This window comes from Zea mays, chromosome 4 (genome assembly GCF_902167145.1).
Source record: "Zea mays cultivar B73 chromosome 4, Zm-B73-REFERENCE-NAM-5.0, whole genome shotgun sequence".
Classification (NCBI taxonomy): Eukaryota; Viridiplantae; Streptophyta; class Magnoliopsida; order Poales; family Poaceae; genus Zea; species Zea mays.
This window is the reverse complement of record NC_050099.1, coordinates 244729957-244799359: the sequence shown is the minus strand read 5'-3', so window position 1 is coordinate 244799359 and position 69403 is coordinate 244729957. Positions and strand designations below refer to the sequence as shown.

The following is a 69403-nucleotide window of genomic DNA, read 5'->3' as shown; positions in this document are numbered from 1 at the left end:
GATTTTATCAAGATAAAACTCATTTCCTATATCTCCTCGTAATTTCTATGGCACTTCATGTTGGTTGGTAATATGACACCTAATATGGCACTTCAAGATAAAACTTCTTGTCCTATATGATCTGAACACATGATACTCGTTATTACAGCTTCAAATATGTACCTAGGGCCCCAAAAATCAAAGGTACAGATCAAGAATATTAAACTAACTAAATATGCAGAACTTCTTTAATGGTAGAGCATGAGCATGTTGTGACTAGGATCATGTCGCTGGATTACTATTATAACGACAAAAAGTAATTTATACATGGTGGTACTACAAATTAGGCTCTAAAAAAGCTCGACTTACGAGTGGTAAGACAACCCCTCGACATTAATTTAGGCACTAGTTCTCAGCAGCAAATACGATGGTACAGATCGCAAACGACATTTTGTATTGAAAGTATAACCAATGGCTAGAGTAGTTATAACATTCATTTTTCTGGACAGTTTGTAATGACACAATACATGAATCTAAAAGCACTCACTTATACACATTACCTGTAGATGAAAAGAAACTAAAGAAATAATTTCCATGGAGCTCAGTGTTCGATCTTTGGGGCAATTCACATCATGTACCTTAGCCCATAACTTCATCTGTAGAATAACACTAAGTGTTGTCATATGATGTATATGAGATTCATGCTACTCAACATCTCAATCTAAACCAAGATATCAAGACAAAGATACCAAGAGACTTAGATTAACACAATACAAGAATTACACTGGCAAATATTGTTCCCTAAGTTCATTGGCAAATACTTAACATAAAGGAGTTCTACGTACCTAAGTTCATTGAAAAAGAATAGTTCATGTGCTTTCCCTAATATCCTAAGATCACATTTCTTAACTTCCTCTAAAAAATGTTTATATTCATGAAAAGTGTCATGTACTAAACATAAACGCAAAAGATGAGAATAATAACAAAAGAAAATGTAAGCATATCATTCAGGACAGCAGACAAATTACTATAACACAAATCCGAAAGGCATGGATTAACCCTACAGTTACCTGAACTTATGCATGCCTTAGAAACACTCAACTAAAGTTTCACATAATTACCATGTAACGTGTTGCGTAAACTATCCCTAACCCCATAACCCATGTTAACCAATAGGTTCCATGCAACAACCACTTTTATTGTGAATCTTAGCTGCTCTAGTGTCCCACTTCGCTATGAGTTTTCCAGATTTTTCCATCTAAGCATGTAACGATGACAACAAGACAACAATTTAGGCAAGTTCACGGACTGCACACTGCATACCATACGAAGGGTGTGCTTGGGATGGCTCCAGGTTTCAAGTTCAGTGTGAAGCTGTAATTTATAATATCAATTTAAATAGTTTTAAAAATATTTTTAATTTAAATAATAAATAAAATGACTAATCTAAATGTCTTTTAAAGGCTTATAGATTCAGTTTAAGGATTTTATGGAACACCTAATGACATTTCTATCAACTCCACTAAATTTTTTGAAGCCGAAGTTGTCCAAACAAGCTAACTTTGGCGAACCATGTCTGGGTAGGCGTCGACGAGAGCTGAGTGGAGTGCGGCGGCGAGAGTGGGCTGATAGAACCCTAAGACTGTGTTCAGCGGTTTCCTTTAAATTTCTCCCCCTATATCCCACTCACGTGCCACGTCAGCGTTCTCTTTCCCCCTATTTTTTCATCTCCCGCAGCGGTTCCCCCTAAATACTCCCCCTATACCCCACTACTACCATAAAATATTGTTTTACCTAATTATACATCACCCTTATCAATATATTTTCTACTGCAAACACAATATTGCGCACGTTGCTCGAGGATAGGGGGTCGACTCGGTCCCCCAGATCTGGTGAATGCCTGGAGCATCCCCTATCATTGTAGCACCTTTAGCGGTCACCGATGTGCGCGGTAGCGTGATACTGCGGACGCTAAATCAAGGGAAGGGGAGGAGAGCGTCCACCGTTGAAGCCAGTCTAACGTAGAGGCGCGAGGGTCACATGAGCGGTGGGGCACCGTGTGGGGCTGGGGGTGGGTGGGGACTGGGGAGGGCTCTTCTTTGGACGCGGGGCAACGACCACTTTTTTTTTTTGGTCCTTGCGGTACGGCTTCGGATACAAGCGTGATGGTGAGAAGCAACCCGGAATGCTGATCCAAACCGGGGGACCGGCTTCTCGGATTCGGCCCATTAGTTACGTCCGTTTTAATCTGTCGAGGAGGCCCACAAAGCCCAGACCAGGCAGGATCTTCCCGTTCGCTTCCCCATTTCGCCCTCCCCCTCCATTCAAATCCCGCTGCTTCCGCCACCGGCTACCCTCGCGGCCTCGCCCGTGGCCACCTCCTTTCCTCTTTCCATTTCCGTTCCTCCGCTCCCGATCCCTAAACCCTACCTACCCCAAACCCGCGGCGGCGGCGGCGCGACTGTTGGGTTTCCTTGGTCATGGGCTGCTTCCTCTCCTGCTTCCGGGGCGGCTCCAACCCGTCGGGCGATCTCCGCGTGAGCAAATCCACCTGCGACCTCTCAAATCTCGCGGTTCTCCATTTCTATTTCTGCTTTGGATCTGGTGCGGGCGGTAGTGGCGATATTGAATCTGTCTGCCTGTTTGCTTTCTTCAGGACCCGCTCGTGAGGGAGAGCCGCATCGGGGACGCCTTTGTCAACGACGAGAAGAGTACGTCGCCATGCCACATTTTGCTGTTCTTTTAAGGCCTTAGGAAATCCTTAGTTGTATTGTGCTATATTGTCCTCAGAGCTTGATGAAGCGACTGGAAAGCTGGATGTCGAGGCGGCTACTGACCACGGAGTCGACGACGAGCTTCGGAGAGAGGTTCCGACCAGTATTCTCCTGTATTTGTTACTACTTACTAGCTGTGTAAAATTGTATTTGAGTAATCGGGCTTAATCGTTACTGGAGGCGAGAAGTGCTGAAAATTGAATCAGACAGTCTCTTTACTGCCACCGGTTGTTGTCCGTTACGTTTTTAGATACTCAATTCAGGTTTATGATTTTACAGCATGCTTCCGATTATCATGCAGAAGGTTCAAACCGATGTGTAGTGTGTCATCTAGGTTTAGCTGGCAGGTGACTATCTGGACGAAGCTATGACCCCTGTTTGACTCATAGCTGACCATCATTTTAACCATAGTATAAGCTGCACCAAGAAGACAACATTTGCCGATAAGAAAGACAGAGTTTATGTTTTCTTTTATGAAACTGGAATTTCTGCTACAATCAAATTGCCACTGACCTGTGTAAATTAGTAGAAGCACATCCCTATAAGTATTTTTTTTTGTCGACATGCATGTAGAAACTGATCAAAGCTCTATTTTTAGTTCGTGTTAAGACTGAATGTAGCGCATCCTCCCACTGGAGGTGATTTCCTCACCGTACAAATAACGGGATACTCTACATATGTTCATGTGTGCACAGTCAATTCAATTTCAACTTCTAAAGAAAAAAAAAACCCAAGGCATTGTGAATGAAAACACAATAAGATTTGGCGTGTTTGTTGCATGTGAGTACCTATCTCTTTTTGAGAATACTTGGTCTATATACATGTGAGATTTATAGGAAAACATATCTTTAAATGTTTAACGAAGGTATATTGGTTAATATGCATAATCACTATTATCTTTCAGCTTTTGTAATTCTGCTGTATTTTGAAGTCTCATGCAAAAAAAAAACATATCTCATTAAAACGTGTTCTATGGAATTCCATGACAATCAGGCAAATTATCTCAAATCATGTGGCACAATATCACAGACCCCACCGGAAATTCTAGATTCAATCCCAATCAACTCAGAAGATGCTAACGAGGTAAGAATCTTTCATCCGCAAGCTTGTCTTAAAATTCGCCATCTGATTTTTTGGGGTGTTTACAGTGCGGCGATACACCGACCAACGTGCAGCAGACGAAACATGTAGTGGTAGTTGAAGAGAACTCATCTGAACTGTGAGTAATCACTTCCATTCTTTTTCACGAGTGGGTTACCTGTGGACAAGTACATTTACCCCATTATCATAATTTGGTGAATTTTCTATTTCAAATTTTCAGTACGGACTCAACTCTGACGAGCATGATTCATTTCAAAATTTCAATGCAGGCTCAACTCCGATGATCACGATGTACTACATAAGCAGGACACTGATGAAGGGAGGACTCTCAGGACGGGATCAGAGACTCAACCATCCTTAGAAGAAGTTAAGCCTTCGTGCCACCAGAACGTGGTGAGAGACCAAAGCACCGACTCCAGTGACTCGCCCTATCCAACCCCTCTGGTGCTCAGGGGTGACATCCAGACTCCTGGCACCGTATACGCCGCCGCTCACAAGGAGGCTTGGAAGCCTGGGAAGCGCGCGAGGGCGTTCATCTACCCTGTCCTGCGCCCCATCGAGAACAAGATGCAGTGGATGGAACTGAAAGCCGCCGAGTCTCCTACTGTGCTATCACCCAACCCTCCAAAAAGAAGGAACCTGAGCGCAGCAGGTTCCGGCGACAAGGCTCACCAGCCGCCTACACGTTCAGCGTTCGCCGGATCTTCAGAGCACGGATCCTTCCCAAATACTTACAGCCGTGCAGCGCAGGACGGAGTGATGTCGCCCGATGAACCCAAGTGCCAGAACGGCTTGGAACAGCAGGACGGACGCGAAGAGCTATCGACGCGAAGTTCTGGACGCGGGAAGCGTGGTGTCGCAAGCCTGTCTCATTGGCTGAAGCCATCGTCATCGTCCGCGGATGACGGCAGCCCCGACGACGGCAGCAGCAATTTTGTTGGAACGGAGGAGGAGAAGACACGGTGTGGGGCGAACGTCTCTGATGTGCCCTTCTTTCCTGCGTTCGGGTTGGACTGGGAGGGGGAGACCGACAAGCCTACTCCTGTGCTGCCCAAGGCGTGGGACGGCAACGGCATCCCGAACACCACAACCAAATACAAGGAGGTACGAACGCACGCACGCACGCACACGCACCATATTGTGAATTTGTGATTGGCTTGCAAAGTATGATTCGTGAGGCGACACGGTTTTTTTACGCTAGTCTTTTGCCCTGTTGCCAGGACCAGAAGGTAAGCTGGCACGCGACGCCGTTCGAGGAGAGGCTGCTGAAGGTTCTGTCTGACGAGAAGCCTCGGCATGAAAGGTTTGTTTTTTTTTCTTTCTGTTACGACCCTGCGTGTCCGTGCAGGTGCAGAGAGCTGTCTAGGGTGTTCGGTGTTCCGGTTTGGAGTTCTGCTGGTTACTGGAGCAGCTAGATGTGTTCGTACGAAATGGAATCACGTAGGTGTGCTGATGCCTGTATGTAATTGTATGGTGGTCCATCTTGCCAGGAGGATCAGCGGGAAGCTTATCCACCTCGACGAAAACGCCGAGTAGAGGGGCCTTTTGCGCCGTCCTCTGCATCAAGAACCGTCTAAAGAATGGTCCAGGTGGTGGTGGCCGCCAGCCCACCATATGAACTCCGTTTTTCAGCCGCATGTCACCTGTAGATAGAGTTTCTTTCGCTGAGTTATGCTCTGCACTCTGCAGTGCTGCGTGGAATGTTACAAGCATATGTGATGACGTGTCAATAAAAGGACAAACATGCCAGTCTCATAGTCTGGTTTCATGAGAAACATGAACATCCTCATATATTAAAAAAAACCTGTGCGGTGGTTTTCGTGGCCTCGTCGGTCTTTTTATGTATTGAGACCGTTCTCTCTGAACCGCTAAACATAACATCAGTTCCTTGTGTGCCACCCATTCTTCTAAAGTTGCCATGTCTCCAAAAAAAATTTACCTTGGGAATTTGGAATCCATGCCTGGCTGTTCTGATCGCACAGGATCGGTCCGGTCAGTCAGGACTGTTGCTGTCTAGTACTGTCTTGGAGTGGAGGAGACGAGAGGCGCACCTGCTGCGCTGCCAAACCGCTTGTGCAGCGGTGAAACTGACGTTACGTACATGCACATTTTCTAACATCCAAATCTCGACAAAACATAAAAATGGATGACAATGTTATATTGGAACAACGTGGGGGAAATATGCATATGCACATTTTTATATCTAGATCCGGAGTAAACATCACATTAATCAACTTGTTCGTTCTTTAATCCATACCAGCTTCTTTGTTTTTACTGTATTTTTATCTCTATAATTTCAATCCGAAGTGAACAACCCGAATATCAAAACTGCCTTCGGTCCGGTTTTTTAAACCATATTCGCTGCAGCAAATCGGTTCAGACTTTTAAAATCATATTCGCTGCAACAAATCTGAAATCTCGACTGCTGGCTGCTGGATGGGCACGAGCATGACTGATCTGATCGTGCTGACGCAGCTGGCTGCTGGAGTCTTCCGAGAACGTAGCTGTGCAGATACCTCTTCGACAAAACATATAGCTGTGCTGTGCAGATACCTATAAAGGCTCTAACCCAGAGTGAGATACTACAAAGCTGAATGGGGCTGCTCAATACGAGTGATAGTACAAGGCACTAGCAGAACTAGTATGGAAAAAAAAAAGAGCAGACTGAGGCTCCCACATTTCTCCCATATGAGTAGCGGAAAAGAGATAAACCGAGACAAACCTTCTCCCACAAATACGGAGACTGGATGCTTCGAACCCGCGACCTGATGACTCAGCTCACCACTACACCAGGTACACCCTTCTCTAGCAGAACTAGTAGGAGAAAGAATAAACAAAAACAAACCTCTCAACACTCTACTTGGGCCCTCTGTTTCTACCCAAAAGAGTGACAATTGAAATTGCTCATGGCCGCTCATTCTTTTCATTGCAAGCTATCAAAGAAGCCAGGCCCAGCCTTTGCCTTCAGCTCATGACCAGCATCTTTGCCCATCTCAACCATGTCGTCAAAAGAGTACGGTCCACTTCTTGTTGTCTCAAATACTGTAAGCAGAACCATAAAAGTGACAAGGTGTTGCCGTTCAATGATGGAAACAACAAAATCACTGTAAGCTCTTTTCAGTCGAAAATCAAGGATACCTTTAGATCCATCTGGGGAAGACAATAGACCGCGGAATGAGCAATTCCCATCATTGTCACGGTAAGCATAGGCTGCAATTGGAGTTCGGCAGTTACCATCAAGAACTGCCAAAAATTCTCTTTCACATGCAACAGCTAATCTGGTATCTTCATGGTTCAACGCTGATAGATACTCCATCTACAAAAAAAAAGGGAGCAAAGGATGGGAGATCTCATCATTTTTTGCCAAAAAAATGTTGTCAAAATGACCATGAACCCAGCAAGCGTCTTGCATGCTCTACATAGCTGCATAGAAAATTCATGTACATTGCAGAATAAAACAACAATGTGCACTCAGAAATTAGAAATATAAATACATACTATAAGGCATAGTTTCAATGATTAAATGCTTTCTGAAAAGCCACAACATGCAACAGGGCCAGGACAAAGAAGCAATAAATAAAGTAGACTTGATAAATAAAAACGCAAAGAGTGGAATGTCAAAGAAATCAGATCTTAAAACAATCATCTGTGCTGCCTAAACAGCATCATATAAATTGGTTATTATTCGGGACCATAAAACGGTCACTTGACCTTATCACCAGGGAGGAAGGAAATCCACAGCAACGACTTGTGTAAACACAATGAAAATTTACTATGTGCACAAGAGACAATGACACAGCATATGCTAGTCAGCTAGTGACATCAATGATTCCTAATTCTAAATCAGTCCTTTCTTATCACTTAATCAAAGTAGTGTGCAAAGTTCAATAGAGAAAAGATAGCAAAGCTAGTGTAAGATACATGTATATAGAATCATGCAAGCACCATGTTTTCTCCATCTACCAGCATACTACAACACTGGACCCCTTACCATTTTGTCATCATTGCTTCGGCAAGCTATTCCAATAGCACCTTGGGCAACTGCTGGAAGCATTTCTTCCACTGATAGTACAGCAGTTGCATTTTCTGCCATATTTAGCCGCCTTAATCCAGCCAGTGCCAACAATGTAGCAGAGACATCTCCCTCCTTGAGTTTCCTTAACCGTGTCTGAACGTTTCCTCTGAAGTTAACTACCTGAAAAGCATTCAATACTGTTAAGCACGAAACTAATCAGGGTCAATGTCTAATCAAAAGTTCAAAACACGCTTATAAATACAATAAAAAAATTATAGGCCTCTAAATAACTAAGTACAAGACTGAGGCGAGAGTCTACAACCGTCAACCGGACAGAATCCTCTTTATAACCAAAAAAATTGCAATAGTGCCTCTAGGATAGGCATCTTCTCACATGTATGGCATTGAAAACAACAGCTTCACAATGATAGAAATAATAAATATACATATTTATGTTTTTTTAACAGTATACAAAAGAGTTGAGAACTGCAGCTGATAGAAAGATCTATGTTCTGGACTAGAGAGAATGAGCTCGGAAAGCTCCCTCTCTTTATATGCAATGGGGAAAGACTCACAATACTGGGAAATATCTATGAACGCATTCGTGAATCGGCTAGCACTAAATTCACAAGTCTAGGGGGTGGGGAGGGAAAGTGTGATGAGCAAAACCATTATACTTACTTTCAGTGATGGATATCTGTAGAGAATCTGAGATTGTCTCCGCAGAGAAGCACTTCCAATAACACTGCCAGCAGGAAGCTCTGCAAGCGAATTTGCAGTCAAACATATGAATGCGTCTCTGACATCTTCTCGTGGTAGGTTACAGGGCAATATTGTGCCTTCAGGTAGATATGTTGGAACATCTTTCATAGAGTGAACAGCGATATCAATCCTTCCCTGCAAGAGCGCATCATCTATCTCCTTGGTGAATAAACCCTTGCCTCCAATGTCTGCAAGGGGTTTGTCCAAGATCATGTCTCCTGTGGTCTTTATGATGACGATCTCAATGGCCCTCTCCTCAGCTAACTCAGAGTGTGTGGCTTTCAGTTTTTCTCGAGTTTCGTGGGCTTGTGCAAGAGCAAGAGGACTGTCCTAAATAACCAATGACAAGAGTTACAAATTTGTGCATTCCACATGAAAAAAGCAAACTACACTTTCAAGTGAAAAGTGGAAGGAAAATTTTGCTTTGGCAGTAAACAGTGAGTTCCCTTGAGTAACTTTTTTCTATTCCTTTTTAAACTGGTTCTTGAATAAATTTCTCCCAACAAAAGAAAAATGTCTGAAAAGCATAGAATTTCTGTAAGATCGAAGAAAAATAGTAAATTTGCTAGGACTAAGGGGGTGTTTGGATCCCACCTCCTAAAATTTAGTGACTAAATTTGTCACTTTTAGTCCTAAACTGCCAAACAATGTGACTAAAGGAGATGTTCCAAATAGAAATTTTAGGGACTAAAGTTTAGTTTAGTTTAGGAGGGTGACTCAAGGAACCAAACACCGCCCTAAGTCAAAGAAAAGACTTGTAAAGACAACATCCTTGTAAACACTGACATGAAACCACTAGCTACCATGAGAATAGCACAAGAACAATACAGCATCTATGGTGTTGACACAAAATAGTATGTATAACATCTAAAATGTACAATTTTGCCGACTATTAAGAGCCATTATTAAGCTTTATCAAGGTCAACGCCCAGTTACTACTGATCCGGAATTGCATCCTACTTAACAAAGAAGTGCACCCTTTCTGCTAAAGATTCTCGACACTCCTTTCCTTTAAATTTCACCAAATTATCCACAATATTCAACACCTAGTAATAGAGACGCAATAGGTTCAGAGCCACATCTCAAAACTCACATTCCCGGCGGTAGAGCTAAACACAGGATCTCTCAGGCGCTCGCAACGCATAGCCGCCGTCCCCAAATGCAACTGCTAACAAAACCTAAAGACACGATTTTGAGCAACAAAACCACACATTCATCGCCATCCCAACCAAAGAAACCGCAGAAAGGGTGGAATTTGATCACCTCCCACGCGTCCCAATTCGGATGAGTGAGACCTTGGCCTGCGCGCCGGCCTCCACGGCGACGGCAGCGCGCACGACGGGGCACGCCCGCCGCCGCGGGCGCGCGAGGCAGGTCGGCGAGCCGAGGAGGGAGTGGTGCGCGGTTGTGCATCGCAGCGAGACCATCTCCGGCCGGCTGGAGAAGAGGGGTCAGATTAGAGGACTGGACGGGCGTGGAAAGGAGAGTGGAGAGGCCGAGATGCACAAGGGACTGGAGTACTGGACTCTGCCGAGGTCCGGATTCTGAAGAGGTGGAGAGGATAATGTGTCAGGATTGGCCAACCACAGCTAGGGCTACTGTACTCTGCTATTTTGTGTCCCACTCAGCATGCATAAAGCTCAACTTAATAACAGACCTAGGGATTTTCTAGATATATTTCTATTGATTTTTTCTCCTTTTTGCTAAATTCTTTCTCCAATCACCTGCAGTCTCTCGTTACCACCATCCACTATTTCAAACTTTGCTTTACAAATTAGTGTTTTGTACGTCTATATACACGATTTGCTAAAGATGATCTTAGACTTTGTTTGAAATCTCTAAAACTATTATAAACACAACTAATATGTAAACAGTTACTAGATACAAACACATTTTGATACATTAAATCTAGATCCGATCACCTCATATGCAATGTGTTTTTTCTCTGAGTCTACTTTTTAGAGAAACACCTATTTATTCAGGTTTATTTTTACGTACACCACGTGTTCATGTTTGAGCCTTTGAGGCCCTACAATATGTCTTTGTCTTGTGTGCGTGCGTTTCTCTAAATAAAATCTCCAGCGTATCGTCTTCAAAGCGTAGCTATAAAGCATTTCCATAGAACTATAAAAAGTAAGAAATATAACGGAATGAAAAGGAGGAAGGGGAAACCAAGTTAAATATATAATCTGTACTACATTAAGAGCGGTGTGTAGACCGCCCCCGCCCCCGATAACCACGCAACTGCCCGACCTCCGTTTTCATCGCCGCCGCGCCGCGCCGCACGCCCCCGCCTCCGCCTCGAGCAGCCCGCAACGCCCGCGCCGAATCCGCCTCACTACGCCCGCAGGAACCGCCAGCACAGCCCGCCGCGACCCGCACGCCCGCCGCGAAACGCCCGCGCGCCGTCCATACGCTCGCCGCGAAACCCCCGCCGCGAAATGCCCCCGCTCTTCATCGGTCGGCTGCTGAACCCTAACCCACTGGCCCACTGCATCCTCTACCCCATCCTGAAATCCACCTCCACCTCCCAAGCCCCACCTCCTCCTTGGCCGCGCCACGGAGGCACTCGACGTGCCCTGCTAAGTAATTTGAGTACACGCCGTGCGAGGACGTCAAGCGGTCGCTGCGGTTCCCACAGGACCACCTAGTGTACCGTGAGCGGCACTGCACGGCGTCGGAGCGGGAGCGGGAGCGGCTACAGTGCCTGGTGCCCGCGCTGGTTGGCTACCAGACCCCATTCCCGTGGCCTGCCAGCCACGACGTCGCCTGTTTCGCCAACGTGCCACACAAGGAGCTCACCGTCGAGAAGGAGGTGCAAGAATTTGATCCATGTCGTCGACGACAAGCTCAGGTTCCCCCGCGGCGGTACCATGTTCCCCAACGACGCCGACGCCTACATCGACGACATCGGGATGCTCGTCCCGCTCCATGACGGCTCTATCTGCACCGCGCTCGACACCGGATGCGGGGTAAGCAATACACACGCGTCACCCTTAGGAATAGGGGGAGCTGAGGGTGTCTGTCATCGCGTGACCTGAACACACTTGCTGCACAATTCTGTCGGCCTGTGAGTTGCCATCCTTCTTCCTGCCTGTTGCTCCTCCAATACATTTTTTGTTTCTGCATCTGACCAATGTGTGCCATTCGGTTCTTCCGTGAACTAAATCTGCGATTAACTTATAACAACTGAATAAGCAATTAACTTATAATTATCTTGTGAGGTTAGCAGTGAGCAGTTGCTGAAGACCGGTGCATTTGGGTTGACCATAGAGGGATGTCCTTGGTAAATTTTGGATATAGTATAAAACATTTTAAGTTCATTTGACTTGTTTGATAGCAAATAAACATGCCACATTTATTTTTCTAAACATTGTTCTGATCATCTATATCAAGACCATGACAGAGGATGTTGCACAAGCACAAGCTTGCATGAGTGTAGTAGACATTGTGAAGGACTGGTTTTGCTGCAATTGAGCCTTGTAAGTTGTGCCTGTCGAGTACTGGTTGGCATGAAAATACTAGGTTGTGTTGTTAAAAATTGTCCCTTACTCCCTTCTATGCTTTATTTTAGACATGCTAAGGCTTGTTGAGGCAACGCTGATCCTTTTATGTCAAGAATTTGTTGTCAGCAAGTAGAATCAGATGGTGAGGATGATGGTGACATCAACCATGATGAAGTCCTCATGGATGCAGTTACAGATCTTTTGCATGCTTTTGCAAAAGTGATTGGATCATATTTTGATCCTATCTTTGCAAGACATTTTGATCTTGAAATTTGTTGTGTGTCTCCCATATGCGCATATTATGTATTCCCACCTCCTCCTTGGCCGCGCCACGGAGGCACTCGACGTGCCCTGCTAAGTAATTTGAGTACACGCCGTGCGAGGACGTCGAGCGGTCGCTGCGGTTCCCACAGGACCACCTGGTGTACCGTGAGCGGCACTGCACGGCGTCGGAGCGGGAGCGGGAGCGGCTGCAGTGCCTGGTGCCCGCGCTGGTTGGCTACCAGACCCCATTCCCGTGGCCTGCCAGCCACGACGTCGCCTGTTTCGCATATTCAGTATCAATTGTTTTCCAATTATTTTTCTGATGGTATTCCATTTAAATAAATGCTACAATGCATCCTAGAATATCAATTGTTACAGTAATTTCCACACATAAAAGATATCTGGTTGGATAGTGTCACGATTTATGTGTTATTCTATTAAAATAGTCCTTAAATAAGAGATTTGCACTGACAGCTACCCATTGACGTAGGAGAAGGTTTCAAATTCTTCATCGAAACCACCTGTCCATATGACTGGTAGTGGTAGGCCTAATGCTCCTCCATACCGTCTTCCAGTTCTTCCAATGGACGATGATGAAATCTCATCCAAAGGTAAATCATATTGATATTTACTCCATTATTAGTACAACAGTGTAATGATTGGTGTTTGCATGGTTTAACATTATGTTTTGTTTTGGATATTTCTATTTCTATCACTTTAAAGTGACGTAGTGACTGCTACCTGCCTACTATTATATGTTTGTTTATAGCAATGGCATCAAAACTAGAAACAACTGACATGGTCTTTAAAAATATAGCTGATTTGTCATAGCAATGTTACTGACACAAAAGGGATAGTGTGTTGGTAGATGCAATCCCCTTTCATGCCTAATTTGTGGTAGAGATTGTCAATTCACTGCATGAATCATCATTTGCTATTGTGGTCTTGTTCATACAAGTTTCTCTTGCATCAGACAAAAATCAAGGATAATTCTATATCCTTGATAATAGGTGCTAATAAATGCAAGTATCCTTTTATTTTCTAGGTGGACTGTGGGTGTGAATTGCCTGCATTTTCTTGTTGATTTTCTAATCAACAAGCTCTATGTTAAGTCGTGTTAGTTTATTTATTCGTGCTCAGGATCTTGAAAGAGTATGTTTTGAATTGATATTGCATTTATTTCAAAGTGTTTTGAAGTGATATATTCATATAAAACATTCAGTCTCATTTGTTATTAGATGCATACATTTTTCATAACATATAAGAGATACTTTTTCTTCGTCGTGGCAAGCATCATATATGCCTGTCACAATTCAGCAAGATACTCCTTTCGACAGTGTTAAAGATACTGTCAAGCTGACATCACTTTTATGTTTCCATTCTTGCTACCCATAATCTGGTCTATGACTCTTGACAGAAGTAGGATGTTCTATGTAGAATTCAATCTGCTAGCCCTTTTTAGTAGTATTAGTTTTTTCTCCCTTGAATACGTAGGAGAACTACCTATGCAATAGTGATAACCTTTTTAGATATAGGTTGAAGAAATGAAAAGGGCCAGCCCTGGTACTTGTTTGCTTGTTTTGTAGCTCCATCCTCTTGTCGCCTCTGCTGTATTTCTTTGTCTGGAAGCTTACGTTGCCAACCTTTCCCAAGTCAGGCGGTTGGAATGTACCAAGGTCTGCTTCCACATCAGAACCAGGTCCCGACTATGTTTTGTAAGCTGCTTGGGTAATGACATGGAATCGAAGTAGCCTTTAGGCAGCGTTCGGTTCCCATGGATCTGTGGCCTGGAACTAGCAAAATTCCTTGTCTAATTTATATAAGTTTTGATGAGCTAGAACGATTCTAGGTGCATTCCAATACTGGCCTTGTTCGTTTGTTCGCTTGTCCAGCATTGCCCCAGGAACCGTTTTAATAGGTTAAAGCTTATATAAATTAGAGAAGAAATCCATCTAAAAATTAATTCAGGCCACCATTCCATGATAACAGAACGACCCTTAACTGGAATTGTTCTGTAGATTGCGTCTGGACATAGGACAACAAAAAAGTGCACAACACAACAGCTTGTAACAAGGCCATATGCTCTATACCCCTATTCCTCTTCCGAACAGGTGAACTTTTACTGTCTGGAGCAAGTGAACTTGATAGAGAACCATCGATGATCAAGTAGACATAACTGATATCTGGTTCCATTCTACTTGGGATTCCAGGCTCCCAGCTTTCGACCAACCCTTCAGCTCGACTCCAGTCCTGATCAGGTAGATATACCTTTGAAGTACTAAATGGATGTAAAGTACTTGTATGAACTAAAACTTAATTAAAAAGTTTCTTTAGTGCTGCCAGATCTACTGATGCAGAAAATCTCTCCCGTGGCGATAATCGTCCCAATATGTTGCCAACAAAAAACACCAACCGCCCAATAATAAAAATTCATGAAGTTAAAATATAGTCTGTTTAATTGGTTAAGCTATCTCTAGCCGTGTTATTCATCTCATCCTCTATCAGTCAGGTACATGAAATTTAGTTAATTGTATTGATCCCTACTTATAGCTATTTCTCCACCTTTCTCTAAACAATGATTTGTTGGTCCACCAATACCAAAACTATTCTAATTGTAACACTTTCTCAGATAAGAAAGTTGTCAAAGAAGTAGATTGGAAGCCAGTATTTGACTCATCACTTCATCACATTTTTCTTCTCTATTTCAGTTCTTCTAGCAGTTGAACTTTGCTAATTGAAGCTGCAAAAGGAACTTCGATAGATCAGCATTACGAGGCACAACAGTGAAAGCCCCATGTTTACCTTTTCCACGGTGAGTATGTAGTGACTATGTGATCTCTCTTATGCATTTATGCATTTAATTTGACTGAATGCTTCTATGAAAAGAACATTTGGATGGGCTAAAGCATGCTGAAGTAGTTTGCATGGTGTTTACAATTACATACTAGATCATTAGCCTTTACCATGTGATGCATGCTAAAACTTTGATGATAAGTAGATACCCCCACTATGATCTCAAACATGTTCAGTTCAGCACGCCGGAACAGAAAGCACGCCACAGTGGTCCTTGTCAAATTCGACGCCTTCTGCCAACAGAGTCAAACAAGACTGCATGTACGTCGTCTTGCAGACTTGCACTGCTTCTCATTACAATCTTCCTACCTATAAATCCGCTGTTATTCCATCTCCGATCAAACAAGCACTTCATCATCACTCTCAAATACAACCAGCTACATACAGTTGACTGAACTTTAATCTTCTTATGGTATCAAATGAATTAGTTTCATTTTTTTGAATGCTGGATAAGATGCTTGAAGCTTGACAAAGCCTTGGCACCAAATTGAATACCCATTCATAAATTGTATCATAATTCAAATTGTTTAGCCTCATGAAGCATGAAAAAATTATGCCCTCTAGACTGAAACTTTTTATTTGGATCAAACCAAATTATCTTCAATATTATTTCTTTTACCCTCATTGTGCAATTTGAACTATCATGATGCATTAGATTTTCTGTAAGAATTTACTTGTAACCCTGGAAATATTCCAATCAGCTCCATGCTTTCATCCATTTTCACAGTTAATTTCACAAACATCTTCCTCCCTTGATTACTTGAAATAATGGAGTGGACATACTGAACTGTTTTATCTCTGAACTGAGTGCCGATCTATCTACACATTACAAGCAAGAATTATGAATGTTGAATTCAGCTGTTTTGCTCCAATGCTACTTAATATTAAGTTATGATGAAAAAAGTTAATCTTGGGCCTAGGCAGAATGTACTACTTAATAATTCTTAGTAGAGCAAACTAGACATCGACCTGGTGACACATTGTGTTGGACTGCTGGTTATGACTATTATCATTGCTACCTGGTGACACATTGTGCTGGACTGCTGGTTATGACTATTAGCATTGCTAGAAACAGTGTATCCTGTTCGGTCGAGCTGGTTCCAGCTGCAGTAGCCATCCCACCAACATCGTAGCAGCTGCACCAAGTCAGCAGCAGATACAGCCAGAGAGAAGAGGCTGCACTAAGCAGGATAGGCTGCAGGCATGCAGCTGACCGGCTGGGCTATTCAATCAGCCGCAGCCCAAAGCCCCAAACACCCGCTTAAATCAGAAGCAAACATGCCCAAATATAAGACACAGTTTGATTTGGTGTGGTCTTCGAGATTACTCTTTGACTGCTAATTTCTCTTATAATGTCATTCGTGGCAAAAAGGTTGGTCAGTAGAAAGTATTTCTAATGGCTGGGAATTTGAACCACTGTCTGATTTGGACAGTAATTATTAGTGAGATGCCAAGGCACATTGTCGTTTTGTAACTATATGCTATTAGGGGTCAAGTATAGTGCTTTTATATGGTTTGAGTTGCCAAGCTTAGTTAATGAACCATGAACAATAATATTCTTTTACTTTTTAATTGTAGTTAGCCAGTTACTTATCAAAGTGGGATTCTTATTACAGCTGTGGGATATTCTTGTAGAGAACAATTATGACATTATGGGTCTGTTTTATGCCTATTTTTTCTGCCATCCTTTTGCTTTTGCATTATGATTGTGTGGTAAAAGAAATATTCAACGGCTCCATATTGGAATGTTTCTATGGAATTTCACTGTAGGCAGACATTATGGAGGTCCATTCTCCATTGAACACTCTAGGGTGTCTTGAGGCAGTTACAAACTAGCTTGAATTGTACTGCTTCAAAAGCTAAACCTAAACTGAAGTCAGATGTCTTCCAAGTTCTCGGAGGCTTAAGTGCTTAACATTAGAGTGTTACACTTTTTATTGTACCGACTACCCTATAAATCAGTCAAATCATGTACCACTTATTGACCACAACATTAATGTTGCCAGGCTTACTCCTCTTGGCGAACCTCCTTCACCAAGAGCTGCACATGTAGCAACTGCTGTTGAACCATGGTGGTCATTCAGGTACCTAGCTTAGCTGTGTCAATTTTGTTGTCAGGTCGGTGCTGATGCAATAGCGAATATCACCAATCCCTTCGCATTTTGTTTCTTTTAGGGTGGAATTGGTCCAGCTGGCTTATCCGCTGAGGACCTTCATGTTCTTGATCTTAAACAACAACGACCGCGATGGCATAGGTGGATTCTCTTGCTACTCTACTGTGGTTTAAATTGGGACTTTTAGTTTGACTGTTTGCTGAGGATTCTATTTCTTTTGCACAGAGTGGTGGTTCAAGGTCCTGGTCCATGGTATGGATATGTGATGGCCTTGGTTGGTCAACGATTCTTATTGACAATTGGTGGCAATGATGGTAGGAAATTGCTCGTGTCTGTCATGTCTAGATTATTGCTACATACAGATCATTCCAGCTGATCGATGTTGATAGTAAGACTGCATCAATGTTTCAGGAAAACGACCCCCGGCAGATGTATGGGCCCTTGATACTGCGGCCAAGCCATATGAATGGAGAAAACTTGAACCGGAAGGTGAAGGGCCACCACCATGCATGTAAGTGCCCCAGTAATACTGAGGAAACTTTACTCCTTTTAGATTCTACTTAAATCATTGAGCTTAAGAGTAACTCCAAGAGTTTCTATATCCTTATTGATAGAAATAGAGATTTTGGTCCTCCAACAGCTTCTTTAACTAGATGTCCAAATATTGCTATCCTCTATTTTAGATTTCTGGCTAGGCAAAGATGCAGAGCTATATTGACTCTAGAGTGTGCACAAGATATAGAAAAACTGTTGGAAGATGAAAATATAGAGAGGGATTTTTCTCTCCAAATGATGATTTAGAGAGTGAGTTTAAAGAAGACTCTTGGAGATGCCTTCAGTTTCGTGGCTTGATGATGCTGCATACATTAATGAGCTGCTTTTGATTCACATTAAATTGCTTCATAATTTCTAATAAAGCTCCCAGTGCTTCATAATTTGTAATAAACCTCTGGGGAGATGGAGACGGAGGTGAGTGCGGCGCGGGACGTTATGGCCATGAAGGATCACATAGATCTCGAGGCCTCGCAGTCGCAGTAGCCCAGGAAGCTGCCGCCAAGGACCTCAAGGAGATCGCCGGGAGCTTCTGGCTTGCCGCCTCAATGTTCAGCAAGAAGTGGCAGAAGTGGAGGGGCAAGCAGAAGCTCAAGAAGCAGGAGGCCGTCTCAATTTGAAGTCTACTAACATATCCTTGCACATAGAAATTGTATGATACACCTGGAGTCCACCTTCACCATAGGTAGGCAGCAGTTATCCATGCTGATGATCTGCCTTCTCTTGCACCACAAAGTCGTTTGAAAGGGCGATGTTTCCCGTATGTATATTCCATTTGGTTGAACACATGTTCCTTTCTCTAAATTTTCGCACTAATCTTTTTCTTCAGAACATGATGTTATATTCAGGCTAATGATACATATGTTGAATTGAACAATGCTCTCTTTATAGTGTGTCTGATTGAACAATGCTCTCTTTATAACAAATTAGAACATTATGCCTTCTAACAGATACTAAATTTCAGAACATGTGTCTGATTGAATTCTACACCAGTTCTTGGAAGAGAAAGCCTCACCAAGTCATCATCTCCAGGTTTGTTATTGTTTAGATGCAAATCATCGTTAGTTAACTTTTTGTGTTGAAGTAATTGTTTGGTTGAGAAAATTGGTTGCCTATCTTCTATTTTCTCTGTTTTGTTATAGCACCAAGCTGATTTGTGTCTAATTTATAGGAACGATGTTAGTGAAAGTCAATTTAATCTGGTGCTGAACATTGAGTTGCAACAAATTATCGATGGAGACTGAGTCACCGCAGCTAGAAACCACTGTCTCAAGGTGATGAACATTGAGTTGCAACAAATCATCAATGGAGACCAAGTCACTACAGTCAGAAACCACTGTCTCAATTTGAGGAGATTTTCCATCTATGTTTGTTAGAAGGTATAATGCCTATTTATCTCTTGTATTCGAACATTTGGCAATTAAGAAATAGAAGATTACTTCCCCAATATCCTTTCTTCCTAATATCACCTTTTACGGCTTCTGGGGAACAATCACTTGGTATTACCGACTGACATGTCCATTCATATGTGAGATATTGGGTTGATATATATGTTGTTCATTTCCATGTAATTGTTGTGCACTAATATTTATCGAATAATTTGTACACCGTCGCAACGCACGGGCAATCACCTAGTGAAACAATAATTAAAAAACAGGAAAAAGAAGATACGTGAATTGCAGAGAACAACCACCAATGGTCACGACTGCCGTCGCGGCGGTCGCCGGCGCCGTGCCGCCAGCTCGGAAAGCCCAAGCGGTAACTGTGGCCACAACCACAGCACTACCTCCCACCCTCACTAGAAGGCAGCTCCTCGCCGCGGTCGCCACCGCCTCCACCCTCCCCACGGCCGCCGCCTCAGCTGCGGCCCCCAGGTTCGCCGAGATTCCGGGCTCCGGCGGCGTGAAGGCCCTGGACCTCCGGGAAGGTTCGGGAGAGATCCCGGCCGTTGGCGACCAGGTAATGACGCGCTGATCTACACTAGCTGCGCCGATCTATAGCTAACCAAGTTCACATCACACCCGCAAATTGATCTAGCTTATCACTCGATGATCCACATAAGCTCGCTACAATTTCTTCTTCTCACGGTTTAGAAGCTGCGCGTCGCACGAAGTACACAGATGCCATTTTTGCGGCTTGTATTATTTCTAGGAAACCTGTGCAGTGCAGAAGGCTCTCATGGTTTCTCACGCCCGTGTATGAACACTACACAGGTTGCGGTTCATTATTATGGGAGATTAGCAGCGAAGCAAGGATGGCGCTTCGATTCGACGTATGATCACAAGGACGAGACCGGCGATCCCATGCCGTTTGTCTTCACCCTTGGATCCGGCAAGGTGAGATACAGATCCCACTGACTCGTGCAGAAGAACTGAACTGTACATCTATCATCTATGGTACTCGTACTGCTGCGGTTCTGGATAAAGATCCTAACTGAACTTTGTGTTCATCCACTCTCAAGTCCCGTTGGTAAAAGTTTGGTACCACAGCGTAGCATTGGTGTCCCTATGTTCTTCAAACATGCCTGAGAATCCTAGTTGGTTTTCGATACATGGAGCTCAGTTGTTCTGAATGCAGCTGCTATGCATTGTGGGAGTATAAACCGCCTGTTCTGAATTCCTTATGCATTTCGAGGTTCCTGAATACTACTATTGATTGTCTTAGCACCCAGCAAAAGCAAATTTTATGGGACGCTAGTTTGTGGGATCATTACGAGGCTGATACTCAGGCGGTCAAGACATAGCATGATACGGATCTTTCAGGTTATACCTGGCATGGAAGCAGCAGTGAAGTCCATGAGAGTCGGCGGTCTTCGCCGAGTGATCATTCCACCATCGCAGGGATACCAAAACACGTCACAAGAACCGGTTCCTCCTAATGTAATTCCTCTGGTCTCAATTTTTTTTTGCTAGATTCATTGTTATTTTAAAATGGCTTCCTGGTTGGTATATACATGGGTGTGGTTGGACTAAAGAAAGTATCCATTTCATGTCTGTAGTTGAAGGATGTAGCTCGGTACCGCTGGCTGGACATAGCAACATAGCACTAATCTGACATCCTCACCTGCTGTTTTCATGTGCAGTTCTTTGATCGGCAGAGGCTGTTCACCACTATATTCAACCCGACGCGCCTCGCAAATGGCGAGGGTTCCACTCTCGGCACACTTATCTTCGACATCGAGCTAATCAACATTAGGCAACGTCCATAACTGTTCTGCTCCATACTCTTGTGTCTAAAAAGTTGTTCCGTGCAAGAATCTGGTTATGCTTTAAGTAACTGTCAGCGCTCCTTCGGTCAATCCCCAATTACATATTGTAATGCATACTGATCGCTGACAGACGATATATGAAGAAAAATCAATTGAATGCGGATTTGATTCCGTTGTTCTACCCCTGAAATGTAACTCCTTTTATGCTTAAAAGTCGTTGTGTACTCTATGCCGCTGGAAAAGCAGCCTTGGCTTTCACACCAGCAAAAGGTTGGATTAAGTGACAGCATCCTGTAATCTATGTAACTATGTTTGAGAGAGAAAACACCAGAGATTAACAAACACCAGGTCGAGGAGAGGCCTCCTTCACAAACATGAACGAGGAGCCACCATATGGGCTGATCCATGAAGCCTTGCCAGACCTGAACGAGGGGCCACCAGAACCCTTCCAAATCCATGAAGCACAGCTTGTTGGAGGTGAGATTGCTGGAGGGCAACATGAAGGACAACATCAGTTCGGGTAAGTTCTTTCATTATTTGTTACATCTCTATAATTATTTCAGTTGTGCTGACCCCGCACTGTAGCGCATGCTGATGACGAACAACATCAGCCTAGCTAATCTTGATGAGCACCAAGCAGATGCAGAGGCCACACCTGACCTCAGTGGTGCAGCAGCCTACTTAAAACGAACACCAAGCAACAGGATGGTTTTGGTACAGACTACAGATGGGGAGGGGGAATCATACATATTAATTACTAGTGTATTGCCGCGCGTAGGGCGCCCGGTGTTAAATCCGTTTGTGAGATCTTAATTTGTATATAAATAATACATGTGGGTTAATATGTAATATACAACATACATATATCTAAGTATAAACTGTTTGGAAAAATAGTTGATAAGCAGAAATATGTGTATATGATTTTTTTTGGAGTGTACTGACAATATAATATCAGTACACCTACGTCATTATATATCAGGGTCGGCAAATTACAATCTTTAAGATATGACCAACCTCATTCAGAATAACGCCTTGAGGGGAACTCAAGTACAAGTAAAAAGGCATTTGTATATGATTATGCTTAGATGTGCCGAATTGTATAGAGATACTAAATAAGAAGATAAAGGTGAGATATTTGCAATATCATATCAATGAATTCATTAAGAGGTGAGATATCTGCAATAATATTCTAAATGAATGATGTTTGCTGACCATTACATTAAAATATCTATAAAGATCCTAAGAAAATTATACATGCTTGATCATTCATTCGAACAGGTTTGTTGCAACATGTATCCCGAAAATTATATATGGATAACTTACATCTCCAAAAACTATATATGGATAACTTTAATTATATAGATCAAATTTGTCATAGAAGGTACTTAGTAACATATTTTTGGATCAGGAAAGTACCGCATTATAGAAAAACAGGACCACTAATTACACTTTTAGACCAATGCAAAATTGAAACATGTGGGTGTGGTATTGTTGGGACCATGCTTCGTCGTCGAAGGTCCTGCAGGAAGAAACAGTTTTGGCTGAAGCTATCTGTGCGTAATGCCGAAGGGTGCCGTTCATGAAGCTTCGGAATTATAAACCGACTTAAAGATAGAATGACCTTTTAGTCTATAAGAGTTTGAGTCGTTGTTGTAAACTTTTATGAGGGGTATGATTGTAATTGTTCACAGGCTGTGTTCTGTGCCTATAAATAGTGAACAGTATTCCTTTACTGTTCACAGATTCCTGTATTTGCGATCATATCACTCGGAAATTATTCTTTGTCAAGGCAAAGGTACAAGTGTATCTAAACATTATATTTGAATACATCAAGTTTATATAATGTATAAATGATATCGTTTACTTCTAATTTACTTGTCTTTAATGTTTTATGTTTCGTGTTATTTTATATCACCTCTGAAAGTTCAATTACGAAGATACAACCTTCGTAATTGTTTCATTATAATCTTCGTCCGAATCTAAACTCTTAAAACCTGACCCGGTTTCAGCGCCTGCCCGCACTTCGCGCGTACTCGGGTCCACGTCTTGTCGACGCGTGGAAGCGGCTCCCGGACCCGAAATTTTTATTGAATTCGACGGAATCCGACGCTTGCGTCCGTGGCCCTCATCGCCTGGACCTCCCCTTCCACCACAGCCTCCTTCTCCGCCCTCTCCTCCTCGCCCGCGTCCGTCCCCAGTCTCCGGCAGGCTCCTTGCCCCCACCGTCGGCCCTGCTTCTTCCTTCTCCCCTACGCATGATGCCCTCAACACTGTCGCCCTCTCTTCTTCACCATCGCCTCGCTCGCCTCCTCCGTCGTCGAGCCAGCCCTTCTCCGTATCCGTCGCCATCACCCCCGGATCTGCCTCCCCCATGACCGACGACCAACGAGAGCGGCGTGAGACGGCTTTAGGCGACGAAGGCGGCCCACACCATGTCAGCCAACGACGCACAGCGGTGGAAGCACGCGATGGGAGCTGACGACGCCCTTCCTCGGACGGTATGCCTACCCCCAATCAGGTCATCGTCGGCCTCCTGCAGCTGTCCCTCCATCACCTCCTTCAAGGTTTAGGCGCTCCACCACCTCAGTCCGGGTGCACTGTCTTGCCCTCGACTCCAGTGCCTGTCACCTCCTCCTGGGCCTTGGCGTTACCGTGGCCCCTCGCACAGGTATGCCACCACCTCCTCGGCAGAGCATTGAACCATGCCACCCTCTGCTCAATTGTCGTGCTGCCCTGTGAGTTAAGCAGTAGGATGATGTGTGCTATTTGTAGATTCTATTGTCTTAGAAAATGATAGCAGATTAGCAATTTAAAACAGCCTTGTGTTTTTGTTGTCAAAATCACTAATTGTTGGCGATGTTGATTGTGTATTCCAAAGTTAACGTATTTTAAATTGTTTGCTTCTTCAATCAGAGAACCCTCGGTCCAACAAGCATCTAGGCGTCTTTGGTAGTGGTCTGTCAACAACTTACAAGGTTTGCACTCTTTGGTTTCTTTCCTTACTAAAGTTCTATATGGAGGGAGTCCCAGGCTATAAACCATATGTTGATGTCTGTTTGATTGACCCAGTTAGTCGTTGTTTGATACTTATATTCTGCAACAGGATAGTTCCACATCTATTGCACATCTGATTAAAAGCTGAATATGCAGGTTTTGGGATGTCAATACCTAAATATGCAGGGTTTGGGATGTCAAGAAAAGCCTATGACTACGAACTGACCTGTCCCAAAAATATCCACGTTGTATAGGGTTAAAGCTATAGCATTTCTGGTAGTTTAATTGGTCTGATAGTGCCATTTTTTAGACCAAGATTTCCATTCTGGCAGACATTGTTATGCTATTTCTTATAATTTATTCGATGATTTGCTTCACATCCCTGCAATGATAGAGCTACAATTTTGTTCTGGTGTCTACAATTGATGTCTCATGTGAAGTGCTATATGTGCTTCCCCTCTTTCTGACCCTATTGATGGTTATATTGTATGTGAATCTTATTATTGTCTTACAGTTGGGCCATCCAAAGGACTTGGCTTATTGATATTCGCAAAGTACTTATACTGTACCTTTAGTAGCAGAAGTGTCCCTTTATTTAACTATCGTTCTTGCTTAACACGAGAGTCAGTTCAATTCATTGTTTTCATTATTTGGCCCAGATTTTTTTGGGTTTGGCACACCCAATTATTTGGACTACCAAGTAACTACCTAATGGTCTAATTTCGTATACACATTAATGTGGATGGGGCATGTTGCGCTGCAAACCTTTGGGAAAGATGATTTTGTGATAGAGTTAGTTGAAGTTCCTAGGGATCTTCAGGTTTTCCTTTTGTTAGCTACTACATTTGCTTGCATGTACTTAACATTAGGACCATTTATGTGACTTTTTCTTTCACATGAAACACACAAGTTTGGATATATAGGAAGTGTAGGTGGTTGTTCAGACTTAATAATGTTTTCTTCTTAAGTGGTGTTGTTCCTTAATCATCTTATTTTTTGTATACATTGTAAGGTACATAAAAAAACTTGGATTCATCATTTAGGTTAACCACCAACCATGTTGAAGTTCAGCTTTTGCCTTAAGCAGTGGTTACAGAAGATAATATATGTAATATCCAATGAATTCTTTCTCTAATGTGTTTTTTTGCATATTATGACTATCTTATGTCTTTCAAACTTATGAATGACTTTTTAGGATATATTGTATTGAGGTTCCTTTTATAGTACCAAAACTGTCTTACATACTAAGTTTTCCTTTATGTGGCTCTTGCAATCTGTTTGCTATCGAGTTTCTCCTAACTCCTGGGATTTTCTGATGGTACAGGTTGATTACTGAAATATTTTCTTTAATATTCTACTCCATACCTTCCAAATTATAAATTGTTTTAGATACACAGATCTTGTTATGCACCTAGATATATATAATATATTTACAATTTTGAATGGAGGTAGTAAAACATTGAATATTTCCTCATTTCCTAAACAAGACCGGAGAGCTGTCATATGTTAGAAGTAAAAGCTATGTCTTATCCACGTGTGCACAATTGAAATGGTATGCTTTACGTAGTTGGTTTACATGAAAAAATTGTATTAATGACAAGGCTAGATTTGTGATCAAGTTATATTTCCTTTTTAATGTCATTGTTTATTATAATCCACATCATATTTCGTATTTTACCATTAACATCTCTCTTCAGTTACAGATGATGCAATATGTAAAGATAGGCTTCAGCATATGAGACAACATAGAGATTAGAATTTCTACATGTGTAAAGTCAGCAAGGACTCTGTAATTGATGCAGCTTTTACAGAACACGCTTCTCGCTTTTTAAACCACAGTTGTCAACCTAACTGTCGGCTGGAGAAATGGTAAGAATGTACTTTTCCATCTTTAGTATGCTATGGTTGCTTTTCCATTTGGACATGTCACTTCAATTCTCTCCGTAGGAATCAGAGGGTCTGCTTTGGGCCCTCAATTTGTTGCTAAACCACTTGCACCTGATAACCCTCCACTGAAGGTATGCCCCTAAGTCAAAATCCTAGGAATGCACAGAAATGCATTTGTCTATCTTTTGTATTTAATATGCCTTGACATTTCCAAGATATAGTCCTAAACATTTATCATGCTTGATTTCTAGGTAAGATTTATTGACAACATCGATCCTGGTGGGATTGATCATCAAATTGCTCAACTAGGACCTCAACTGGCAACTAGCTACTCTTGTAATTGTCATTTCTAAGGTACATAAAGATCCCAAACTTTCTTATTTTGTTGATATTCTCCCAGCTGCACCATGAGCTTATAAGTAGCTGCGATTCTTGGTTTTGCATTGCTTTACCAGGGACAAAATTATGTAGCCCTTTGTTACTGGTTGAGTTAGTGTCTCTCTGTATGTAGCCTAAGAAAAAGACCAAAACTGTTGTTGAGAAGTATTGGGATTGGGAGCTTTCAAATGAGACACAACCTATTTGGCTAAGATCCATCTTTGTTCTTTTTATTGATATAATCATGGTTGTCTAAGCATGTATTTTTGGAAATGTCAATGCCTGAGGCTTATGTGGTAATCATGCCTTTTTTTGGTGTTGTATCAAACCTGGAAATGTACCCTTGTGAATTGGAAACTCTAGGTAATAGAGTTCTGTTCTATTTTTTATGGGCAGTACAACACTGCAATCTCTACAGCTTTGATGCACCTTCTTGCTAAGAGCTAGCACTGACGAATGCTTCTGTTAGTACACCAGTCAGATCTTTTTGGATCTTGTATGCTTGATTGTGCAAATTTATTGACTGTATAGCTTGTCAGTCGTTGTAACATTGCCTTCAAATATGCCCCAGTGATTTTGAAATTTTAGGCAACAAAGAATATAGTTACATTGAAATGCGACAAACTTGTTTGCATCATGGCTAGAAATTGGAGGGAAAGCATTATCGGACAATCATTTAATTTGGCTTAGTTACAGGTGCTTTTTAAGTGGTAACGCAAGTTGCAGTTCACACAAATAACACCTTTGAATGTAATGTATTATCACACAAGGCTCCAGTGAGTTGTGTTCTATTTGTTTCTTTTCTATTTGGCAGTATAATACTTAATCTTTATGTTTTTGATGCACCTGCTAAGCGCTACCAGTACCAAAAAGGGGTTACATTAAAATGTGATGTATCATGTATATATTGTTGGGTCTGCATGTTGTGATCTTCAAGGGCACAACAACTTAGATGAACCCAAGTCGAATATGATTATGTATCCTCTCTTACTGTTCTATATTAGATTACTTCACAATTGTTGAATGATATTTCGATGGTCATATTTGAATGTTGTTTGTTATGGAAGAAAGATGATATTTTGGCACTATATGGTACCAAGTTTTTATTATCTTGCAAAAAAATATCTAAATGTTACTGACAGATTTCCCATCAGTCTGTTTTGGATCACTTTTCCCTTTCTTTGATTGTGTGCCAAAAGAAGTGCCATCTTTCACCATGAGGCCTTACATTTTCTGACGGTGACAAACTGACAATCCATTCCAAGTCTATATGCTCATATTATTTTTAGTATCTTTGTATTTTACTTCCGAAGGGGCGTGTTTATATGATAGAAAAAGTATTACAACACTAAGTCTTTGCCACCAGAGTTTAGCAGCAAATTATTTTTTGCCATCATACATGCTTAGATTTTGGAGGCCCAAGTGAGCAGGCCTTCCTGTTATCTAGAACACAAAGGCCATTTACTCCATTGCAGTGGATGGAGTTGGAGCACCAGGCTCTCATGTACAATCTCAATGCAATGGCCCCGGTACCGTACCTTCCATCCTGCTCATTTCAATCAGCAAGAACTTCATATCATCCAATAGAGATATGCATATTCTGAATCATAAGGCTAAGGTTCTCTACTTCAAAACTACTAGCATTTGCAATAAAACAAAAATAGAAGATAAAAATATTATTTGCACAAATGAATGCCTTTGTAATGTTACATGGTAAATAATAATGTTGGCAGCTTTGTAGTATCAGAAACTACATGAGCCATTTGCTCATTGTATTGGATGTTTCTATATCTGGAGTTTTGCTGTTAGAGTATTAAAGTTCTACACTTTACGATGTAATAGTTTGTAGATTCCTCTATTCATATTTTTTGAGTTTAGGTAATTAACTTTATGGATCATCTTAAGTCCTCATGGTTGGGGAGTATGTACTAACAACTAAAGTCAAGACTAGGCAAAATGAATCAAACAAGTAAAGCCTGTGGCTGCCTGTAGCTAACTGACAAATAAAAACGAATCAAGTTGGCACCATAGTAACACAAGAGCAGCTGTCATTCTCCTTTTATTCCATATGATTATGTGTTATTTCACAGTTTATGATGGTAACAGAACACTTGAGGGAGGGGGAACTGCTGAAGCGTGTTTCATCAAGATCCAAGCAGCACATGAGCTATTGATTCATGATGAAAGGAGAAGGGCATATGATAGAGAGGATCATGTGAACCCAATGAAGGTCTTATAATTTTCTTAGCCACTCAGTTTATCATTTCATTTTGTGCAAGATGCAGTTCCACTCCAGTTTTATTCTTATTTGTAGTTAACTTTTGTTGGTTTCTAAGTTTAGGATTTAATCCATGTGGAATAAACGAATAAACATAGCTGCTTGGATTGCTTAGGTTATTTTGCTACATAGTTGCTCTGATAGTGTCCCTCTATTGTGTTTCAGATTACCACCGTATCATGATTCATCAACTCTAACATGCGTGAGCCAACACTATGCTTCTCCACTTCAGGACATGGATATGACTCTTCTATGTTTAAGCCACTACAACTTGGTGTATTTATGCCAAAGATTTTTTGAGCACTAACACACCAAACCAGCGCCTATGAAGTGCTTTTGTATGATCACCTTCTTCTTGCACCATCCATGGATAATCTACGTAGCTGCAAACAGTCTTAGTTACATATTACTGTACTGAACATCCTTTCATAGACTACTTGTACACTGCCTTTTTAGAACCGTTGTAAAACCTCATGCGATACGTCTGCGCCTTTGAAACAGAGATCAACTGAACAACCTGTTCAATGTTTCCTTCTATTGCATATGTATTCTGTTGTCATACTATGTCCAACAATGCATTTATATTGCTACAATATGTTTATACTTGATGCATGTGATACAAATCCGTTATTTATACATACAAAGACAAGCTCTTCTGACACCATAGGGCGCCGCGGAGCGCGCCCCTTTTTTCTAGGTTCATTAAATCCTTGGAGGAATAATGCTTCAGCGGACGAAGAACGTTAATATTTAACATGTTATGTTGCCTTGTTCTTAATTCATAGCATTTGAGAGCAAGTCCCCAACATTGACGCCCACCTCCGGTGAACTCACTTCCACTTCTCTGAGCTGATGGCTTCGTTCAACATTCAAGATGGAGCTGCTTCGGCTCCGAAGCTGGTACTCCCGATAACAGGCGGTTCATGCTCAGAGCCAGCCAACAAGAAGCAGAAGAAGGAGGCACAGAGAAGGGTACAGCATGTCGGGGTGCAAGGACCTTTCATCAAGTCAAGATGGTCTCACATTCCTATTACCTTCTCCCAAGAGGATCTTCAACTCAAGGATTACCTACACAACGATGTTATGGTTATCTCTTGTGTTATCAAAGGATTTCTGGTCCACAATGTTTTGGTTGATACAGGCAGTGCGGCTGATATCATATTTGCTAAGGCCTTCAGACAGATGCAAGAACCCGAAGATAAAATTCTTGATGCCACACATCCCCTTTGCGGCTTCGGAGGAAGGCAGATTGTAGCACTCGGCAAAATCTCAATGTCAGTGACCTTCGGATTTATCAACAACACAAGGACTGAACAAGTTGTGTTTGATATTGTTGGCATGGAATACCCTTACAATGCAATCATTGGTCGTGGTACTCTTAATGCCTTCGAAGCAATTCTGCATCCAGCTTATCTTTGCATGAAGATACCTTCGGACCAAGGGCCCATTGCTATTCATGGAAGTCAAGAAGCTGCCAGAAGGGCCGAAGGAAATTGGACAGACTCAAAAGCAATCCATAATATAGATGGAACTAAAGCTTGTGAGCAATACAAGTTCAGAAGGGAAAAAGCTGCTTCGGCTGACCAGCCGAAGCCCATGCTCTTATGTGAGGATATAGCAGAGCAGAAGGTGCTATTGGGATCTCAATTGTCCGAAGAGCAGGAGAAAACCTTGATAAGGTTTTTGTTCAACAATAAAGATGTTTTTGCTTGGTCAGCTAATGATCTTTGTGGAGTTAACTGGGATGTTATTGAGCACTCGCTCAATGTTGATCCATCATTCAGACCCGGGAAGCAGAGGCTTCGGAAGATGTCTGATGACAAGGCCGAAGGTGCTCGGAATGAAGTGAAAAGACTCCTCAGTGCCGGAGTTATTAGAGAGGTAAAATACCCAGAATGGTTGGCTAACACTGTTATGGTGAAGAAGGCCAATGGTAAATGGAGAATGTGTATCGATTTTACTGACCTCAATAAGGCCTGTCCGAAGGACGAGTTTCCATTGCCAAGGATAGATTCTTTAGTCGATGCAGCAGCTTCATCAGAGCTTATGAGTTTGCTGGATTGCTATTCAGGCTATCATCAAATCTGGATGAAGGAGGATGAACTGAAAACCAGCTTCATAACCCCTAGTGGGACATATTGCTACCTTCGAATGCCCGAGGGGCTTAAAAATGTTGGAGGAAGCTTCAGCAGAATGACAGCGAAGGTTCTCCATTCTCAGATAGGCAGGAATGTGCTAACTTATGTTGATGATATCATTGTAAAAAGCACGAAGCAAGATAACCACATTGCTGATTTACAGGAGACCTTCGCTAATTTTAGACAGGCTGGTCTAAAGCTGAATCCAGAAAAATGTGTCTTCGGAGTAAAGAAGGGGAAATTTCTTGGTTGCCTAGTTTCAACAAAGGGAATTGAGGCTAACCCAAGCAAAATCGAAGCTATACTTCGAATGGAACCACCAAGTACAAAAAAGGGGGCTCAAAGATTGACAGGAAGGTTGGCATCTCTCAACAGATTCATATCCAGATCAGCAGAAAGAAACTTACCATTCTTCGAAGTGCTGAAGTCAGCCGAAGTCTTTCAATGGGGACCAATCCAGCAGAAAGCCTTCGAAGAGCTGAAGCAGTATTTGATAGATCTAACAACATTAACTCCACCTACGCCAGGGGCTCCTTTGTTATTATATGTGGCAGCTTCGCACTCAGCGGTAAGTGCAGCACTTGTCCAAGAGAAGCTTGAAGATCAAGTTAAGAGACAGGCCCCAATATATTTTGTATCCGAGGTTCTTAGTTTATCAAAGAAAAATTACACAGAATTGGAGAAGGTACTGTATGCTGTTCTGATGGCCTCCAGGAAGCTTCGGCATTATTTTCAAGCTTACAACATAATTGTTCCTTCTTCACAACCTCTGAAGGATATTATGAGAAACCGAGAAGCTACTGGAAGGATTGGGAAATGGGCTGTAGAGCTCAATGAATTTTGTATTGATTATGTTCATAGATCTTCGATTCAGTCCCAGGCGTTAGCAGACTTCATTGCTGACTGGACGCCAGGGGCTCAGGAGGAAGAAACAAATAAAGATGTCGAGGCATGGACAGTGTTTTGTGATGGGTCTTGGGGAACCTTCGGAGCAGGAGCGGCTGCTGTGTTGGTTTCACCTTCCAAAGTTAAAACTTGTTATGCGGCAAAACTTGATTTTAGTTGCACAAATAACATCGAGTATGAAGCTCTGCTTTTGGGTCTTCGGAAGTTAAAGGCAATGGGAATCAGAAGGGCCATTCTTAAAACTGATTCTCAAGTTATTTCTGGTCATGTTGAAAAGAGCTATAAAGCAAGAGACCCGAAGCTTGAAAAGTATCTAGATACAGTCCAAAGGATTGAGGCTTCCTTCGAAGGTTTCTCTGTCAAAAAAATATTCCTCGTGGAGAAAATGAATACGCTGATCTATTGGCCAAGTCAGCAGCCCAGGGGCTGCCTATACCTTCGGAAGTATTTTTTGAAACAATAAAAGCACCTTCGGTCGAGCTTCTTGAAAGAGCAATCCTTAACATATCCCCTGTTTATAGTGAAGATTGGAGAACTGAGATCATCTCTTTCCTTCAGGGTAATTTTCTTTCAGACGACGAAGCTTATAACAGGAGAATATAAGCAAGAGCTCGACCATATGTCATAATAGAAGGGGAGTTATACAAGCGTGGGGTCTGTTCCCCATTGCTCAAGTGTTTGTCTAGATCCGAAGTTATAGAATTAATGAAGGAAATACATGCAGGCCTGTGTGGATCTCACATTGGATCTAGGCCCTTGCTTGGGAAAGTTTTTCGCCAAGGATTTTATTGGCCAAAGGCAGCTTCGGATGCAGCAGATTTAGTCCAAAAGTGCGAAGGTTGTCAGAAATGTGCAAGAGATCAAAAACAACCTTCGTCTTTAACTCAATTAATACAACCCATTTGGCCGTTGCAAAGGTGGGGCCTTGATTTGCTAGGCCCATTACCACCAGCACAGGGGAACTTAAGATATGTGGTAGTGGCAGTAGAATATTTTTCCAAATGGATTGAGGCAAAGCCCTTAGCCACAATAACTTCATTTACTATTCAAAAGTTTTTCTGGCAAAACATTGTTTGTCGCTTCGGAGTGTCGAAGGCTATTACTGTGGATAATGGGACACAGTTTGATTCTGAAGCCTTCAGAGAATTTTGTGATCAAATTGGCACGAAGATCCATTTTGCATCAGTCCGACACCCAGAGTCAAATGGACTTGTCGAAAGAGCTAATGGGATCATAATGACAGGCATAATGAAGTCAATCTTCAATCAGCCCAGGGGAAAGTGGCCAGACGAGTTAATCAAAGTGGTGTGGAGCCATAACACAACCACGTCAAGGTCAACAGGCTTTATGCCCTTTAAACTATTGTTCGGTGACGAAGCAATAACCCCAGAAGAGGCCAAGGCAGGATCAATAAGGACAGTAGCTTCGGCAGAAGGCGAAGACGAAGTTGATTGCTCTGTAGAAAAAGACGCTATTGAAGGGATCAGACTTCAAGCTGTGAAAAACATCAATAAATATCAAGCTGAAACAATAAAATGGCGTGACAGAAAGGTCAAGCTGAAGAACATTGAACCAGGACACTTGGTACTTCGAAGAGTAGCCAACCCTGAGACAGTAGGTAAATTAGCTGAAGTGGGAAGATCCCTTTTTGGTAGTATCTTCGTCAAGACCCGGTTCCTACAGATTGAAGGATATGGACGACAACGACATTCTTAGATCATGGAATGCGGATGAGCTTCGGCGATATTATGTTTAGCTTGATGTAATTTTTTATATTCCTTTTTGTGGCACCCTTTTCCTTTCCAAAGGGGGAGAAAGGTTTTTAATGGGGCAACAACATGTAATTTTCCTTATTTCAATTTTATGAGAGTGATATCCCCCAAAAAATGTAAATGTAAATGTAAAAGAAAAAAGAAAAGGAAAACAGGGAGAAGCTCAAAAGTCGTTCCTAAGGGAATGCAGAGCTTACAGCGAAAAATAAGCGCTGATTCCGCTGAAAGTAAAAGGCGAAGAAGCTCCTAAGGGAGGCTTACAGCGAAAAATAAGCGCTGATTCCGCTGAAAGTAAAAGGCGAAGAAGCTCCTAAGGGAGGCTTACAGCGAAAAATAAGCGCTGATTCCGCTGAAAGTAAAAGGCGAAGAAGCTCCTAAGGGAGGCTTACAGCGAAAAGTCAACGCTGAACGACTATGATTATGGTTTTTTTTTGAATATGTGTTTTGATATTCATTTGCGCAATACATCTCATCATGTCATTTGCATTCATAAACATGTATTTAGACATATATAGAATCATCATTATACCGCACAAAAAACACAGATGCTTCGGCAACGAGGAGAAACTCGAAGGAAAATTTTTATGCTTCGTTGTGTACGAAAAGAAGGGAAGGTGTTTTTCGCCTTCGGCTCAAAAGAGAAGTTTCGTCCACAGCAAAGCAGATTGTACACAGATAGCAGAAACAAAATATATTACAAGGTATGTACAAATTTACATAAGTTGTTCCGTAACTATATTACAAAAGTTTCTCCAGAAGTCTTGCAGGAAAGTATATTGTAAACAACTATCTAGCTTCAGGATAGGCTTCGTCAAACTTCAGCTTCGTCATTCTTCAGCTTCGTCATCCTGCGTACATCAAACAGCAGAATAAGAAAGGTGCAAATTTCAAGGAGAAGGTACAAGTAACCAATATAAGTTTCTTACCGACTTAAGATGACTTCGAGCTTCGTCACCTGCCATTTTCCGCCCGCCACTTACCCAGATCTGGGTCATGAATCTATTTCCAATGCTTCGGGCTAGGCTTGGGATATCTATCAGATCCGATGCAGACAAGCTGAAATTTGGTCTGTTCACAATATTTCCATGCGTGCAGCCAGCCTTCAGGAAAGCGGTGGCTGTGCCCCGGGAAGCTACCAAGGCGCAGAAGTCGGCATGCCCACCAATGACTTCGTCAAGGGCATCAACCTCGCCTTCAATATATTCTAATGTGCTGGATAGATTTTCAGCTGAAGGTGTGAATTTTGCAGAGCTGGCTCCGATAGAATGAAACACACCCTTCAGACGCTGCACGCATCGGCTGCCGAAGCTTAAGCATTTCTCTTGAAGATCTTTAAAGGATTTCTGCAAATTTGAATTTTTATCCACCTCAGTTTTCAGCCTTGCTTCAAGATATTTCTTTTCTTGCAAAAATTTTTCTGACTGTTGGAGCAATTCATTCTTTAAGTTACTATTCTCATTTTGGACTTCGGCCAAAGAACCCTCCATGGTCTGAATAACAAAATCTTTCTTCTCTGATGCACCTTCGTGCTCCTTAACCATGATTTCGAGGTCTTCGATGGTGAAGTCTTTCTTTTTCAGATTAGCTTCGTAATTTTCAACTTTTTCACCTAAATCTTGGATGACGGCCTTGTTCTTCTCTTCTTCGGGATCTTGTTGCATTTTTAGAACCTTACTTAATAATATGCTCTGTCGAAACTCGAAACGATCTTCGTTAGAAAATGACCTAAAAGATAACAATAATAGTAATAAAATAACAAAAATATTTGTTACCTTTAAGTTAGCATAAAGCAAGCTTCCGGCGATATGGTGTCGTTGGTAACGGCAGAGGTCCGCTTTTAGCTTCGGCAAGCCAATGTTTTTGCAGAGAGTTCTAACAATTTTAGCTTCGCTGCGGTTTCGAAGGCACCTCAGTTTTCCTTCGTTAACCCCACCGAACAGTGTAGCCCCTGGCTTATATCCGCAGGCTATGGCATATTTTTTGAGCTCTGCCTTTTCAGCGTCTGTCAGTCCTTGCCCAAGTAAATCTTGAAATTCAAAATCTTCTTCCTCCAAAATGTCTTCAGCTTGTTTTTCCCCTTTTCAGTAGCTGTGCTTGTCGCAGCCACAACAGATTCTTCTTCAGTCATTTTTAGGAGTATGTTATCGATAACTTCAAGTGTCTCTTCCAGGCTCAGATCTTCTGTGGCCCCGATTTCAGCCCCGACAGCTTCGGCTGCGCCAGTTTCAGCTTCGAAGATTTCCGCTCTGGTGGCTTCGGCTGCGGCGCCTTTAGCTTCGGCGGTTTCGGCAGTCTGTTGTGCCGGTGTTGGTGACGGTGTCCCATGAATCACATCTGCTATTTGAATAATCCTTCGTTTTTTCGGCAGTGCAGGACCTTCGTCTGCCGAAACTGCCTTGTCCTTCTGAAAAAACTTCGTCAGTTCCAAGGCCAGCGGACTTAGCCTGATAGGCAAGGGTTCAGTCATTACCTTCATGATCTCTTCTACTTCAACAGCAGAAGGCGATGCAGGAGTACCTTCTTCTCGAACCAGCGTTTCCGGTTCTGGTTCTGGAGATGCACTTTTGCTCTTTCTTGTAGTAGCCACCTTCAGCTCAGGGTTTAACTCTCCAGGGCTAAGTTTTTCAGAATCTTTCTTGTTCTTTTTGGTTACCTTGGCGACCTCTTCGTCAGTAGCGCTGGCAATTCTTTTTCGCTTCGGGCCTCCAGCATCTCCGCCCAGTCGACCATAATCAGTATATTCAAATCCTATAGCATCAAGCACCCTGTTCAGCCTTCGCTTCGGCCGAGTGTCGAAGGCTGCTGTCATCAGCTGGTCCTCCTTTTTGGAGTAATTTCCAAGAATTTCATTACTCATTATTTCAATTGTATCGAGCCATTCTTGGCAGGGTGCTTTAAAATATTTCTTAAACTTATAATAATAATGTAGTCGGACAAGCTCCGCTTCTTTCTTTTCTCTTTTAAGCTTCGGCATAGTCCATTCCTTCATAGTTGGAAATACCCTGAAGGCCAGAAATTCCTGCACTAAATCTCTAGTGCCAATGTGTTCTGCAATAATTTTGAACTCAGCTAGTGCGGTCCAAGTTGGACCTTCAGCTGTCATTCTGCAACGGGGTCTTGTTTCTCCGAAGATCAGTTCAAGAGGGCTCTGTACTAGCTTCTCTTTGTCTTTGCCAACTTTGACATAAAACCATTCTGACTTCCAGCCTGCCGGCCATTTGCTTCGGTAGCTAATCATAGGAAATTTTGTGGTTTTCCGATAGGCAAAATTATAGCAACCAAAATTTTCATGCAATCCATCTTTTCTGGCCTTGTCTGGTAATGCAGCTCATAAACTCGACAAAAGCTGTCGGCAAACGGCTCCACCGCCTGGCTTCGGAGAGCCCAGATGTAAACACTAAGCCTGACAATGGCGTTAGGAGTCAGTTGGTGAAAATAGATCCCAAACTTTTGCAGCACATCAGAAATCATTCTATTCAAAGGAAATCTCAACCCAGCTTTCAAAAAACTCTTGAAAATAACTATTTCATCCTTTTCTGGCTTCGGGGTAGTTTCCTCCCCTCGAAGCGAAGCAGCTTCTTCTCATTCTCACTGAAATAGCCCGACTTCACCATTTTGGAAAAATCAGCCTTGGAGATAGTCGACTTTCCAAAGTCCAAATGGCTAGGCTTGCTCGATACTGCGATATGATAAATTGATAATCATTGTCAGAATCAGCTTCCTCAATATCTCCTTGTTCTGTTTCGGCAACAGCTTGTTCTGTTTCGGCAGCGGTCTGTTCTGTTTCGGCAGCGGTTTGTTCTGTTTCGGCAGTGGGGATTCCTTCCGAGGTCACCAGTCCGGATCACTGCATTGCTTCGGAGATAGAAACAGTCTCCGCTCCTTCGGCTTCGCCTCCCTCACGCTCAACTCTAGCAGTAGAGCGCACTCTGGCCATTTAATTTTGAATTTCTTGAAAGATTTCTTGGGAATTAAATAACCTTTTTTCCCGAAGCTTCTCTTCTAACAAAGTAGGCACCAAACTGGAGCTTCGTCTGAATGCGAGAGTTAAGCTTCGGCTATGGTTAAAATTTTTGGCAGCAAAACAGTGCAATAGCAATGAATGTTGTGGTAACTTCACACCTACCTGTCTGTTTATATAGTGCTGCAGGTAAGAAGGTGAATCGTCAGGATTTTTACACCAGGTAAACAACTGCTCGCACCCGCTGCGCGGTGGGCCGCAAAGACCAAATAGTGAACCTGCATGGTGGGACCGCTACGAGCTCGGAAACTGTATCGTTTCTCGACAACGAGCTCAGGGAAGGTGTTTTTCGGACCTTCGGCTTCCTGAAGCCTAAGAGACTTTTTTCACGGATCAAGCTCGTTACGAAAAACGATCTAGCACCGCAAAGGGGCTACTGTTGGGACCATGTTTCGTCGCCGAAGGTCCTTCAGGAAGAAATAGCTTCGGCTGAAGCTATCTGTGCGTAATGCCGAAGGGTGCCGTTCATGAAGCTTCGGAATTATAAACCGACTTAAAGATAGAATGACCTTTTAGTCCATAAGAGTTTGAGTCGTTGTTGTAAACTTCTATGAGGGGTATGATTGTAATTGTTCACAGGCTGTGTTCTGTGCCTATAAATAGTGAACAATATTCCTTTACTGTTCACAGATTCCTGTAATTGCGATCATATCACTCGAAAATTATTCTTTGTCAAGGCAAAGGTACAAGTGTATCTAAACATTATATTTGAATACATCAAGTTTATATAATGTATAAATGATATCGTTTACTTCTAATTTACTTGTCTTTAATGTTTTATGTTTCGTGTTATTTTATATCACCTCTGAAAGTTCAATTACGAAGATACAACCTTCGTAATTGTTTCATTATAATCTTCGTCCGAAGCTCATTAAATCCTTGGGGGAATAATGCTTCAGCGGACGAAGAACGTTAATATTTAACATGTTATGTTGCCTTGTTCTTAATTCATAGTATTTGAGAGCAAGTCCCCAACAGGTATATTGGGGGGCGATGAAACATGCAATTAAGAGAGAAACTCTAGCTACTAAAGCAAAGCAGAGATGTCAAAATACACAGTAGAAAAAAGATAGGTTTAATACAAGCATGTGGTTATTCTATACCTCAAGCATAAAAGAATGGAAAGATTGTTGCCTATTTGGAACAGGGGGAAAAACAATCCACATGGTACTAAACATATGTTAAGAACTGCACATACACATTTCACAATTTAAGTTTACAAACTACAGTAACTATGAAACTAAACAATGGTAGAATTTTTAAAATGATCCAGTATCTAACCTCAAACTTTGATATGTTTCTCCTTATATTGCCTTCAAATGAAAGCTTTGGTAGAAAGACCAAATTAGGACCCTCTATGTCTACTAAAATGCTCTGCAATAACCAAAGCTATTTCATTATGAATGCCATGTGACTGAACTAAGTGAAGACAGTAGAAGACCAGAGAGAGAATCCAACCTAAGTTGATATCGTGTAATAACTATACGGAGCACCAAGGAGATCGTCGTGGAGCTGTGGCGAATGTAGCCGCTGCCACTGTTGGGGTCTTGGAGGGGGGCACAGAAGGCTCAAGCGAGCATCCTGACGAGCGTAGTCACCCTGGAGTCAAGCCGCTGCCCTATCCGTTCCTTGAAGGCAAAGTGAACAATACATAAAAGGATGCAATATTACCGTGTCAATGTACTGTTAAGAGTGCTTAGCGTTGATCAAATATATTGGTGTATCATCTTCTTTTAACTGCAAAGGCAACACATAAATCTTTAGTTCCAAGACCAGAAAGACAGTAATGAGCGCATAAGGTAGTGGCTAATAGGAGTTACTAAATAATCAGAGAGAGAAAAACAAAGAATAGGGCCACCTACATGTGAAAACAAGGAACTTGCAAGTGCAAGTGGGTCACCAGGAGAGGAGGCTTTGCTGTACGCTAGGACAAATTTTCCATCATGATATCCAGCCAAGAAATGGTAGGCAGCCTGGCCAGGAGAGGGCTTACATATAGATGGTATGGCACCAGAGCTGAAAGTAAAAATACCAATATATTGTTAACAAACATAGTCCTATTCTTTCTTATCACAACTTCAAGTCATTCAAGAGACATTGATATTCCTGTTTAGCAAAAGAACTACCATAACACTCCACAAACTGCATGTTTTAGACAAGACAAATAGTGTCATCAAAGCATGGAATCTTCATTACCTATTAGATGATATAATAATTACTGCAGATGGTTTGGTAAGAAGTTTCGGCTCTTTGCTTGCCTTTGTTGCGAAAAGAACAGTAGACCCCTTGGAAGAGATGACTGCACCAGTCAATGGACAATAGAGCAATATGGATTTCTACGCAGGACATCATGATTTTCCACTGGGGCAAACAATAATACAATAGAACCACCAAAGCTCAGAATCCTGAAATACACAATATGGAAGGAATTTAAGAACTTTATAGAAACAGAAGAAACAAAGAGTAATAAGCTGACTTTACCATCCTGGAACCGGGAGACCTCCTCTTGCAGACAGTATCGGGGCTATCATAGCAGTAATTGCATCTTTCACTATAGCTGAATCAGCAAATGCTTTACCGCATAGGATTAGAGATGATCGTTCAATATCCGCCACTGCAAATCCATTAGCATATTGTGTTCCAGAACCAAGAACAGTCTTAACGTCGCTATTGCTTCAAATATTCATAAAGAAATAAAAGACATTATTTAGCCTTCCATTATAGCCAAGTACAGACTAAGTTCTTGCAGGAAAAAAATATTACCTGAATGAATGAGCTTCGGATGACTTTGTGGAGCTGTCGGAGTCTGCCGCCGCGGCTGCAAGGACGACGGAGTGGAAGAGGCCAAGAAGCGTCCGGTGGGTGTGAGGCGAGGCGAGAATTTGGTTGCAGTCGGTGCCGCGCCGTAGAGCCCCCTCGTACGAAGTCAGCGACATCGCTGCGCCATCCACGACCGTGGGATCTTCGACCTCAGCGCTGGCCAGTCCCACACGGGCATCGCGATGGGGGGGTTAGGGCTCCTTATTTCTCAGTCGAGGATGTGGTGGAGGCGGTAGAGCGAACGGGAAGAAACCTGCGAGCAGCGGCGAGGCATGGGGCGCTGGTGAGAAGCGAGGGAGACGACGATACAGTGGTAGGCCCAAGCAGAGCAGGAGAGCGAGCGGTAGCGCGAGAGAGGACGCGGTGCGGCGGCGGCGGACGACGCGAGGAGTGCGTGCGAGGGTGTACAACGACGCGATGTCGGGGATCTGTGCGCGTGAAAAAGGCGATGGCGAAGGGTCTAGAAAGAGCTGCTTCGGCGCGGTCGGTGACCGTTGGCAGGACATCGAGCGGAGACGACGTGGACATGCTCTTAGACCGCGTTTTGAACCGGCTTTCATATAAGAGAGACCGTTGGCAGGACATCGAACGACTGAGAACTATTGAGACGACGTGGACACGCTTTTAGACCGTGTTTTGAACCGGCTTTCATATAAGAGAAATGTTGTGACTACTTCTTTATCTCATTTTGGAACCCCCCCTCCCCCAACCAAAAAAGGGCAATTCCGCCATTGTAAATTATCTTCTCCCTTATGTGTTACTGGTCCCACGTGTTATATACAAAAAATTCCCCATACCACTACATAGCACACAAGGGATGAAAATAAATTTTGATGACATATAGAGAATTAGTCCAAAAAAAGGTGGACAAGTTGCCAGTTTATTGAGCTTTGTTGTTATAGCATTTTCCATTATGTTGCCACATGATTTATCTTTATCTGATGGAATACATAAGCGCGAGACCTATGACTTTCACATCTCGAACAATTGCGAGATACATGCACTTATTATTTCTTTTTATAATTAATGTTATATCAAAACGTCTAGAGCGCTAGTATTTTAGCTAGAGGCAGCTTGGTTTTTAAGAAACTGAATCCAGTTTCTATAAATTGTGTATAAACTAGTACTCTCTCTAGTGTACTATTAGTTGTCGTTTAAAACAACGACACAATCTCCAAAATATAATTTAACCAATATTTTTTTGTTAAAATATAAATAAACTCTTAATACATTTATATTTTTTTTTAAAAATACTTGTTAAGACAAATTGGTGTATATTTTTTTCGATAAAGGAAGCTTTATATTAAAGGTTACCAAGAGCGATACATCAAGAGGATACATAGTCTTGGTACACAAACTTCCGGCCTCTGCCTAATGCACATAGCCAAACTAAAAAAAACAAACAAACATAAACGCAGCAATTTTCCCAGTCTAGCGACAGTCAATCCGAAGACTAGATCGCCACCCATGCACCCGGGAAAAAAAGACCGTGGCCGTTCGCACCAAGAGTCGCGAACCCTCCACAACCAACGGTCGCAGCTCCTCTCGCTGAAGGATGGCCCAACTTGATAGCTTCTGTGACGCCAAATGGATAACCTGCAAAGGAGAACACAAGATTTTTTTCTCAAAAACTAAGTCATTTCTACAGATCCAGAGCGCCCAGCACAGCACGGCCGCTCCAAGTAGAAGCAATGGTTTCAGCACACTATTAAAACCTTGAAGCCAATCCCCAAACATATGGTCTACATTTTGTGGTTGGTTGATTCCGGTGGCCATCAGAAACACGCTCCAGACTGATCGAGCAAACCGACAATCAAAGAAGAGGTGTTGAATGGTCTCTTCCTTGTGACAAGAGGCGCATGACAAACTACCTTGCCAGTTTCGTTTAGCCAAATTGTCTTTTGTGAGGATTACGCCCTTACGTAAATACCATAGAAAAATTTTAAATTTCAGGGGAGCCTTTAGCTTCCAAAGCTCTTTATTAACATTAGGGATATTTCTGAGCATCAAAGCAGCGTAGTGCGATTTAACCGAGAATCTACCATTCATGGAAAGGGTCCAGCGGAAGGTGTCCTGTTCGTGGGACAGCTCCACACCTTGTATGCGTGACAAAAGAGAAAGCCAATCGATCAAATTGGCTCCAAATAACTGTCTCCGCCAGGAAAAGTTCGGAGGCGAAACGCTCAAGGCTTCTGATATTGAAATGAATTTTTTCCTCGCAATGTTATACAGGGCTGGATATTGGTCTTTTAAAGAGGACCCATCCAACCAGGCATCCTCCCAGAACCTCACTTGAGAGCCATCCTTTATGAGGAATGAGCCAAAACGGAGGAAGGTTAGCTTTACTTTCATTAAGCCTGACAAAAAATGGGAGTCACCAAGTTTCCACTGCACATGAGACAAAGGTTTTGAGCCAACATATTTATTACGCAGTAATTGTTGCCACATTCCATCTGAGGTGAGTAGCTTGTACAACCATTTACTGAGAAGGGCTGTATTCATCATATTCAGATCCAAGATACCAAGGCCCCCTTGATCCTGAGGTTGACATAGAATGTTCCATTTAGCAAGTCTATATTTCCTTTTGTTTTCATTCCCCTGCCAAAAGAACCTCGATCGAAAATAGTCTAACTTCTTAAGGACCCCTTTAGGTAGGGAGAAGAAGGACATCATATACATCGGTAGGCTACTAAGCACTGACTTAATCAAAGTCAGGCGTCCTCCGATAGACAAGTGCTTCCCTTTCCAACTGCTAAGTCTCTTCTCAAAGCGCTCTTCGACTTTAGCCCAGTCTCTATTTTTTAGCTTTCGGAAGTGGATTGGAATACCAAGGTAATTGATGGGGAGGTTACCCGGTTTACATCCAAAGAGTTCTGTATAAAGTTCTAAATTCTCCTGGGCAGCCCCAAAACAAAACACTTCACTCTTATGGAAGTTGATCTTTAGGCCTGAAGCTTGTTCAAATGCAAATAGAAGAAGCTTCATATTGCACGCTTTGTCCGGATCATGATCCATAAAGAGTATAGTATCATCTGCGTATTGGAGAATTGAGAGCCCGCCATCAACAAGGTGAGGGATCATTCCCACAACCTGCTCATCCGTTTTGGCCCTACTAATGAACACTTGTAGCATGTCTGCCATAATATTGAACAAGAGGGGAGATAAAGGATCCCCTTGTCGGAGTCCTTTTTTTGTTTGAAAGAAATCTCCGATATCGTCATTAACATTCACCGCTACACTTCCTCCCGAAATGAAGGTCTTAATCCAAGATATCCATTTGGACGAGAAACCCTTCATCCTGAGAGTTTGATATAAAAAAGGCCACCTCACCTTATCATAGGCTTTCTCAAAGTCAAGCTTAAGGATTACACCACTGAGTTTTTTCCGATGGAGTTCGTGTATTGTTTCATGAAGAATTACCACCCCTTCCAGGATATTACGACCTTTGATAAAGGCCGTCTGCGTCGGGCTAACAACCTTATCTGCTACTGAACCCAGCCTATTAGTGGTCACCTTGGTGAATATTTTATAGCTCACATTCAGAAGACAGATTGGCCTATATTGCTGAATAATATTTGCCTCTTGCACCTTAGGAATGAGGGTGATCACTCCAAAATTAAGGCTAAATAGAGGGAGGTCTCCCTTTGATAAATCCTTAAACATTTGCACTAGGTCGTCCTTGATGGTCTCCCAAAATTGTTGATAAATTTCAACTGGAAAACCATCCGGACCTGGAGCCTTATTGTGATTCATTGAAAAGATGGCCTCCTTTATTTCAGTTTCCGAAAAATTTGCCGTGAGTAAGCTATTTTCCTGACAAGAGACCTGTGGGATATCTTGATTAAAGGATTCATCTAAAGTGAAGGAGTTTTCCTCCGGCTCACCAAATAAACCTTTGTAAAACTCAGTGATAAACTTTTTAAGATTGTCGTGACCTTCTACTTTAGAATTGCCATTCTCAAGCGAGAAGATTCTCTTTTTTCTGTGTTTCCCATTGGCAATCATATGAAAGTATTTTGTGTTGTTATCTCCTAGGAGAACATCCTTTGTTTTTGCCCGTTGAAAATACTTGATCTCTTCCTCCCTGAGAAGTTTGGTCAACTGGTCACGCGAGTGAGTCAAGCAGACAAGCTCAGACTCATTCAGATCTCTTGTTTTAGCTTCAGTATCCAACGTGCAGATAATATTTTGGAGGTCTGATTTCCTTTTCTTATAATCCCCATTTGTTTGGGCCGCCCAACCTCGGAGGAACCGCCGTAATGCGCTCAGCTTATTATTCCATCTTTGCACCGAGTTACGACCCTTACATGTATTAGCCCAAATTTCCTTGATATGGTCCTGAAAACCTTCCCTTTGTAGCCAATTCAGTTCAAACTTGAATTTCTTCTTACTTCCAACGAAGGCAGGATAGCCAGTGTTAAGAAGCAAGGGGGTATGGTCGGATACGCCTCTATCTAAGGCTTGGAGTGTTACCAAAGGAAACTTAAATTCCCATTCTGTAGACATGAGTGCTCTATCGAGCTTTTCATAAGTAGGTATGGGGAGGGAATTTGCCCAGGTATATTGTCTACCTGTTAGGTCTATTTCTCTTAAATCCAAGCTATCTATCACAGCATTGAAGAGAAAAGGCCAGCGACCATTAAACCTGTCATTGTTTTTCTCCTTACTGCTTCTCATTATATTAAAATCCCCCCCAATGAGGAACGGAAGAGAAATCTGATGGCAAGCCCGAACAAGCTCCGTTAGAAAAGCTGATTTGAATTCTTCTTGAGCTGGGCCATACGCAACCATCAAAATCCATTTGAAGTTATCTGTTCTATTGCACAGATGGAATTTAATGTAAAATTTTCCTTCAGCGATAAGGGTTACATCAAAAGCATCCGCTCTAACTCCCAGAAGGATGCCACCAGATCTGCCCCTCGGTGGAAGACAGTGCCAGATAAAATCTACTCCACCAGACAGACGCGCCAAATTTGCAGTGGACATATCCTGCTTTCCGGTTTCCATTATCGCTAAGAAGTCTAGGTTGTGGTCCCTCACAGCCTCCGAAATGTAACGATATTTAGCCAAGTCTGAAAGACCTCTGCTATTCCAGAAAAAGCCCTTCATTAGGAAACATTCATTTTTTGTTTCGACATACCCCCACCATATTGGCTTTTATGATTTTTAGGGCGCTTTTTTGACTGTCTTGCAGATGCCATAAGATCACAAATTTTTGTGTCCAGGTCTACATCGTCAAAGTTCGCATCAGCTACATCCTTTAGTAGGTGAGTTAAGAGGTCATTGTTTATTTCATCAACCTCCTCATCACTCACCGAGCAAGAGTTACCTGTATTGCTCTCTTCCAAGCTGGGTGATTCAAGAGTAGTGTGTGAATTAGTAGCCTTCCTATCCAATTCCATTTTTTTAAACCATTGATCGATCTATTAACTGCAAACTCATCATCGCCCAACATGAATCCTATCTTTTTTAGCTTACTGGCACAAGAAAGATTTGACAGATCATTGATAGCAGTGACAGCCGAAGCTTGCTCCATACCTGACTGAAACGGCCCAATCGGAAGAGATGAAGTGGACACCGTGCGTAGCGCTTGACCAGCCGGCTTGAATCCACTCAAATCGCCATCAAGATTGCGACGAGAAGCCCTCTTCATAGCCTTCAAAGTAGAATCCTCATCTACATGAGTAGATCCATCTTTAGATAAGGCAATAAAGCGTGCACTTCTACGAACAAAAGCAGGTGAGTCTGAATTGTTTTTGTATAATGGAAAAAAATTCGAACCTTTCCCCGGAGGCATCAGTTTCTTCTCCGGTGGGATGGGCAATTTTACTTGCCCCGCCCCAATATGCAAACTGCGTTCAATCTTCCTTACATCATCCATCGGCTGGCCCTCCCTTTCAAATGCAAAACTCCTCTGTCCCTGGAATGCAGGCTGCAAAGAATATTCAGTCTGCATAGGAGGAGGATAAATTTCAAGAATGGGAGGGGGACAAACATGTACCATGGACCAGCAACATGCCGCTGGCATATTCATGGCCGTGTGTGCCGAAGTAAGCACAACAGACGGACCAACCCCCTTCTTGTTACTTACTAACTGCTCATCAGGAATATTCTGTAGCAAAAAGTTGCAGCCATTAGTGCTATCTGACCCAACAACAATATTCCTTTTGCCACAAGAAAATACTCCAGCAGAAAGTTGTGAGTAAATATTCTGCATTCTATGCTCCTGACATTACGTTTCAAAACTACGTAATAAAATTGTTATTTGTAGTTAAAATTTTATAAGTTTGACTCAAACCTTGTCCAAAACGACAACTAATCAGACACCGGAGGGAATATATTTGAAATCACCTCAGATTTTATAAATCAGTTTCTTAAGAATGGGTGCTTTCAACCAGGCCCTAAATAAAGCTCAGTATGTTCTTCTCAAAACACACTCAATTTTGTGTCCACTATTTTGAAACACAAAATATTCACGTAGAGTTTGTTTGTGCTCAGTAATACTAAACAACCAATTGGAACTCAGTCAGTTTCAATGAAAAAACCATATGCCGAAGACCTCGCGGTCGTGGATGGCGTAGCGACAATGCTGACGCCGAAGGACGGAGCTTTCGGGCGCAGCACCGACTGCCACCAATTCCTCGCCTCGCCTCGCATCTGCAAGATATTAGAATCCCGCCTGCGTCCTCCGCCTGAACGCAGAGCCTTCTATTGCGGCGCCGGCGCCGGCGCCACGACCCTTCTCCGCCAGTCCCCACTAGAGGGCTTAGAACTGCGTGGACCACCCGGCGCCTCTTGGCCTCTCTCGCTCCGTCCTTGCGGGCGCGACGACGGCCTCCGACAGCTCCGCAAAGTCATCCAAGCCTGGAACAGGTACACCAGTACTCTATCTGAGTTAGATTCCTATATATCGGTTTCTAATAGGTTAAATTGTTCACCAAACCATTTATTTCTCTCAAAACCTCCTCACATTTACCGCACCCCCTTTTAATCCACTATCTGCACACACTCTTAATCCGTTGTTAGTTCTCGTGGTTGGTTAGATGTGTGCAGTAAATACTATAACATGCTATTAGAACCATCGCTGATCTGTGTGTGGACTGCAGTTGACGAATAAATGTTGACTAAGTACTGATGAAGAGTAGTATTATCTTTTCTCTGCAACACTAATCAATTCTAAAATTTAAAATGAATACTGAAGAAAAAAATGTCATTTCTTTCTCACGAAACTTTGGATAAAGAACCGCATTAGTACTGTTGATGAATAGTAGTACTACCTCCATTCTCGAATACTTGTCGACCACTAGTTTATTTTCGAACTAAATTGCGACAAATAAAAAAGAACAAAGAGAGTATCATCTTTTATCTACAATACTAATCTATTCTAAAATTGAAAATGAATACTGAGAAAAATGCCATTTTTTTGTCACACGGAACTTTGGAGAGGGAACCACGTGTCATGTGGGGCCGCACCTACACGCGGGCCCGCGACGCCAGGAGGGCTGAGGCTAGGGCGTTTAAGGAAGGCGCCAGCAGCAGCACTACCAAGGAAGGTCCATCCAAGGAAAGTGGCTAGATTAGTGGCCAAATTGATAGGCCTTAATTAGAGGGGAGTTGGTTTCCAAATAAGTCATTTCCTAAATTAGGGTTTCCAAATAAGTCATTTCCTAAATTAGAAGTTACCTAGTTGGTCGGGCCAGTGGCCTATTTATATGGAACCATGAGGCAGTGAAAGGAATAAGAAATACATCAGCTTTATCTCCCATCTCCCTACACTCTCTCTAAAGCCTACGGCAGAGGATTACCTCGCCGGAGAAGACGGACAGCGGGTACGAGTTACGTAGCCGCGGTCCAGCTGCTCGAGGGGTTAACGCCCTTGACAACCTGGTATCACGATCCCGGCGATCCTCTTCCCAGTCCACCACTACGCCAGCCGCAGCACCAACATCACCGACGTCCTCTGTGGCGTCTTGCGTTCCAGCCATGGGCGATTCCAACGACTTCAAGGCCTTTGTCGAGGCTCTCAAGTCCCTGCAGGCGTCCGTCGCGGCCAACGCCCAAGCCATCGCCAGCCTCACAGCCGACCGCACGTCCGCCTCCGGCCACAAGATCGGCTACGGCGAGCACCATGGGGACCGGCCACCGAGGTTCCAAAAGCTGGACTTTCCCCGGTACGATGGTAAAACCGATCCTCTCATCTTCATCAACCGCTGCGAATCCTACTTCCATCAGCAGCGCATCATGGAGGAGGAGAAGGTCTGGATGGCATCCTACAACTTGGAGCACGGGGCGCAGATGTGGTATATCCAGGTCCAGACGGACGAGGGTGCTCCATCGTGGCGCAGGTTCAAGAAGTTGCTCAATCTGCGCTACGGTCCTCCTCTCCGCGCTGCGCCTCTCTTCGAGCTGGCTGATTGCCGCCGCACGGGGTCTGTCGCGGACTATCAGGACCGCTTCCAGGCGCTCCTTCCACATGCAGGACCCCTCGACGAGGCACAACGGGTCCAACTGTTCACGGGGGGTCTCCGTCCCCCGCTCAGCCTTGACGTCCAGGTACACAACCCGCAGTCCTTGGCGGCTGCCATGAGCCTGGCGCGCCAGCTGGAGCTTCGGGAACAATATACATCGCCGCCTCCCAAGGGCGCCACCCGTGGTCTGCTGCCAACCCCTGCACCGCGTCTAGCTCTGCCTGCCCCGCCGGCTGAGAAGGCAGCCACGCCCGCGGTCATGGCAGATGGGCGCAAACGCCTATCCATGCAGGAGCAAGAGGAGCGCCGTCGGCAAGGCCTCTGCTTCAACTGCAACGAGCGCTACACACGGGGGCACAACCGCGTCTGTACGCGGATCTTCTACATCAACGGCGTCGAGTTGGACACCGCCGACGAGTCCGCCACAGGGGAGGACCCCGACACGGAGACACCGGTGTTCTCCCTTCACGCCGTCGCAGGGGTACTCGTCGGCAATACGGTACAACTGCAGGTGATCGTCGGCGCCGCTACTTTCGTCGCGCTCATCGACACAGGCTCCACACACAGCTTCATCGGGGAAACGGCTGCGCGACGCTCCGGGCTGACCATCCAGCCGCGGCCTCGACTCACGGCAACGGTGGCCAATGGGGAGCGTGTGGCCTGCCCGGGCGTTCTTCGCAACGCTCCGATCGACGTGGGCGGCATGGTATTCGGCGTCGACCTCTTCGTAATGCCCTTAGCGGGATACGACGTCGTCCTCGGCACGCACTGGATGGCCACGCTCGGGCCCATTGTATGGGACTTCACCGCCCGAACCATGGCATTCCAGTGGGAGGGTCGGGACGTCTGCTGGCGCGGTGTAGCACCTCCATCCACGCCGACTCTCCTAGCCGCCACAACCGACGACACCCTCATCGACGGGCTGCTACACGCCTTCGCCGATGTCTTCACCGAGCCGAGCGGACTACCTCCAGCACGCGGCCGCGAGCACCACATCGTCCTCAAGCCAGGCTCCTCCCCGGTGGCGGTGCGACCGTACAGGTACCCGGCGGCGCACAAGGACGAACTTGAGCGGCAGTGCGCCGCCATGATCGACCAGGGCATCGTCCGCCGCAGTGACTCGGCGTTCTCTTCCCCGGTCATCCTTGTCAAGAAGCTGGACGGGTCGTGGCGCTTCTGCGTCGACTACCGCGCGTTGAACGCGCTCACTGTCAAAGACGCGTTTCCGATTCCGGTCGTCGACGAGCTCCTCGACGAGCTCCATGGCGGGGTATCACCAAGTGCGGATGCGGCAGGAGGACGTCCATAAAACGGCGTTCCGCACCCACGACGGCCTCTACGAGTTCCTGGTGATGTCGTTCGGGCTGTGCAACGCCCCAGCCACATTCCAGGCTTTGATGAATGACGTCCTGCGCACCTACCTCCGCCGGTTTGTGCTTGTCTTCTTTGACGACATCTTGATATACAGCACCTCATGGGCGGACCACCTCCGGCACCTCCGCGTCGTCCTCAACACCCTGCGCCAGCACCGACTCTTTGTCAAGAGGTCCAAGTGCTCCTTTGGTGTTGACTCCGTCGCCTACCTCGGCCACGTCATTTCAGCGGCTGGTGTCGCTATGGATCCCGCGAAGGTCCAGGCCATCCACGACTGGCCCCAACCTCGTTCGGCGCGCGCCGTGCGGGGCTTCCTCGGTCTGGCAGGCTACTATCGCAAGTTCGTCCACAACTACGGCGCCATTGCAGCACCCCTCACAGCACTCCTGAAGAAAGAGGGGTTCGTGTGGTCCGACGAGGCCAGCACCGCTTTTCGTGCCCTCAAAAGGGCAGTGACGACAGCACCGGTGTTGACATTACCGGACTTCACCAAGCCCTTCATCGTGGAGTGCGACGCGTCCACCTATGGCTTCGGGGCGGTGCTCATACAGGAGGCTCATCCGCTCGCCTTCTTCAGTCGACCGGTGGCGCCCCGCCATCGCTCCCTAGCGGCCTATGAGCGCGAACTCATCGGGCTCGTGCTTGCCGTACGCCATTGGAGGCCGTACCTATGGGGGCGACGCTTCGTCGTCAAGACAGACCACTACAGCCTCAAGTACCTCCTCGATCAGCGCCTGGCGACCATTCCACAGCATCATTGGGTGGGTAAGCTCCTCGGGTTTAGAGATGGCAATGGGTAAATACCCACCGGGTATTACTACCCCATACCCATACCCACGACACAAAAATAACCCCACCGGGTTACCCATATACGCTGGCGGGTATGGATTTACCCCCATACCCATACCCATGTGGGTATGGGTTACCCATCGGGTCACCCGTACCCACAAAAATTAAACAACTATCAAAATATTATACTATACAAATGGCAAGTATATCCATATAAATACCATTACAAAATTTTCTAGCATCATTTAACCATCCATTCAACACACCAAAGATAATTGGATAAAGTAGTAACACTATGATAGTACTACATAGCACATTACATGTTCCATTACATAGTCATTAAATTGTTGTTAAATAGTAAAAAAGTTGGATGACTGAAGTCCAAGTTCATGCTTCAGATAAGTTTATATTGGGTATTTTATACCCACGGGTTAACGGGTATGGGTGAAGGCGGAACGTTCTAATACCCGTTTACCCATTGGGTGAAGATTTTTGCCCAATAACAGACCCACGGGTAGAATATTTAGCCCACATATATACCCTAATGGAGTAAATACCCATCGGGTATCGGGTCGCGGGTACCCATTGCCATCTCTACTCGGGTTCGACTTCTCCGTCGAGTACAAGTCAGGAGCAACGAACACGGTGGCCGACGCGCTCTCACGCCGCGACACCGAAGAGGACGGCACGGGGACTCTCCAGGCAATCTCAGCTCCCCGCTTCGACTTCATCAGCCGCCTCCGACACGCCCAGGCTACTGAGCCCGCTCTGGCTGCCATCCACGACGAAGTCAGGGTGGGCACACGCACTGATCCATGGGCGGTGGTCGACGACATGGTTCTCTATGACAGGCGCCTATACATCCCACCGGCCTCGCCACTTCTGCAGGAGATTGTGGCGGCTGTCCATAATGATGGACATGAGGGCGTCCAGCGCACACTACACCGCCTCCGTCGTGACTTCCATTTTCCCAACATGCGGAGTCTGGTGCAGGACTTCGTCCGGGCATGTCCCACTTGTCAGCGGTACAAGTCGGAGCATCTTCACCCGACAGGTCTCCTCATGCCACTACCGATTCCCACCGTCGTTTGGGCAGACATCGGTCTCGACTTCATTGAAGCACTTCCCCGTGTCAACGGGAAGTCGGTGATCCTCTCCGTCGTCGACCGCTTCAGCAAGTATTGCCACTTCATCGCCCTCGGCCACCCATACACCGCCGAGTCGGTGGCGCAGGCCTTCTTCGCCGACATTGTACGCCTCCATGGTGTGCCGCAATCCATGGTGTCCGACCGCGACCCGGTGTTCACCTCGACGTTCTGGCGTGAGCTCATGCGGCTCATGGGCACTAAGCTGCACATGTCGTCCGCCTTCCACCCACATTCCGACGGCCAGACGGAGGCGGCCAACCGCGTCATCATTATGTACCTCCGCTGTTTCACAGGCGACCGTCCTCGACAATGGCTTCGCTGGCTGCCGTGGGCCGAATACGTGTACAACATGACATACCAGTCCTCGCTCCGGGAGACGCCATTCCGGGTGGTGTATGGTCGTGACCCGCCCTCCATCCGCTCTTATGAGCCTGGTGAAACAAGGGTGGATGCGGTCGCACGCAACATGGAGGAACGCGAGGCATTCCTGGCCGATGTGCGCTATCGCCTCGAGCAGGCCCAAGCGGTGCAGAAACGACACTACGACAAGCAACACCGGCCAGTGACATATGCAGTCGGCGACTGGGCACTCCTTCGACTTCGCCAGCGAGCTCCGTCCTCACTGCCACAACAGACATCGGGCAAACTAAAGCCCCGCTTCCTCGGGCCCTACCGCGTCATCGAGCTCATCACAAATGTCGCCGTTCGCCTGGAGCTACCACCACAGGCCCGCATTCATGACGTCTTCCACGTGGGCACCCTGAAGAAGTTTGTAGGGGCACCTCCATCCGCCCCACCGCCCCTACCCGACATCCATCATGGGGCGATTGTTCCAGAGCCGGCTCGGGTGGAACGCGCTCGCCTGGCACGGGGTGTTCAACAGGTGCTGGTCCAGTGGAGGGGCGAACCAGACACTTCGGCGACCTGGGAGGACCTCGACAAGTTTCGCGCTACATACCCAGATTTTCAGCTCGAGGACGAGCTGGACCTCGAGGGGGGAGAGATGTCATGTGGGGCCGCACCTACACGCGGGCCCGCGACGCCAGGAGGGCTGAGGCTAGGGCGTTTAAGGAAGGTGCCAGCAGCAGCACTACCAAGGAAGGTCCATCCAAGGAAAGTGGCTAGATTAGTGGCCAAATTGATAGGCCTTAATTAGAGGGGAGTTGGTTTCCAAATAAGTCATTTCCTAAATTAGGGTTTCCAAATAAGTCATTTCCTAAATTAGAAGTTACCTAGTTGGTCGGGCCAGTGGCCTATTTATATGGAACCATGAGGCAGTGAAAGGAATAAGAAATACATCAGCTTTATCTCCCATCTCCCTACACTCTCTCTAAAGCCTACGGCAGAGGATTACCTCGCCGGAGAAGACGGACAGCGGGTACGAGTTACATAGCCGCGGTCCAGCTGCTCGAGGGGTTAACGCCCTTGACACCACGTTACAACATATTAACTCAAGATAACTTCGCGATAAGGTAACACTAACAGAAAAAGAAAAGAAAAATAATCTTAAGATGAGCACTTTGATCAAGTGATGCTCATTGAATGCAATGTGAAGGTTCGATATCCCATCCAAATCCAAGCAACCGAAACCTATTTTAGGCTTACTGTTCCGATTATATACAGACAAAAAAACTGGCAGTGCCAAAATGAAGACGTCACAAATGGACTGCTTCAAACAATGGACATGAAATGTGTCTCAAATTAAGAGAAAGTGTATACAGATTATTGTTCCACCACTTTTTTGTTAGCCACCTCATGCACTGATATAGCATCGTTATTGTTGTGTTGTTCAGATACTCAAATTGCTCCTGCTATATTTATATACTGAACTACCCTACTACTACGACCGGTTACACATTCAGATAATTCTACCAAATTTTGTCCACATATGAATAGATATTACTGTTTCTATATGCCTATATCAATCATACCTCTTCCATGTTCGCAAACCAAGCAAAATCGATATTATTAACCCCGAAAAAAGATGATACAGATGAAAAAAATAGACAGGTATTTTCATGTGTTTTAGTGGCATGAGATTATCATTTGTTAAGAAAAACAGACAGGTATGTTAGCATTATCTGTTACTGAAATGTGCTCAACCAACTGCTGTAGCTGAAAATGGAGAAACATTAAATAAGTAAATCATCTTTATAATAATAACAAAAGAGAATGAATCAAAGCAAACATGTAGATTTTGTACATTGTACACAATTGTTGAGATATAAAACAATATTTTCAGCTCATGTGATGCTTTACAAATACTTGAATCCACGTGCTATAATATTTTCGAAACAATGGACTGATTTGCCATTCCATTCAAACCGGTTCTTGGATAGCTTGTGCTCTTTGGCAATGGCCTCCATAGTGGGTGATGGGCAGTCCACTCTTTTTTGGCATGACAGATGGATCCTGGGTCAGAGGATTGCAGACTTGGCCCCTCATGTTTTTAGTTTGGTTCCTAAAAGGCTGGTGAAGCGAAGGACAGTGGCTGATGCTCTGTGTAGCTCATCATGGATTGGGGATTTAAGGGGAGTGGTATCTTGGGAGGTCATTGCTGACTTCATTTTGCTGGCAGATGTTGTGGCTGATGTTGATCTTCAACCGGGAGTTCCAGATAAACATTATTGGAGGTTCTCTTCCAATGGTATCTATTCGGCCAAATCTGCTTATGAGATAATGTTCTGTGGTTCTACCTCCATGGCGGGCTTTGAGAGAGTGTGGAGCACCTGGGCGCCGCCGAAGTGTCAGTTTTTCCTCTGGTTGGTCCTACATAATAAATGTTGGACGGCTGACCGGCTCGCTAAGAGGGGTCTTCCCCATCCTAGTTCTTGCCCCTTATGTGACCAGGAAGGAGAGTCTATTCATCACTTGCTTGTTTCTTGTGTCCTCGCGAGGCAATTTTGGTATCTTCTTCTCCAGCGGGTCGGCCTGTCCGCACTCTCCCCCGGGACGGAAGATATCAATTTTGAAGCTTGGTGGAGTAGATCGGCTGAGGTTACTCCTAAGGACCTTAGAGATGGCCTTAACTCTTTGGTGATTCTTGGGGCTTGGACTATCTGGAGACACCGTAATGACTGTGTTTTCAATGGTGCTCAGCCTTCTATAGCTAGATTGCTTACCTCAACCAGTGATGAGTTCAATATGTGGTGTTTTGCGGGGGCCAAAGGCTTGACCCGTCTTTCGGACCTAGCTTTTGTGTTCAACCCCGGTTAGAAGGTGGTTATTATTACTAGTGTTGTTTGTGTGTGTGTTTGTGTGAGTGGTGTTTAGGTCATTGTAATTATCATCCATCTTTTAATGAAATGATACGCAGCTCTCCTGCGTGTTCGAGAAAAAAACTCAGCTACATCATTATTCTAAGGAATAAATCTAAAGACAGACATAATTACTTATGATAATTAAGGCACACCTTCGAGAAAGTTCTAGAAAGATCAACAATGTCAGGAAATAAACACACACCCTCCTGCAAAAAACGAAATTCCATCACAACTAAGAGTTTGTCCAACTGGGGAGTAGAGCCAGGAAAAAAAATCCCACGCCTTGCACTGAACAATCAACATTCAAGTAAGCTACAACTTTGCAATGCGGATCTTCAAGGTTGTCTTCAACCCATTCAGTTGACCCAATCTGGGGAGGAAAAGAGCCTTCAAATTATAGACAATAAAAGTAAAAAGTAAATGTGCTGACAATTAGATAGCACATGCAAAGTTGACCTGATCTAACAGCAAAAGAAAAAAAAGGTACTCCACAGTATAAGAGCATCTCCAAGAACGATGCTAAAAGACCCCGAAAAACCTTTTTTAGGGAGAAAGCTCGTTCTCCCTCCTCCAACAGCTCGTCCAAACTTCCCCCATATTTTCGCCGTCACGCATCCGAGCCGATTCATCCCGCAAATTTGCGCGAGGTGAAATCCCCCAATCCCTTCGCTGTCGCGCATATCACCTGTTTCCGGCGCCCATTTTCGCCCTCGCGCGCTTTTGTGTTGGTGTAGCCATGGCGGGAGAGGCCTGATCGGTGTCGTCGGAGGCGGCAGTGGCCACAAGGATGGCTGCGGCAGTGGCACCGGTCCGCCCTCGCATCTCGTCCAGTAGAGTCGGCTCCTTCATCCCTCCTCCCGTGCAGACGCACTCGGCAGCCAGCCACCAGCTCCCAGCCCCAGCAGCACCCAGCCCTCCGCCCGCTAGTAGCAGCGACAGTGCGTAGCCTTGCAGGCGCGCACAGCGCGGCCCCTGCCCTGCCTCGCCCCCTGCCCTGAGATAAGGATTGAATAGATAGCAGAGTTTATGTGAGTTGTGATTTAGTTCTAGAACTACTAGTTTTGTATTTCTTGATTGCTCCAGGTATTGATGCCCTTGCAGTTGCTTGTAGGAGGTGGATGGGATATTCTACACAGTCTGGTGGGGAGTAATGAATGGTTCATGGCACAGCCTGCTATCTCAGTTTCTGATAGTAGGGCCATTCTGCTGCTATGTCTACATGTTTTTTTTATGTGTCTTCATGTGCTGGGAAGATGAATTGGTAGGAGACTGACTTGTTTTCATGAACTAGGAAGTTGGACAAGTAGTAGGCCGACATGCCTTTATCCAAAGATCTTTTGTCTTTCATTTGTGTTAGAAACTAGCTACATGGTCGTTGCTTGAGATGTTAATATTACTAGCATGTCACACAATGTTCATAATGGATATCTCGATCAATCGTATGTTTATCTTTTACAGTTTGTGTGCCTCGATCAGGGACTGACGACAGTTGTTTGAAGCCATAATTGTCTGTTTATAGTTTCTAGCAAGGTCCAAAAATTTACCCCTGTTCTATGATTCAGACTTCAGAGGCTGGCGTAGCCATGGCACACTTAAATTCCTGGACTACCGTGTATACATGTTTTTTTCTCACTTCCTCCTGTGCTGGTTCGTAGCATTTTTACTTGGAAACGTTTTCTAGGATCCAGATTATCGTAGCTAGTTAGCTTTAGTTGTTTCAATTATTTTCAGTTCAATTGTTCGACTGCAACTGGAATGGTCTAGTAGTATGCGCATGTTGATTCAATAGCAGGAAAATAAACGCCTTGCATCTTGGGCCAGATTGGAGTTTTCAGCATTTGTTTAAGAAACTGTTGGAGTACTGTATACACTATAATTTACCTCTAAATTTTTTTAGCCTTCCTCTAATAATTATTTTTGGGGGATATTTTTAGCTTTCTCTTAGAGTTGCTCTAAATGGACTAAATGCAGAAAAGTATCCAAAAACCACCTTATTCACATATATTGAATTGCAAGAACAACCTATCCCTATAATTATTTGTAAACTGAAAACTCACCTTTCTCACTATCAAACGTCTTAACCTCACGTGCAGGATGCGCGTCAGCTACTGGTTGCTGTGTCGAAGATAACAAATTTTCAAAGCTGTCGACCTCCAGGGATCCAAAAATCTCCCTCCCAGGTGGTGCTGCCTGCTGCGTGCAGGGGAGTGAGCGTGGCTGCGTGGGCACCCTCGGGGTCGGATCTGAAGAGGAAGAAGGCTGTCGCGCTGACCTCGACTCGATGACGGCCAGAAGATAACCGACGACATCGGACCGCATCCGCGCCTCCTCGAGAAGGGCGCCAACGTCATCCTTGCTAGCCACCTGGTGAGTCACCTCCCCACCATCATGTCGAAATAAATCTTTGACTCGTGGGTTCTGTGTTTTTTTAATTTTAGCCTACTTCAACGAACTAACTGGTGGTGGTTGTTGTTGTTGAAACGACGAATACAGAATTACAGATGCGATTGTGACTTGCATCATTGCATGCCGCCGCCATGGTCTCGCCCTCCCATCCCAGCGTGGGCGGCTGCCAACTCCCTCTTCCGCCGCCACCGCCGCCTGCAGCCCCTCCTCTTCCCGGCCGTCTCTCACTGCGACCACCTCCGCGTTCTGTCCCACTGCCTCGTGTCCGGCCTCGCCCGCAACCCCTTCGTTGCCTCCCGCCTTCTCCTCGCATCCTCCAGCCTCTCCCTCCCCTTCTCCCTCACCCTCCTCGCCTATCTCCCGGCCTCCTCGCTCTCATCGTTCTCCTTCAACTCGCTCATCCGCGCCTCCCCACCGCGCCTCGCGCTCCGCCTGTTTGACGAAATGCGCAGCCGAGGAGTCCCCACGGACCCCTACACCTTACCGCTCCTGATCAGCGCCTGTTCCTGCAGCGGTTTTACACTGTGCCAGTCTCTGCACGGGCAGGGCTTCCGTCTTGGCTACAATTGCCACGTATTCACCCAGACGGCGCTGTTGAACGCGTACCTCAAGTGCGGGTCGGTGGCCACCGCTTGCAGGGTGTTCGAGGAAATGCCGGTGAAGGATGTGGTTGCGTGGACCAGCATGGTGTCTGGTTATGTAGACTCCAGGATGTACTTAAAAGCCGTCGAGGTATTTAACGAGATGAGAGGTGCTGATGATCTTGTGTGGCCTAATGAGGCCACAGTGGTGTCACTTGCCACTGCCTGTGCTGGTCTGGGCTCGCTGGAGCATGCAAAGGGTCTGCATTCGTATGTGGAGAAGGCTGGGTTGGAGGACGAGTTAATTGTCAGGAATGCATTGGTTGACATGTATGGGAAGTGTGGCTGCATTGAGTCGGCACATAGATTGTTTTGTTTGATGCGTGAGAAGGACTTGCATTCATGGACAACAATGATTTCAGGGCTGTCTTCTCATGGACGCGGCGAAGAAGCGGTTGGTTTGTTCTTCAGCATGTGCGAGGAGGGAGTATTACCAGATTCGACCACTTTTATTGTGGTTCTGTCTGCCTGTAGCCATGCTGGACTAGTAGATGAGGGGATACATATCTTCAATTCCATGGAGAGTGAGCACAATGTCCCCCGGGACACCAAGCACTATGGTTGCATGGTGGATCTTTTCAGCAGAGCAGGGCTTGTTCGCCGTGCTTATGAATTCATTAGCATGATGCCTTTCGAACCAAACTTGGAGATTCTTGGGGCCCTGCTGAGTGCATGCAGTATCAATAATGAACTGGAGATTGGGGAGCTCGTGCTCAATAAGATTGACATGGTCTGCTCCTACAAAGGAGGTGCTGGTGTGCTTCTGTCAAATATATATGCTAACCAAAATCTGTGGCATGAAGTGGATACCATTAGAAGGAAGATAAGGACTGAAGCAATTGTCAGGAAGCCACCTGGTCATAGTTTGATTGCAGCAGAAGTTTCTTCCATGACTTTCTGATTGGTAATTGCATAGATTTGCTTTTAATGAAGCTGTGGTCCTGATTTTGCGAAGGTTAGGAACTTCTAAAAAGAATTATCCTATATTTGTACAATTGAACATTACTCTTATGTATACTAGAGTGCTAGATGATGATTACTCAATGTGTTGGTTCCTGATGACAGGAGGCTTGGGGTGTTTGCTTTCAACAATCCCTGTAGGCCAGTCGAAATGGAAGGTGTTATGAGGAGGGTGATCACTTCGGACAACATCTGCTTTGTAAATGCTGCGGTGTAAGTTTTTGCTGTACTGTAATATTTGATGATTTTAATTTTTAGCAGATGGAGAGGTCACATACGGTGCTTTATAGCACCTGTGTTTTGAAACAGTATGTGATGGAACACCACCAGAAAAAGGCTCCGGATCATGAATTTTCTTGTGCCTGAAAAACAGTAGAGAAACCAATTGATACTTCATACTTTACCTCTCTATGTTTTTGGCTTTCTAATAAAGTGACCTGTACCAAATGATTTGACAATAATATAGAAATATATCAATGTAGAAGAACAGTTTGATGTTAATTGAGTCCATGTATATAAATTTTCTTTGAGGGCTTTTCTCAAGTCACGTCTCATGACTTGACTATCAAATTGAACTTGATGAAATTGGTCGGTTTCAAGGGCATGACAATCTGTTGAGTTTTTTTTTTCCTTATTTGGTCAACCGAACAAATTTAATGGTCTAAAAAATGTTTGTGCAAGATATGATGGGTCTACCCACTGTGTCAATTTCAAATCAGAACTATAATTTTTTATAGCCTGCCCTGAGTAGAGTATGATAACTTATTCATGCCCCATGGTGCTGCCTCTTTTACTGGTTTAGCTATGAAATATCGTGAAGGTAGTGCAAATGTGCACTAGCTATGTCTATTTTTCCTACTATCTCGACTTTCATATTGTTGATATTGCTATGTTTTTTCTTCCCTATCTGTTTGAGGGTTGTAGCAGCATCAGTTGCTTGTAACCCTGGAAACCAAATGAAGCCTACTGTGCTTGGATTTTGGATCTTAAAAAATGGGATGGTTAGTTTCAGTAGTTTTAATTTGCAATCATAGCATTATGTTGAAACTCAGTTGCCAAAATGCTATCAAATTTGTGGCATTGTCAAAACAGCATCGGCTATGCCACAATATGCCATTTTGTCAATGCCAGAACTTTGGATGGCGTTGTGGCAATCAGGCCAGCAGCAAATTGCAATGCTTTGGTGGCAATTTTTCGTGGACTGGACTTTGTCCTTAAATCTTGCATAGCATCTGGTCATATCTGCAACTATTTGTGCAATGTTCCTATGTATTGAACAGACTATTTGTTTCATAAGAAAGGACATGTGATATTTTATTTTCCAACTTTCTTACACCTGATACCATAAAATATGTGGGGGTTTTATAGCTCACGATTCTTCATTAGTCATCTCCACCAGAAATGTATGAACTTCCATTAGAAGCCTACAACTTAGGTTCAGAGGTTTGGTAAATGATGCTTTTCTGTTTAGCTGTGGCTCCTGGTATTGGACAGGATGGGAAACTTGCAAAGAAATCTATCCTTTAATTCAACTGAGATATCTAACCTATTGTGATATTTCTTGTTTTAAGATGTCAAGATGCTCATGGTTGAAGTTGAGCTAGTCTGTTCGAAAATGAACGTTAGATACTTAGATTCGACTAATGGAAATACTCTTCTGTAAGCTTATATGATGAGTATATTGATTCTTTAGTCTAGTTATTGGTTTGCGAATGGCGTTTTTCAGTTGTCTCATAAGAAAACACAGCATTACTTTCTTTACATAGCAAGATCGCTCGATAGACTTGTCTGTACTCTGTTGAGGTAATAATCATCTCCTTGGTTAGCCAAGGAGGAGGTCCAAAGCTAGATTAGGCTTATTATCTATTCTTGATGCGAATGAAGTAGTTTTTTTAAGGTCAATGAAGTAGGGTTTGTGGAGCCTGATGAACTTGAGATGCAACTGAAATAGCCAACCTTTCATTTTGTTTGACAGTATGAGAATAATAGCATTTTAACCATGATATGAAATGATAGTATATCTAGAACCTGATAGCTGATGGTCCCATGGGAGTGTTTTGAGTTTGCAGCTGGCACTGAGGTTAATCTAATATTGCATTCGATCGGTTAACCTGCGATTGCCATGTCTATTTTTATTTGCTTATTACTTTTGGTACCTAAGGGCAGTTGTGTTTCTTCAGGCGATTGCCAAGAAGCTGGCTGAGCTTACAACGCTAACGGATGTCACAACCATCGTCGGCTAGGCTGGCTGACAAGATGAGCCACATTTGGACCGGTGGTGGCGCGAGCGAGCTTGGAGCTCTTGGAAGGCAAGGCGCTACCAGGTGTCCTTGTCCTTTTGTTTCGGACCATGGTGTAACACTGCAAAGCTTATGGTTTGTATTGGACTTGGGATAGGCTTGCCGTCGAGTTTTGGTAGATGAGTGGTGAATAAGCTTGATCTATACCACTGTTACCCCCTCACCTAAAAGAACTATACAACTGCTGTCGTTACCTCTCGTTGGCTACCATGGTGCACTGCCATCACTTGGATGACAAAATCGTCGCCATGCACTGATTCAATGCAATTTATTCCATGCCCATTAATCCCATGCCCTCGTTTAAATTGTTATAATTTTGATTATTCCGGAAAAAGATGCTTGTGGACGTAATTTTCCGAACCACTAGTAATTGTCCCATCAAAATCGAACTTTGCCACCATCTTATTATATTTGAGTCAACTTCGGTTCTTGTCCTTTTCATGACGCAGGCACAGTAAAAAAACAGGTAAAGCTCATGAGGAGCTGCCTAACCGGTGAAACAAACGAGGACATATTCTGAAAAGAGTTGATTAATCATGGTAAACTAGTGTATTATATGCGCCTATGCGCGCGTGACGAGCCACGATATAAAAACTTTTTATGAGCATGTCTAATTAGATATTGTGTCGCGATCATATATACATTAAGAGCAGTCATTATGGAGCACATAAATACACAAGTGCAAGACCCAACTTACTGTATTTCAGCAGCTATCAACTAAATTGAGACGATAATTCAAGCGCTTACACCAGTTGTAAACTGAGATTACAATGCATATTAAGTAGCATTAAAGTAACATATGTCAAGAGTTAATTAGAGGGGTCACATGAACATATACAGAGGTAGAAAGGCATCAGCAGTTGGGTTATATGTATACAAAAGCATTCTTGATTCAAAAGTGACGATGTCCTTCATAGGTATGCAAAAACAACTACCTGTACACAAATAAGAAGAGAAGATACTGATAGTCGCCTAGAGGGGGAGGTGAATAGGGCGAAACTGAAATTTACAAAATATAAACACAACTACAAGTCGGGTTAGCGTTAGAAATAAAAAACGGGTTTTCTTAGACTCTTCTCCACTTTCTTGATACTTTGGCACCACCAATTTGAGAAACGAGTGCATCCATGCTGAGGCACAATGGCAAGGAGGCCTAAATTGTGTAGCATGGACGTCCATATCTGCTGAGCGAACACGCAGGAGACAAGAATATGCTGGATGGTTTCCTCGGCCTGATCACACATAGGGCAAGCAACTGGATGGGGCAGACCTCTTTTTTGCAAGTCGATCAGCTGTCCAAACCCTGTTTTTGATTGCCAACCATACAAAGAATTTGCATCTTAAGGGGGCCCAGGTCTTCCAGACACGTCACCAAGGGCCAAAAGGGATAGAGCCAACAAAGAGAGCATCATAGGCCGATTTGTTACAATAAGTACCATGAGCAGAGAGGCGCCAGATGTGTTGGTCTGCGATGTCAGGTTGCAGAACTACCCCATCAACCAAGTTCCATAGCTGCAGATACTCTACTAGGATCGTTACAGACAATCCTCCCCGAATATCTGACACCCATTGACGATTTGTGAGCCCCTCAGCTACTGTTCTTCGCTTTAAAGCCCTTCTATTTGATTTCTCGGGACTAATTTTTAGCTCCTCCATTTATTCCATTATAGTTTCTATATTTAGCAATTTAGGGACTTAAATGTAATAAAATGGAGAAACTAAAAATTATTTCCTATGAACCAAACAGCCCCCTTACGTTGACTCCGAGTACTAGACACAGCCAAAAAGGTGCTGTTTCTCTGCACTGCCAAACTAATTATTAGAATTTATAACTTTATTGGATGGTATATGCATGCTAAACCATGAGTTAAATCTGAAACTATTTATAGTATTTGGGATGAACAACACTGAAGAATGTTAATGAACAACAATGAGTTCGATCTACAGGAGAACATATATATAAACAATACTGAATTCTACAGACAGGAGAACAAATGAACAGCACTGAAGCGCCAAACTGGAGTAGATTACACTCATATATATGTAGTTCATGTTCTCAGGGAAAAAAAGCTAGAAGCAACTGATTGAGCTCTGCGCAAGGTACGCGTGCAGCCTTCTCGAGAAAAGCTGTGCACTAGACAGAACAAAAAACGTCTGCAAAGCAAGCTCTAGCATATATATACAGCGGTGTTACGTTACAGAAATAAGCATCCAATGGAAGGAGAAATTCAATTACACAACAAGATCTTCTGAGCAAACAGAATCAATGGAAAAGCAAGAAGCGATTAGCAGGTCGGCCTACCTTTCATGCATGACCATATTATATTGGGGATGATCTGGTCAGCTTGAACAGGAGTCGAGATGCCCCGGCCCCAAAGAAACTAGCACAATGTTCATTAGGAGTTAATTTGGACGAAAGAATGAAGTAGTACCAACAATTGCTTTGACGACGACTTTTGGGCAAGAAACACTCCAAAAAACTTCTGTGCAAGGGCAAAAACATTATTTGGTCCATTAATTCCAATAAAAAGATCTATAATAAGCGCGCGCTAATAGCTGTTCCAATAAAAGAAGAAGGCACACGCCATGCATGAAACAGTTGATGAAGAGATGAAAATACCACGCCATGCATGAGATCGACTGCGACAAGATCTGCAAGAGAGCTAGGAAATTGTACGTTATTGGGTCGACGACGGTAATAGTAAGAGATTGTTTGGGAGGGATCGCAGGGAACTAGCTAAGCTAGACGACGGCCGACGGGAACTCCATCCGCTCGCGCGCTTGATCATTTGGTGGTGGTGAGAGAGTGAAGCTGCCACATGATCTGATGACGGAGAGTCATGCATATGCATTGCATCCAGCAAGCTCCATGCGTGCGTGCATGGCCGAATGGCCGAAGAGAATAGCTAGTCCATCTCTCCAAGGCCATCCACGTGTGAGAATTCAATTCCTCGTGGATCAGATCAGGCTGTTGTTGACAACTGCATGCCGCACCTGCACTACAGCAACCCAAGGCATAGGTAGCTAGCTAGGTTTCGGTGGTCAGATCAGATCAGGCTGGCAGCTTCAATCTCTCACACCATCAAAACATGTGAATATGGCAATAGCTGGGCCGATCGGCCAGTGTTCCAGGCTTCCAGTTTGCAAAGCAATAGCCTATGGCCTGGTGGTAGCTGGGGGCAAGGATTGGAGGAGAGCACAGCAACTGAACGAAGAAGCTTAAGGGAGATGTAGTACACGCGTGCGCGCGTGTGTGTGCATGGTGGTGGTGTCATATGATGTGGGTGCAAGAAGAGCATATATAATTGATGGACTGATGGCCATGGTCTCTCTCTCTCTCTCTCTCTCTCTCTCTCATGTGGGCTGTGGCTCTCATGACGTTGCCGTTTTGTCGTCGCCGCTTGCTAGCTGCCTGAATTGAATCCGCTGTGCTGAATGCGTCTGCGTCTGCGTCTGCGTGTCTTATGTTTGCAGAGTGTTGTCCTTGCTTTCTCAGTCTGGTGACAGACAGCCCACAGAACAGACTAGTCAACCGACGGTGCTATAGCGTCAACACATGGTACAACTACAAGCTATCACCATGCCAGAAGCCAAAGCCCAGCGCTGCTAAATTTTTCTTCTACCGGCGACTGGTGGCCCGAGAGGTGCTTGACAAGGCATGGTTAATTACGTGATGATTTGAGCGAGCTTATTGCATTGATGGTTTTGGCGTGATGTACACTGATGACAGTAGTGATGCCCTATAATCGCTCGACAAGCAAAGCGCGCGAGCTCAGAGCTGACGGCAGGACTTGACAGCGTCCTACGTACTGCATTGCAGCAAACAGTCGACACACTCAAGATCTAGCTAGGAGAAGCAAGCTAGAGACGACGAGCACTCAAGACACACCAATGCCAATGGCGATTATTGCTTAGGCACGCTCTCTTCCGACTTCCTTCACCCATATGCATGAAAAGACCGGTCGTCGTCGTCACTGAATCGTCTGCACTGCAGCGCGTACGTACGAGTACGACGCACCCGGCCGAAAAAAACAGCAGAGCGCGCGCGCAGTTGTACGCCAACGCCATTAATAATTGTCACCATTACTAGGGTTTCCTGTTCCGCATATGATATTCGAGGAGCAGCACACCCTGGCGAAGTTGACTGCAGTACGTACGTGCATGCACGAAGAGACTTGCAGCATGACGAAGAGACTGATATGATCTGCCGCGCCTGCTATAGTACGACGTACGTACGTAGTGAGTGACTGGACAAAAACAAAATGCCATGGATTTGCTTGCGATTCTTCAAGGTCGACGAATCATGTGCGTGACATATCCTGCTGCTGAGACTCGACAAGGAACTGCATATATATGCTGTGGTTCATGCTCCGTACTATATGTACGTACTGACGGAGCAAATCACTGTCGTCCCTGATGAATATCCGATCCCGGCCCTTGCATATTGTATTCAGCCAAGCTTTTTAAAATTTTGATTAAACTACGTACTTTCAAGCTTGTGCTTGTGTTCTTCGATTCATAGGTGGGGATTAGCCTTCTTGGCGAGGTCAACTAGATTATGACATGGTCGTTAACCAAAGGAGACATGGTGCTAATAATAAGGTTGCAGGGTTTGGGTCCTTGTGATCTGAAGCTAGATCGGTGTGTCGCTCTCCAACAAACCGATAGTTATTAGGAACCTGATGGAAGATTGAGACCCCATAACTCATTAGAGGGGACATCTTGCATGTTCTTCAATAGCACAATCTTTTCTGAATTGAACTTCAGAATGATCGTACCAACAACGAGAACACGCGCATGAGATCTATTCTGCATTAGCTTGAATTTTCTTCTTAAATGACAAACTGAAAGAACAGTAGGTAAAGAATAACCACCTAGGTGTTCCTCCTTCAGTCTCACTAATACCATATTTGCAAACTTTTTGTCTTGTTGGTTTAATTTTCTTCTTAAACGTGGTTGTTTCCTTAGCCTATATGAGTTATTCTGTTGTTTATTCTTCTCTTTATTATTTTTATAAGATGCATTAGAGTTTTTCTTCTGTGCCATATTTCCACTAGAAGAATCAACTCCTTTTCCATGAGTGTCTTTTTGCTCTCATCCTTTTCTTAACATCAATAGACCTGATAATCTCAACCATGATGAATTCTTATTATCTCTTATGTTCTAAAGATGTAGCAAAATTCCTATAAGAATGTGGCAACTTAGTGATAATATAGCAGGCCACAAACTTGTCAAACGGCGCCCATGGAAATTGCTTGAATTCCTTAGCTAGTGCCTATATCTCATGAACCTATTTTCACCACTCAATGATTAGCAACCATTTTTTGTAGTCATACAGATACTCTAAGATGTACAACTTGCTACCAACACTTGAAACACCAAACTTTTCATCAAATGCATCACATGGTTCTTTACTAGTTGTGCATGTTATGTAAGAATTCATGTATTTGTGAGCAAGAGCAGTACTAATTATGGCATCTTAAAATAACTTATTAGCAACATCGAATGCTTTCTCCACATCACAAGTAAATTGTTTGGGTTTTTCTTCATGACACGATATCAGTTCATTGTTATCAACCGTAGGATCATCTTACCATGCCATCTCTTTGTAAACTGTCCCATAAAATTCAGTTTTCGTTAACGTAGTGGCAAAAACACTACTAGAAAATTGCCCAATACCATGTTTTTTGAATGTTAGGGATTTAGGCAATTTCATGTTTAATTTAATCTAAACAATATGGCAACATAGTGACAACATGTATATGCACTAGCTTGTGAAATATTACTACTCACAAACTTAGGTAACAAATACATGAAAAACATATCGTGAGAACATGTATATGCACTTGTGAAATATTACTGCTCGCAAACTTAGCTAACAACTACATAAAAACATCATGATATTAGCATACATACATAAAAAACATATTAAACATAGCAAGAAATATACTGAATTTAATAAATTAAACTTATAGAAAGCATTCTAGACTTTCTGTTTAGAGCTTTAAGGATTTAAATGGTCTAAAATTTAGCAACTAAACTCTAGATAGGCCGTGGAACGGAACAGTCTCTAATAAATGGCAGAGAAGACGACGACGGGAACCAAAGCTCTCTCTCTCTGCTCGTGGCGCGTGTCTGATCCGAGCCTGAACCGTGGTCCGTAGCTCTCTCTCTGTTCGTCGTTGGCTGGCCCTGGCAAACTTGACGACGCCTGCTCACATGTTGCATACATATAGGGCAAAAAGAATCAAGGACCATCGTCACTCATGGCCCAGGCAAGAATGCAAGACGACACATGCCGACATGCAGTGCAGGTGGAGTCGAGTACGAGTACAGTACGAGGTATTGCACTGCGAACCAATGATTTCAAGTCGCCTAGTCGAACCCAGGGATCGATCAGGCGACTAGTCACGATTAGGCGACGACTAGGGTGATTAATCGACCCCTAATCAGTTCTAGTCGGTCCCTGGTCGTCCTACACTAGTAGCTATACTTATATAGGTATATATATAAATATGCCTGTATACATTATATAAATTAGAGACTGCAGTAGTGCAGCAGGCTGAGGACTCTAGGAGAAGGGGCAGGGACGCAGGGTGCTGTAGCCGTCGCCCGCCGGTGTAGCCGTCGGCAATCAAAGTCCAGGACTGCAGGGGCAGTGCAAGAGAGGAGAGGAGACGTGCAGAGAGCCAGAGACTGTTGGCGGGTAGGTTAGAATAGGAGAAGAGACGTGCAGTGACCGTAGATGGACTAAAAAAGGCCCAATAACTAAACTCTAGCCAGGACGACCAGGACATATAAGTCGGACGACTAGTCGCCCTAGTCGACGATTAGTCGGATGACCAGGATGACTAGGTTATCTGGTCGAGTCGTCCAGCAAATCATGTACTAATTACCGACCAGCACGACTAATCGCGATTAGTCGGACGACTTGAAATCATTGTTGCGAACCCTGATTGATGGGCCGGGCCCGTACAGTACGTAGAAATGCATGCAGTCTTTATGAAAGGAAAATAAGCTCACACCTTTTTCCTAAATGATTTTGGTGGTTGAATTGCCCAACACAAATTATTGGACTAACTAGTTTGTTCTAGAATATATGTTCCACAGGTGCCAAAGGTTCACAACAAACCAATACAAATATAAAAGAAAGGGTTCAAATCAAAGGAGCAAAGAAAACCGAAGGCTGCCCTGGTCTGGCGCACCGGACTGTCCGGTGTGCCACCGGACAGTGTTCGGTGCACTAGGGAGAATCACTCCGAACTTGCCACCTTCGGGTTTCTGGAATTGTCCTCCGTTATAATTCACCGGACTGTCCGGTGTGCCAAGCGGAGCAACGGGTACCCGTGCCAACGGTCGTCTGCAACGGCTACAGTGAACAGTGAACAGTGCCAACTGCGCGCGCAGAGTCAGAGCAGACGTCAGATGGCGCACCGGACAGTGAATAGTGCATGTCCGGTGAACTGCCGGACTGTTCGGTGGCCCACATGTCAGAAGATCCAACGGTCGAACCCTAACGGTTGGGTGACGTGGCTGGCGCATCAGACAATGTCCGGTGGCGCACCGGACTGTCTGGTGCGCCATACGACAACAGCCTTCACCAACGACCATTTTGGTGGTTGGGGCTATAAATACCCCCCAACCACCACACTTCAATGCATCCAAGTTTTCAGCCATCAAACCTCATACAAGAGCTCTAGACTTCATTCCAAGACACAAACAAAGAGATCAAATC

The 69403-nt window shown here is 44.1% G+C and overlaps 6 protein-coding genes and 2 long non-coding RNA genes across 18 annotated transcripts; 5 read left to right on the top strand and 3 right to left on the bottom strand.

Moving 5' to 3' along the window:
* The first annotated feature begins 2344 nt into the window (after nucleotides 1–2344).
* LOC100193703 (uncharacterized) lies at nucleotides 2345–5736 on the top strand. The gene is made up of 8 exons (NM_001138795.1): nucleotides 2345–2516; nucleotides 2636–2690; nucleotides 2770–2846; nucleotides 3747–3836; nucleotides 3902–3972; nucleotides 4124–4958; nucleotides 5075–5157; nucleotides 5345–5736. The coding sequence occupies exons 1-8, from the start codon at nucleotides 2460–2462 to the stop codon at nucleotides 5388–5390; spliced, it is 1314 nt and encodes a 437-aa protein (NP_001132267.1). The 5' UTR covers nucleotides 2345–2459; the 3' UTR covers nucleotides 5391–5736.
* Nucleotides 5737–6187: 451 nt separating this feature from the next.
* LOC100284619 (uncharacterized) lies at nucleotides 6188–10213 on the bottom strand. 3 transcript variants are annotated; one of them, XM_008679116.3, is made up of 5 exons: nucleotides 9895–10213; nucleotides 8551–8961; nucleotides 7846–8049; nucleotides 6993–7170; nucleotides 6188–6896 (listed from the first exon to the last, which is right to left on the bottom strand). In XM_008679116.3, the coding sequence occupies exons 1-5, from the start codon at nucleotides 10042–10044 to the stop codon at nucleotides 6778–6780; spliced, it is 1062 nt and encodes a 353-aa protein (XP_008677338.1). In that variant the 5' UTR covers nucleotides 10045–10213; the 3' UTR covers nucleotides 6188–6777. The 3 variants fall into 3 exon arrangements, with proteins under 3 accessions (XP_008677338.1, XP_008677339.1, NP_001358945.1); XM_008679117.4 differs by lacking the exon at nucleotides 9895–10213 and adding an exon at nucleotides 9725–9810; NM_001372016.1 differs by having other exon boundaries at nucleotides 6415–6896; nucleotides 8551–8956; nucleotides 9895–10149.
* A 2531-nt stretch (nucleotides 10214–12744) lies between these two features.
* LOC103654885 (serine/threonine-protein phosphatase BSL2 homolog) lies at nucleotides 12745–19500 on the top strand. 3 transcript variants are annotated; one of them, XR_002269358.2, is made up of 8 exons: nucleotides 12745–13012; nucleotides 15110–15515; nucleotides 17261–17338; nucleotides 17430–17509; nucleotides 17594–17682; nucleotides 17780–18605; nucleotides 18885–18952; nucleotides 19092–19500. XR_002269358.2 is itself a non-coding variant. In XM_020552928.2 (7 exons), the coding sequence occupies exons 2-6, from the start codon at nucleotides 17324–17326 to the stop codon at nucleotides 18895–18897; spliced, it is 297 nt and encodes a 98-aa protein (XP_020408517.1). In that variant the 5' UTR covers nucleotides 15375–15515; nucleotides 17261–17323; the 3' UTR covers nucleotides 18898–18952; nucleotides 19092–19500. The 3 variants fall into 3 exon arrangements, 2 of the variants coding, with proteins under 2 accessions (XP_020408516.1, XP_020408517.1); XM_020552928.2 differs by lacking the exon at nucleotides 12745–13012 and having other exon boundaries at nucleotides 15375–15515; nucleotides 17780–17879; XM_020552927.1 differs by lacking the exons at nucleotides 12745–13012; nucleotides 18885–18952; nucleotides 19092–19500 and having other exon boundaries at nucleotides 15371–15515; nucleotides 17780–17879; nucleotides 18052–18756.
* Nucleotides 19501–19598: 98 nt separating this feature from the next.
* On the top strand, nucleotides 19599–21309 carry LOC100282300 (FK506 binding protein). The gene is given in 4 exon segments (NM_001155212.1): nucleotides 19599–19879; nucleotides 20134–20256; nucleotides 20683–20799; nucleotides 21003–21309. Coding segments are annotated over 4 exon segments (630 nt in total). The 5' UTR covers nucleotides 19599–19615; the 3' UTR covers nucleotides 21129–21309.
* Nucleotides 21310–23248: 1939 nt separating this feature from the next.
* LOC103654886 (uncharacterized) lies at nucleotides 23249–29258 on the top strand. Of its 5 annotated transcripts, none has more exons than XR_566410.4 (8): nucleotides 23249–23796; nucleotides 24042–24103; nucleotides 25820–25991; nucleotides 26070–26140; nucleotides 26261–26363; nucleotides 27795–27916; nucleotides 28494–28617; nucleotides 28831–29258. It is a non-coding gene; the product is annotated as an uncharacterized lncRNA (long non-coding RNA). The 5 variants fall into 5 exon arrangements; XR_566409.4 differs by having other exon boundaries at nucleotides 28478–28617; XR_566412.4 differs by lacking the exon at nucleotides 27795–27916.
* A 9284-nt stretch (nucleotides 29259–38542) lies between these two features.
* On the bottom strand, nucleotides 38543–39518 carry LOC109946111 (uncharacterized). Its single transcript, XR_002269357.1, has 3 exons — nucleotides 39365–39518; nucleotides 38961–39130; nucleotides 38543–38876 (listed from the first exon to the last, which is right to left on the bottom strand). It is a non-coding gene; the product is annotated as an uncharacterized lncRNA (long non-coding RNA).
* Nucleotides 39519–41599: 2081 nt separating this feature from the next.
* Nucleotides 41600–46658, bottom strand: LOC103656025 (uncharacterized). Of its 2 annotated transcripts, none has more exons than XM_020552926.2 (4): nucleotides 46324–46658; nucleotides 46104–46254; nucleotides 45861–45998; nucleotides 41600–41918 (listed from the first exon to the last, which is right to left on the bottom strand). In XM_020552926.2, exons 1-4 carry the CDS (start codon nucleotides 46537–46539, stop codon nucleotides 41776–41778), a joined length of 648 nt encoding a protein of 215 aa, XP_020408515.1. In that variant the 5' UTR covers nucleotides 46540–46658; the 3' UTR covers nucleotides 41600–41775. The 2 variants fall into 2 exon arrangements, with proteins under 2 accessions (XP_020408515.1, XP_008680897.2); XM_008682675.3 differs by having other exon boundaries at nucleotides 46104–46242.
* A 7-nt stretch (nucleotides 46659–46665) lies between these two features.
* Nucleotides 46666–61959, top strand: LOC100193546 (Pentatricopeptide repeat-containing protein). Of its 2 annotated transcripts, NM_001329449.1 has the most exons (5): nucleotides 46975–47195; nucleotides 57455–57728; nucleotides 57855–59363; nucleotides 59474–59581; nucleotides 61549–61865. In NM_001329449.1, exon 3 carries the CDS (start codon nucleotides 57888–57890, stop codon nucleotides 59307–59309), a length of 1422 nt encoding a protein of 473 aa, NP_001316378.1. In that variant the 5' UTR covers nucleotides 46975–47195; nucleotides 57455–57728; nucleotides 57855–57887; the 3' UTR covers nucleotides 59310–59363; nucleotides 59474–59581; nucleotides 61549–61865. The 2 variants fall into 2 exon arrangements, with proteins under 2 accessions (XP_035822554.1, NP_001316378.1); XM_035966661.1 differs by having other exon boundaries at nucleotides 46666–47195; nucleotides 57455–59363; nucleotides 61549–61959.
* Nucleotides 61960–69403: the final 7444 nt, after the last annotated feature.

Bases quoted from the DNA above. Each gene is read 5' to 3' on its own strand.
- LOC100193546 (XM_035966661.1), top strand. From the start codon at position 57,888: ATGCCGCCGCCATGGTCTCGCCCTCCCATCCCAGCGTGGGCGGCTGCC.
- LOC100193703 (NM_001138795.1), top strand. From the start codon at position 2,460: ATGGGCTGCTTCCTCTCCTGCTTCCGGGGCGGCTCCAACCCGTCGGGC. The intron at 3,973-4,123 runs GTGAGTAATCAC...ATTTCAATGCAG, and splicing joins GAAGAGAACTCATCTGAACT to GCTCAACTCCGATGATCACG. The intron at 5,158-5,344 runs GTTTGTTTTTTT...CCATCTTGCCAG, and splicing joins GAGAAGCCTCGGCATGAAAG to GAGGATCAGCGGGAAGCTTA.
- LOC103656025 (XM_020552926.2), bottom strand. From the start codon at position 46,539: ATGCAGAATATTTACTCACAACTTTCTGCTGGAGTATTTTCTTGTGGC. The intron at 45,999-46,103 runs GTTCGAATTTTT...CTACTCATGTAG, and splicing joins ACTGATGCCTCCGGGGAAAG to ATGAGGATTCTACTTTGAAG. The intron at 41,919-45,860 runs GTATGGAGCAAG...TCTCCTTTGCAG, and splicing joins GATTGGGCCGTTTCAGTCAG to GTTATCCATTTGGCGTCACA.
- LOC100284619 (NM_001372016.1), bottom strand. From the start codon at position 10,058: ATGGTCTCGCTGCGATGCACAACCGCGCACCACTCCCTCCTCGGCTCG. The intron at 8,957-9,894 runs GTGATCAAATTC...TATTTAGGACAG, and splicing joins CGAATTGGGACGCGTGGGAG to TCCTCTTGCTCTTGCACAAG. The intron at 8,050-8,550 runs GTAAGTATAATG...AATGCTTTTCAG, and splicing joins ACAGATATCCATCACTGAAA to GTAGTTAACTTCAGAGGAAA.
- LOC103654885 (XM_020552927.1), top strand. The intron at 17,510-17,593 runs GTGGATTCTCTT...TCTTTTGCACAG, and splicing joins CAACGACCGCGATGGCATAG to AGTGGTGGTTCAAGGTCCTG. The intron at 17,683-17,779 runs GTAGGAAATTGC...TCAATGTTTCAG, and splicing joins GACAATTGGTGGCAATGATG to GAAAACGACCCCCGGCAGAT.